At 34.0% G+C, this 72089-nt stretch overlaps 2 protein-coding genes and 2 pseudogenes across 2 annotated transcripts; all 4 read right to left on the bottom strand.

The window, feature by feature from the left end:
• Positions 1-890: 890 nt before the first annotated feature.
• LOC120196770 (pathogenesis-related thaumatin-like protein 3.5) lies at positions 891-2374 on the bottom strand. The gene is made up of 3 exons (XM_039198493.1): positions 2269-2374; positions 1492-2179; positions 891-1069 (listed from the first exon to the last, which is right to left on the bottom strand). The coding sequence occupies exons 1-3, from the start codon at positions 2324-2326 to the stop codon at positions 943-945; spliced, it is 873 nt and encodes a 290-aa protein (XP_039054424.1). The 5' UTR covers positions 2327-2374; the 3' UTR covers positions 891-942.
• Positions 2375-6642: 4268 nt separating this feature from the next.
• Positions 6643-11168, bottom strand: LOC120196909 (annotated as a pseudogene).
• Positions 11169-22258: 11090 nt separating this feature from the next.
• LOC120196768 lies at positions 22259-24664 on the bottom strand. Its single transcript, XM_039198492.1, has one exon. The coding sequence runs from the start codon at positions 24405-24407 to the stop codon at positions 22467-22469; it is 1941 nt and encodes a 646-aa protein (XP_039054423.1). The 5' UTR covers positions 24408-24664; the 3' UTR covers positions 22259-22466.
• Positions 24665-49678: 25014 nt separating this feature from the next.
• LOC120196727 lies at positions 49679-60179 on the bottom strand (annotated as a pseudogene).
• Positions 60180-72089: the final 11910 nt, after the last annotated feature.

Consider the following 72089-nt stretch of genomic DNA (forward strand, 5'->3'; position numbering starts at 1 on the left):
CCGAAACGAATCATTTTACTCGATTCGTATCGATTTTTCGGTTTTCTCGATTTCGTTGCTAACCCTAAAAGCAATGACCGAGAAGAGGAGCAAGAAGAGAAGATAAAAGAGATTATTTAACGGAAAGTAGCGACGTTCCATTCTAATGGAAAGTATTTTGTGAAATTAATGCGCAGAGCAAAGACAAAATAATATAATGTGCCATATCATAATGTTATTAGTGAATTTGACGGTGCAGTGATCAAAACAAGAGTAATTGAAAAGTTTAATTATTAAATATTTTATGAAATTAATGCGCAGAGCAAAGACGTAAGAGATTATAACGTGCCATGTCATAATGGTTTTAATAGATTTAACGTGAACAAAATAAGAGTAATTTAAAAGTATAATTATTAAATTAAAAAATTTTAAATTTGAACGACTAAAATAAGAGTAAAAAGGAAGTTGAGTGATGAATAAAAAACTTACCCTTGGAACATATAAGATGTAATCCAATTATTTAATAATCATGATTGGTAAAATAATTAAGGGCGGTGACTGCCAAACCCACGCCTTAAACTAAAAAAAAACATTTAAGTAATTGTCATCAGGCATAGGAAACATGGGCAAAGGAAAATGCACTTCATTATAAACAATTAGTGACAAATGAACTCATCACCGTTAACATAATTAGAAGTAGGCGACAGTTGCTAAAAAAATGTACGTAGCCAACTAATAATTGTCTGTTCCTACACTAAATCAATCGAGAATATGCCCTTAATTTGCCAGCTCTCTTTCCTTCAACAGAGAAAAAAAACTCTTAGTTCCTTCAAGTTGAGGGAAATTGCAGGGCGGTGATATCATTGGATGTTCGGATTGTCGCCTGCAAATTGCTCATGTTTCAGATGACAAAATTTGTCATATGAAAGGGAAAACGCGGAAAATGCATGGATGGCATTATTCTCAGAAGAGATGCCACAACCGCCATATTGCTGCCAGAGTGGCGATGGCACCGCCAATGAGAGCTGATGATGCGGGATGGGGATCGGCTGATGAGATGTCAACCGCCATGGGATTGGACGATTTCACACTACAAACACACACAAATCGAAGTGTCAGCGCCTGCAAATCCAACCAACAAAGTTTTAAAATAAGTTGCGTGTATACAACTGGTGTCCAGCAGTTGCACCATGGGACGGTGCTGATTTTTAAGACTTGAAACATACGTGATGACGTGAAGATTAAAAATAACATTAAAAAAAGAACGTGCAAGCCATATCTGGGGACCGGTCCCCATGTGACTCCCAAACCGACTTTGGAACTAAAACCTTTGAAATAAAGAAATTGGTAAATTGCTAATGCTATAGATTCTATATATTGATTTGAACAACGATTCTTATTAGAATAATGATCGTTATATGACAGTAATAATGTTTTTATGTTTATAACTTCGATGAATGCAACTGCAATTGAAATCCTCGATCTCGATGAGGATCGAATAAGCATTTTTACCTGGTGGAAGGGGAAGGGCAGAAAGTGATATCGTAATCAGCTCCAGCACAAGTGAAGGTACTGGTTCCATCATCATAGGCGTAGCTATAAGCCGTAGGACACGCAGTCTTGAAGAATTGGGAGTAAGAGCTAGGCTTGCAAGTATTCGGAGTAGCATAAGCTCCGCTGCAGCAATATTGGGGATCCCTAAACGCATCGCACGCACTCTTACATGCAACCCCATCACTCCCATCCACAACCTTAAGCTCCACAGGACAGTCACCGTTCAAATCCGCCGCACATCCCGCCGAGGTACAGTTACCTCCGGTTCCACCCCTTGGGGATATCATCATTGGAAGATTGTACCCGTCAACAAGGCTAACATCATAGAAATCCAATCCACCTGCACCATTGAGCGTAAACTCCGCCAGCGAGGCGGGAGGGATGGCACCACCGCCTGAACATTCGAGTGTCGACGAGCCGCAGTCTCCTGTAAGGCAAGAGAACTTTCCGAAAGAATCTTGGGTGCAAAGGGTTCGACCCCATATCCGACCCGACCAGGATGTTGGAAAAGAGATGGATGTTGACTGCCCTGGTTGAAGAACGAAACCTGTAGGTGAAATCGGAGGGGTTCTGGCACCTGATAACACCCCAGGCCAAACCGTATAGCTGCATTTGTTTTCTATAGTAAAGGTTGATGAATGAGCACCTGTAAAACACACCAAACATCAAGAATGATAGATTGATTGGTTAATGCGTAAATGGTTACTATAAATAAACAGTGAGTTTATTAATGACCTGAGAAGAGTTGAAGGAAGAAGGTGGCTAACACTAGGGAAACCTGAAGAGTAGCCATTGAATAAGGAAGAGGGAGCAAAGAAGAAATATGAAAAAGTTGATAATTTTTGGATTTAGAATAAGATGGGGGCAGAGGCCGACGAAGAGTATATGTATATATAGTTGAAAACACACAGGTGGAGTATCAAGTGGGGAAACAGTGGAACTGGGTAAGGCTATCCACGTGTCACCGACCTTTTTCTTTTTAATTTTTTTCTTATCTTTCCCATTTTCCCATTCTCCCATTCTCCAATGCTCCTTGTTTTTACTTCTCATTCTGAAAGCAGTAAAGGGTGGCTATTTTTATTGGTTGAATAGGAAGTCCATGTATAATCTAATGCAGATACCATCTATAAAAATATATTCTTATTAATAAATTGTAAGATTGAGATATAGTGAATTCATAAAGGTATTGATGATTCAAAAGAGTATTATTTTATTTAGAGGACTTAGATTTAAGTAATTATGTTTATGGACGTACTCTATGGATAAAAAATACTATGAATAGATACTTCATTATAATCACATTAGATTATTTGAAAAAAAAATGATTGAGATCTAAAAACAACTAATTAATTTAGTAGGATAAACCACTAAATTTTTTAAACCAAATTAAAGATTTAAAATTTGATATTATAAATAGAATAAAGATTTTTTTATAATAAATTTTCATAATATTTGATTAGATTAATTCATATTAAATTAAATATACTATTATAGTGTATAAGAGAAAATTATAAGACTTGAGATCTATATTTGTTGTTGAGAGATGTACTACTTACTATTATTTGGGTACCATGTGATTGGGGAAGTGGGGTACGTGCTGAGGCAGTGGCAGTGTCACATGCTGAACCTGCACACAGTTGAAGTCGGCCGCCACAAGCCGACGTTAAAAACAGAATAAATATACAAATATATATATTTTTTGGATAAATAAATATACAAATATTACATATAGGTAAACATTAATGATTGAATTATAAAATTAGGTTTTGGACTTATATTTATAAGGCACATGGGGATTCTGTTTGTTGCCATGAATTTCTTCCCCTTGAGGCTAGACAAAGGACGGCTCCCAACTTACATAAAATAAAAGCAACATGAACATGGATTGAGGAAACAACGGACAAAATCCACCAGATTTGCAGTTCCTGACTATAATATGATTTTCTTCAAAAGATTTGAACATAAAATAAAACAAGAATCAAGTAATCTCGAGATTATAAACACTGCAGGTTCTGAAGGGTTAATGTTGATCTGATATGCAAGTTGTTAGAAAGTAGTATGTAGGTGATACTGGTAGGTATGGGTCTACTGTGGAACAGTATTAATAAAAACCAAAAAAAAGAGAGAAGGATATAAAGGGTGGTGAGTGGTGAGGTTCAGCTCACTTGACCTTCAACTGGGATTCTCTTGTTGTTACAAAGTGAGCATCATGGAATGCGGCCTTTAAAGGAGGGAAAAGGCTTCGACCAATATGAAACCTTTGCTAACACACGCAAAAGCAAGCAACTTGGTGGAATTGGTAAACATGATTCGTTAATTTACTATTATTTTATTTGTCTCCAATGGATGCGAGCTAAATTCGGAGTTTGGGATTAACCAATTAATTTAAGGGCTAATTTATGGAAATAATATCCATTATAAAATAAGTTATCAGAATAGTACCCAAAAAGAAATTATTTAGAGGAATGAAATCTTTTTGGTCATGTAAGTCGAAGTTGCATCTAGCTGGTGGTGCATTAGCAAAGACATTTCCAACTAGACACATCTTTGACATGCGTGGCCGAAAAGGACGAAGGCATTACATATGAAATGAGCCACGAATCAAGGTCTGAGATTCATGCAAACTTAAGCGCTGAGGAATTTTGTGAAACGCATCGAAACCAATAAGCCCACTTAAAGTTGAATTGTGCTTATTGCCATAAAAAAAACTCGTCTTTGAAGGACCCAATTCACAAATCACAAGTAAATAGAAGGGTAAACTACTCCAATGGTCACTAATGTATTAGGACTTTGCCACGTGGATAGGGTTTTTAGCTGTAGTCGATAGAATAAATGGGTTTATGTCTAATTAGGACACAATCAGTTGTAACATGATTCAAGTATAAATAGAGGCTCTCTTCACCTCAATTATCAAGATAGATTTTATGGGAGAATAAAAAAAGGCGAGCGTTGACTCCAATCTCTCTCTTCTCGTCATTTTCATTACAAGTCTTCTCATATTCTACTTCCCCCTTTTAATATGTTGTGTCTTTTTCACGTCGCCTAAGTAAGTTTTAGGTCGTATTTATTTAGGTTGAATGCTAACTTAGACGCTAAACTCATGCTTCAGTGTTTAAGGAAGCACGATTTGTTAGGTCTGACTCTAGTCCAGTAAAAAACTGATATCATAGCCAAGTTTACGAGTAAAACTAATTTCTGATGGCATATCAAATAAGTAAAGTTCTAGCATGCTAGTGTATGGAGACCCGTGATATTAAGCAAAAGAGGGAACGCTTGAGGGACATATTGTTGTCGTTATAAGATAGGGTCATTCGACTCTAAAGATCCACGAAGGATACAAAAGATACATATGTTTAAACACATGGGACACACCTTGATGAGCTGGACTCAAAGTAGAGATGACAACGGGTCGAGTTAGATCATATTTGTGTCTACTCCAAGTTTAACCTGACATAATAAAATCATAACCCGACATCAATTTTAATATTATTTAATCTAAATCAAAACGAATTCGGAAATAAAATATAAACCCAACTCTGATCCAACCTAACTTGATTTATATTATTGAAAATAAAAAAATATCTAATAGATGACCCTAATGACATCAATGTTCTCATCATCATCTTTTTTATTACCAACCTAACTTAATTTTTTTATTTAGCTAAAAAAACTACCTTGATGGTTTCCTTTTTCTCTTTATATGTAAAAATATGTTGATTTTATTATATTGGAATTTTACAACAAAAAATAACTATAATAAAAATCAATCCAAATAGTCATAGCAGAAATTCATAAATTAAGAAAACAATATCACTACTAGAAAAAACCTCTTTACTGACACGTATTGCGCGTCATCTATGGGTGCAGATGACACATAAATGCGTTTCATTGAAGCCACCATCATAAATCTCAGATAACACGCAATTGTGTGTCATAAATCTATGACACACATTTATAACAGACATTTACGACGTGCATTGCGTGTCATTGAAGCCCCCGTCATAAATGAAAATGACACATTTGTGTGTCATAAAGTTATGACACGCATTTATGGCATACATTTACGACTTACATTGCGTGTCATTGAAGCACACGTCATTAAAAAAGATGACACACATTCGTGTGTCGTGATTGTATGTCGTAAATTATATATATATATATATATATATATATATATATATATAATATATATATATATATGTAGATTGACAAATAATCAAACTAAATCACATTTAATGCCTCATAATACTAAATATATATATCATATTATATATAATCAATCCATTTGCATACAATTTATTAACATTAAGTTATCAAAAATATTGTAATCATATGTCGATACAAAATATCACGGCATAATAAAGTTTGCCACATAAGATACCCATTCTTTGTGAATATCATCATTCGTGTATTCTTCATTCCCATCGCTAACCTAAGTAAAAAATATGAAATAAGTATATAATTTATACTTATTTAAAATGAAGTATATAACTATCAAAGAGTACTAAAATGACCAATTTTACATATGCATTCTTTGAAGCATATGTAAAAATAAATTTTGCACATTTAATTAGTAAAACTTCCCATATAAATTATATACATTATCACGACACGAATTCACAGTTTTCAGTATTGCTAACAATACTTGCATTAATTTGTTTAGAATAGCATCCTACTTCAAGTCCATATGATAGTTGCATTAATTATTGCATTAATTCTTGCAATTTTAATGCCCCTCCCCCTTTTGCTCTAACCTTATTAGCATGATAAATGGTTCTAGTCGTGTTTGAAATTTGATCAAATGTTATCTAGCTGATTTCAATCCAAATTGCAAATAAGGTTAGGGTAAAAGGGGGGAGGGGGCATTAACATTGCAAGAATTAATGTAAGTATTTGATCAATGGAGCTTCATTAATAATGCATATTTGATCAATGGAGCTTTAATTCAACGCCAAATAAATGGATAAAAGAATAATCCAATAGAAAAATTTGGTACAATTTGGATTGAAATCAACTAGATAACATTTGATCAAATTTCAAACACGACTAAAACCATTTATCATGCTAATAAGGTTAGAGCAAAAGGGGGATGGGGCATTATAATTCCAATCATACCGGAGGACTTTCCGGATCTCTTAAAAGTGTGTCCCAGATATGAAGGCTATCCACAAAATTGAATTCTTGTGTCAATAGCATAGTAATCCACCTAAATGCATAAAATTAGGGGTTGACCTGTGATATTTATTCACAGCAGTTAACATTAGACTTAAATAATTGTCACGCCAAGAAATGACAAGGTAAGAAGGGGACTGGAATTATAGAGGAGCCGAGGCTAACGAGGGTAAATGAGACACTTGCACTTACAAGGTATTCAAATTAGGCTTATAAGAAAAAATATAATATGGCTCAGTCATAGTCTAATAAAAAGCTCGAGCCACTGAGCCAGTTGAATTCAAGCATCCTAATGCTAGACTCAAATAGCTTGCAAGCCTAACCAAGCTTTTCTAATTCAATATTATACTATTCTAATGAATATTGAAAAATCTAAATTCTAACTCGAGCTTAAGTATAAATAACCGAGTTTGAAGTCAAAGCATCATATTAAACTTATCTTTTACTAGATAAACAAGATTAATTGAACAAATTTGAGCAAATCAATTTTTATTTTGAATCAAGCTTTAAACGTGAAACTTTATTGAGCTCAAGCCAAACTTCAAGGTATGGAGTTTCAAGTAGAGCTCTCGAGCTTTTACAGTTCAAATTGGCTTAATTGTCCCCCTAGGTGGGGTTGTTGTAATAGGTAAGCATGACCCAGATACAGAAGATGACAAGAAATGTATGAATAGATAAAATCTAAACAATACAAAAAGATGTTTGGATTTTGCAATGATATCTTACTTTAGTTGTGATCTCTAGATGACTCCAAAGCTCTTCATCATGTTCTTTCAGAAATTGTGACAACTGGGTAATTGTGGCACGAATTCCAACATTGATGTTGTCAAGTTGCTTGTAGAAATGATCACGAAATCCACTTAGCAACTCAACAAAATAAAAGAATGAATCAGCTTCAGCAACGGCCTGCAAGAGTTCAATACGGAAATGTATTCATCAGTTTTGGAGCATATAAACATTTCTGGCTTGTATGCATTAGTTTGTTACTCAAGACTCAAATATGATGTCATGTCACATGTGAATATGTATCTGAAATGGGTGTGTTCAATTTAAAAAAAATCAAGTAGTATTTGGATACACCTTGTAGGGTGATATCTCCTAAGTTCAAACCCATGTCTTTATATGCGTTAAGTATAGGTGTTTCAAGAAGAATAAAGTTTAAGCAAGTGTCAACTAAGTAAATGAAAATTTTCTTCATCATGTTGCTTGAGACAAGAAAAAAGTGGGAGTTGGTGGTAATAGTGTTGCAGATAGAAATGGGCAAATACAGGTTTGACAAGAACACCAAACGATAAACAAAATGTAAATCTCAAAGCTGAAAAAAGTGGAAGGATCCGGAAGCAGAAAACACTGTTTTGGTTGCACCAACAAGTTTTGCATGAAGAAAAACATTAAAACAAATAATACATACTAGATAGGAAAGACAATGAGATCTTTACCGCCATATCTTCATCGTATCATTTCTGAATACATAAAATAGAGGTGCCAAGATTTTATTCATCCCTTGAACATATCTTATACCTGGATTTAACTTGGCAAATACAATTAAAATGTCCTTCAATGCATCCTGAATGAGCAAGTATAAGTCAGAAATGGCTCTGTTTCTCATATCAAAACTTGAGTCCAAAGGGTTAAACAACAAAATCACAAGAAAGAAAATGCATACCCGGTTAGACTTTGCAAGCTGCGAGTTTCCGGAAAAGAAGTTCATATCTGGATGAGTGGGTTTCATATCTCGGTCAATCTATTCTATAATTTCCAAGTCCTTGAAATACCACCAGCCCAAAAAAAAGTCACTTAATCTTTATCTAGAACTTAAAAGGAGGACATTTTTAAAAAAAAAATCAGCTTATCAACAACATGACTAACATCGCAAGAAAACTAAGCAAACAAATGGGGAAAAAACCTTTTCCTAAATGCTTGCTAAATCAGGAAAACTTTAAGGACTAGAGAATAAAATAAATGACAGATTCAATTTATAATTGAAAAATCAGAACTCTCCGTCACTACTTTCATGTATAAACTAGTATACAAATACAGTTGTAAACAAGTAATGCTCAGTTCATGTTCTCTCAACTAAGTATTGACCAAAAACTAATATGTGTAGCATGAATTGTTTTCCCCTCGTCCAACTTCTTGGATTTCTTACTATAATATTGCTATATAACACTGACAATTATAAATACCAAATATCAGGATCTAATAATAACAGAGATAATCAGATAACACATTATAAAACATATGATTATTCTTAGTAAATTAAAGCTAAAGATAATATATGGGATAGATATTTTAATGCTAACAACAACACAATTGTGCAAGAAACTATTCAATCTTTTAATTATAATTCAATATATTTTACATCAAAGTGTAATACCCCTTCAATGTTTTTTTACTTCTGTCCATATAGTTGTTATCCTTCTTTCTTTCTTCTATCCTTAACGTCAACTAAGCACTAGAAGTCAGGCTCCAATAAAAACAAATGAACTAAATTAATGGGAGGAAGCTCAACTTAGCGTTCACAGTCTTTATTTAATGCATTTAACATAAAAGAAAACACCACAGATGCAGTACAGTTCCAATAACATATTTTCAAATAAGCCTAACAATATACTTGAAAGAATTGATTCCATATGCTGCTTTCTCCAAGGCTTAAAGGATTTTCTCCATGAGTTACCTGTGATCTTGAAAGCAGACCACTGCATTCAGATTCTGAATGATCATTGTCACGAACCACAGACTTCTCCAACTTCCTTGCCATTTCTGTCTGACTAGGAACAAAACATTCAAAAACCCAAAACTCTCACAGAAATAGAGAAAGAGATCGAACACACAAGATAACATTAAAAATGCTGTTAAAATTTTACCATGCCAGTAAACAAAGGAACTTATAATATCATACTTGCCCATAGTGTATGAAATCATTATAATGTATTTATTAATACACTATTTGGTTAAAGTATCTATACAGTCTTGGTACTATATTCAAACTATAGTTAAAAGTGAAATTTAACCCGTGTACAATATAATTGTGTAATTCAATCTTTGTATGGTATAAACAAGAAAAATCTATAACAATGTTCGTATAAAATCATCTAAATGTTGACTTGAACTTCTAAAAGTTAACAAAGCATATGAGTCGAAAATTGACACAACCACTGTTTTATAATAGAAGAAATCCATTTGCTGCTTAAGTTAATCTACAAGTCTGTATTTTCATATTTCAGAAGCCCATCTTAGCATATAGATGGCTTTCCATCAATGCCAATATCAATTTTACTCATACCAGAGAATTGGTTTTCATCTTTTTCAATAAATAGGACTGTTAATTTAATCTTTGTATGGTGCAAACAAGTTTTACTGAAAACAATGTTCATGAAAAATCATTTAAATGTTGACATGATCTTTTAAAATCTGACCAAGTATATGAATTCAAATTTCACAATGCATGTGTTCGTTAATAGGAAAAATTAGTTTGCCGCTTTAGTTCCATCTACAGTACGTATTGTAATATTTCAGAAATATGTGTCAACATTTAGACATTTCTCCAGTAACCATTATTGATTTTACTTGCCTATGATGAAATCAAATATGAGATTAAATTACACGATTTTATAACTAAATTGTAGTTGTGACCTATAGGGATTCATCTATTACACTATTTTAACACGCAAAAGGAAAAAGAAACACTTACATGATTCATCAATAGCTCTTATTTAAACTGTTTGTACTTATACCTTTTCTTAGCTAATTCATACGACCACTGCACACGATCTGGTGGTAGATACCCTAATAATAACTGCCAGAGCAACCAAATAACCCTATCTCAGCATTAATCCAAAAAGAAAAGCAAAGCAACTTTGAATGTATGGAATTGAAGATTCATTCGATTCAGAGACTAAAAATATAGGAATCTCAACAAATTTCAAAATTTCTCAGCAACCAAACAAAAAAGACAAAGACACCACCTTCCACACTGTAGACCTTATTCATACACCTTCAGGAATTCCCTGCGACGCAATCTGCCGCAGTTCCCACAAATTTACTACCTTCTTTGACAATTGTCACGAAGAAGATGGGAATTAGAAAGAAAGAAAGAATAAAAACAATAAAAAAATTGAGATACAATTAAAAACCTCGGTTAAAATCTGAGCCTGGCGAGAGATATCATCCGGAGAACCGCCGGAAGAACTAGCATTTTGGTCATTATCATTGCTATTATCGTCACTATTTTTATCAACTTGATCTCTGGATTCAGATTTGGGGGAAGTAGCAGTGGACTGAGGACTCAAGGCCGCTACGGGAGGATGCACTTGAACCAGAGGCTGAACAATTGGCTCGAAGACGGCATTGGAAGAGATAGTGGGAGAAGGCGAGTGACGGTGGATGTGATCATCACCGCTGCTGAGAGTTGTAGACCACAGCGAACTGTTGAGACAATCGGGTATTTCATCCTTCCCCATTTCAAGGTTGGAACCAAGACTTGTTCTTCACAGAATTGGAGAAATAATTTTAATATTTCTTTTGAACAGTTTGAATTCGATCAAATCAATGAATGTTTGAGGGACTGATTTCAGAGTCGAAGGATTCAATTTATTATTTATTTGGGTAAACTAGAACGAGTTTTTTTTATATTTATTTTAGGCTAAAATATATAGTTCCCGAATTAAAAGATGACTTTTAGAGATGACACATAATGAAAAGTGTACTCCGTGTGTTTGCTAAATCTTTTGGATTATGACTATTAAATATGACACACATTATTGTAAGTCATAAATCGTTCAGATTTTAAGAAACGTGACATTTTTTGCAAGTCATAAATTAGCACATGTCATCGTTCATGTTATAGAAGATAAGCAATGTAGAGGTTTCAATGAATATTTTCTCACACTTTATTGATAGAGATTCTATGTAGTTATATACAAGAATTAGAGAAATTAATTTAGGAAATACATAAATGATAATGCTAGAATTGTGCTAGAGATTACAGTGGACAGGTGTACAATACAAGGATATAATCAGTTACACGTATGGAATTTATGACCAAATGTTTGTCATGATTTTGGGATGAACGTTCTCTGGTTTGATTGAGCAGAATCCACACTTATTTCCTTTATACGCCCTCACAAGATTGAGCTTCCATAGGCAAGACCAATCTTGGTACGCAACAATTATGTACGCTGTTTTGACAGTGGCTTGGTGAGGAGGTCAGCTAACTGATCTTGAGTGTGAACATGTCTGACTTGAAGGCTTCCATTTTGAACTAAGTCACGCACAAAGTGAAGGTCAATTTGAATGTGTTTCATGCGTGAATGATTGACTGGGTTAAAACTTAGATGTGTGGCTCCAATGTTGTCACATAACAGATGATGAAAGTCTTTGAGTGGAATGTGAAGTTCTTTACAAAGGGTAGACATCCATATTATCTCGGAAGCCACATTTGCTAGGGCCCGATATTCAGCCTCAGTTGAGGATCTTGCAACTACACGTTGTTTCTTGGAGGTCCATGAAATTAGATTAAGATCCAAGAAACTTATGTAAGCAGAGGTTGACGTGCGGTCATCGATATTTCTAGCCCAATCGACATCAGTGTATGTCCTTAGAACAGAAGATCCAACTTTGTGGATCTGAATACCATAAAAAATGGGTTGTTTTAAGTAGCGAAGGAGTCGTTTTGTTGTTGTCCAGTGATTTGCAGTGGGCTTGTGCATAAATTAAGATAGTTTATTGATTGCAAAAGAGATATTTGGACATGCCAATGACAAATATTGAAGACTACCAATTATTCGATGAAACTCAAAGCTGTCTACAGCAGCCGTGCCATTAATCAGTTGTAGAGGTTAGGTGGTGGAAAGAGGGGTTGAGACATCTTTCACACCACTCATACTTGTAGTGTCTAAAAGCCCACGAATGAATTTATATTGAGAGAGAAATAATCATGATTTGGTAGGAATGACTTCAATCCCTAAGAAAAAATGAAGGGGGCCGATATCCTTAAGAGAAAACATGTCACCCAACTGTTTAATGATGGAGGTCATGAGGGATGAATTATTTACTGTGATGATAAGATCATCAACATACACCACAAGGTAGCAAAGAGTAGAGCCGTGGCTGTATATAAAGAGAGAAGATTCTATCTTGGAGTTTCGAAATTCTATTTGAAGAATTACAGTTTTGAGGGCAGTGTACCAAGCTCGTGGGGCTTGTTTGAGCCCATAGATAGCCTTTTTTAGTCTGTACACATGATGGGGTTTGGAAAGATTTTTGAATCCCGGAGGTTGTGCCATAAAAACAGTTTCAGTTAAGGCACCATTTAGAAAGGCATTATTAACGTCCATTTGCCTTAGATCCCATCCATTCATCACTGCAATAGATAATACAGCTCTAATAGTGGCTGGTTTAACTGCAGGGCTAAATGTCCTTGTGTAATCAACACCAGGACGTTGATTGTAGCCCTTAGCCACGAGTCTGGCTTTAAATTTATCAACAGAACCATCAACCTTCCATTTTACCCGAGATATCCACTTACACCCCACGGGTTTACATTCAGAAGTGGATAAAACTAAATCCCAAGTCCCATGTTTCATCAAGGCAGTGATCTTTGTGGACATGGCCTCACGCCAGTGAGGTTGAGAGATGGCTTGGCTCACACTTGTTGGTTCAATGGTTTGAGGGAGGGAATGTTTTGACACGGTGTGGATTTGTTTAGGTTTAAAAATTTGGTTCATTGATCTTATGGTCATGATGTGAGTGCGTTGAGGTGGAGGGCTTGTTGGGTTATGGTTTATGAGATTTGGATTTGGGAGATGATTAGCTGTAGGGAAATTTTGGTGAGGTGAAGGGGACGTTGTAAAATCTGGTAAAGACCTAGTCCGATTATAAGCTGGATATTTATTCGGATGAGTGGGGTTATTATCTACAGCATGCAAGGACTCATAAATGAAAGGAGCATATGGTGCGAAAGTACCTGGGGAGGATGCAACAATGGCAGGTGAACCTTCCAGAGGCAGCGAGGGTGCCAACACATTGAAGACCGTTGAGGAGGGTATTGCAGTCGGCTAGGCACCGAAGTGAAGAGAGAGCAGCTGATGAGGGTTTTGAAGGTTTGGGTTGAGCTTGGAAGGGATGGGGGAAGATTGGCTGAAGTGAGTTCAATTTTCATCGAATAACACGTGACGAGAGATGAAGAACTTTTTCGTTTTAGGCTCAAAATACTTGTAGCCATTTTGAGTTAGTGAATATCCGAGAAAGATACATTCTTTGGATTTTGGCTTCATTTTGTTTGAGTTATAGGCCCTTGTGAGAGGATAAAAAATACACCCAAATTTTTTAAATTTTAAATAACTGGGTGATTGACCAAAAAGAGCTTCAAAAGGTGATTTGTTTTGTAGGAGAGACGTGGGCTATCGGTTTATGAGATAAGAGGCTGTTTTAAAAGCATGGGGTCAGTATGAAAAATCAAGATTTGCATTATAGAGGATGGTGAGGCCCGTTTCAACTAGATGATGGTGACGACGTTCAGAGACACCATTTTGTTGTGGAGTGTGAGGGGCAGTGGTGAGATGAGTTATACCATGAAGTAAGAGATATGATTTTAAAGCAATAAACTCACCTCCATTATCTGAATATATTGTTTTGATGGATTTTTGAAAGCGAGTTTCAACAAATTTTTTGAAGTGCGAAAAAATTATAGAAACGCCAGATTTGGTGGTCATGGGATAAAACCATATATATTTTGTATAATGATAAACAAAAATAAGATAATATTGTGATCCATCAATCCCAATATAACTGGCGGGTCCCCATACATCCGTGTAAATAAGTTCAAGAGGTTCATGACTTTGGAGACTTGTGACACGAAAAGGTTGTTGATGTGCTTTATTAATAGAACATGAATGACATAATGAAGACATATTTTTATGCGAGAAAATAAGAAGAGAAAATTTCATGACAAGATGATGAATAATTTTAAGAGAAGGATTCCCAAGACGCTTGCGCCATCCATCAATGGAGATCATTTAATGCACATTAGCAACCTTTTTGGATATCGCCAATGATTCTGAAAAGGTGTAGATGCAATTATTACATGCTCCTTTTAGTAGGATCGCCCCCGTGATCTTGTCATTCACAAAAAAATGAAAGGGATGAAATTCTATAAAGACATCATTTTGTTTGGTGAGATGATGCACAGAAATTAAATTTTTGCAAAGATTGGGAACATAGAGAATATCACGTAATGTAAATGTTCGGTGCGGAGAGTGTAAAGACAAAGAATCAATATGTGAGATGGCCAAACCTGAACCATCACCGAGAATTACTTCATCGGTTCCATCATATTCGGAACAAATAGATAAATTGGAAAGATCACCCGTGATATTATGAGAAGCGGTTGAATCAAGTAGCCAATTTTTATATTTTCCCGTAGAAGTGGTAGCATAATTGATAGAGACATTCTGAGAATGAACTGAGGGCAGGCCTTGGAAATATGGCCTAATTGATCACACAGTTGGCACTTGGGTTGATAGTGCCGGTTAGAGTGATTTGGCTTACCAGTACTTGTATTGGGGCGACGTCTATCACGTTGGGCTCCATTTGAGTACCGGTTTGGACTGGAGCCTTGAGGCCCACAGGAATGGTCATTGTGTTTAGAGAAACACTGACGACTTCCTCCATTTACCGACGTCTTCATATTCGTAAAATTGGTAGATGCAACTAAGTTTTGCGTTGCAGTTTACAGGCGCCTCAGATAAGCCTCGTGACCAACTAGCAGGTGGTGCAGCTCCTCAAAAATCAGAGATGACTCATGGGCACAAATCGGCGTTGTAATCTCTCGAAAATCTGGACTTAAGCCATTTAATACATAAAGTGTTAGGTCATCATCCGAAATTGAATAATCTATGATGGCTAATTCATCGACTACTGTCTTCACAGTATGGAGATATTCAGTGATGGTCCTATTTCCACGCTGGATTAAGGTAAGTTCCTCATTTAACTGCATTGCATGAGTTCGAGATCGGCTAGCATAAACATGAGTGAGCTTTTCCAAGCTTTATAGGAGGATTTTGAGGTAGCAATGAGTGGTGTAATGGTCGGAGAGGTAGAGGCTAAAATCGCACTCATGATAAGTTTATATTGTCAGACCCAATGGGTCTTGCGCAGTTCTTCTGTCGGGGTGCCATCTGAAGAAGGACACCGAAAGGTGCCTTCAACATAGTTGAGAAGATCATAACCAATAAGAAGTGCTTCAAATTGAGCACGCCATTGAGGAAAAGTGGAGGGAGTCAAATTTTCATTGATTTGGGCAGTGATGTTGAGAGCGATAAGGGGTTTTTCAGATGCGAAAAGGGGTTGGGTGTTGAGATTAAAATTAGGAGTTTGATCGGAGGAAGACATTGTAGTTACTTGGATCGGTCGCTTGGTAGAGATCGGCTCTTCTGATATCATATAGAAGATAAGCACTGCAAAGGTTTCAATGAATATTTTCTCACACTTTATTGATAGAGATTCTATGTAGTTATATACAAGAATGAGAGAAATTAATTTAGGAAATACATAAATGATAATGCTAGAATTGTGCTAGAGATTACAATGGATAGGTGTACAATACAAGTATATAATTAGTTACACGTATGGAATTTATAACCAAATGTTTGTCATGATTTTAGGTTGAAGTTGCTCTGGTTTGATTGAGCATAATCCACGCTTGTTTCCTTTATATGTGTGTCATTAAAGGTATATTTTCTTGTAGATAAAAATTAATTTTTTATAAACAATAACATAAATTACAAAGAATTTTAGATCAATAATTTAAAATAAAAAGAAAATGGATTAAAAGAATTCATAAACTAAATAACCTAAATCTTTAAATAAAATAGCTCTCAAAGTTTAGATTTTTCTTTGAACAAAAGAAAAAAAATTTAAAAATGAGAGGATCTAATCATCTAAATAACGAAACAAAAAACAAAGTTAAATTTTGTTATTCAAATATTAGAGTGGAAGAGAAATAGAATTTGAGGGAGGAAATGAAGACAAGTTGAGTGAAAAAATTCAAACATGAGGTAGAAGGAGGGAAGAAATGAAATGAGAGATATCTTAAAACAATATATATAGGGTGACATTTTTGTAAACAATTTAAACTATATAATATAATTAAAAATATCTAGGTCGGGTCAAGTATTTTTTCACGCTAAAATTCAACCTCGCCCTAAATTCAAAAAATTTGTACACTGAATCCAACTTGAACCCAAAATTTAAAAGAAAAAACCCACTTCTATTAGGTTGGGATCCGTCGAAATCAGATTAAATTGACATCCCTATCTCTAAGGGAGAAAAGCTCGAAAATAATATATAAGACGTGCTCATCTCAACTGTAGACAAGGTGGGTCAAAAAAGTGATACTCAAAGTAAATATATTAGTCTTTAGGAAAGAGGTATAAGAACTCAAGGGAGAACTACTTTTGAGTAAGGCAACCATGAGTAGTGAAATGTTGATTGTTTCAATCAAGCCCAAGGTGGATGCCTTAAGAAAGAGTTCAAAGGGATTATATGTGTCATGGATGTGGAGAACTTTATATGAAATATGAAGCAATATTATTGAGTTATGGATATTGAGGAAAATGTCGATAAGGTAAATATTATTAGTATTTATTTAACTGATATTACATTGTTATCGTGACTTCATTGATGCTCCGATAAGAAATATGAAGGTACTTCCATTAGAATCTGTGGAGAATTTTAATTGAAGTTTAAACAACACGTTTTTCAAGAATATGTTGAAGATAAAATTCAGTCAAAGTTGAGGTGTCTTAAACATGATAAGTCAATTTCGTCAGCTCGTGCTTAGATATGGTAATTTCACTCGAGCTCAATAGGTTTCAACTTAACCCGGTCTGTTCAGGTCGGTTTTTTATTTTGAAAATTTGAGTTCGAGTTCGATTGGTTTTAGGGTGAAATAAATCTTACCCAATTCGGACCAACATAATATTATAATTATTCTTTATATATTCAGGGATAATTACAATAATATCTTTTCTATTTTTTTTAATTAGGTCCTTATTTTACCTAATAACAATTAATTTATATAAAGAGAGATTGGGTTGGGTTGGATTTTGATTTTGATATGGGCATGGGTTTTAACCTAAATATGGGGACGAGTTTCAAATCGGTGGAGCCCTCCTAAACCCAAATCGGGTCAGGTACGAATAGAGGGTTTTAATTTTCTGGTCAGATTTGGGTGGGTCAAAAATTTGATACGTTACCATCCCTATTCATGTTACAAGTCTTGGACATGAGTTACGAAAATGTCATATTCACATTTATGGATGGTTACAATGGTTAGATTGATTGATCAATCGAACACTATCAAGAGATGTTGAATTGAGTTTTACAAAATTTGGTGGAAACTTGATAAAAATAAAAACTTTTGGCATAATTGATTTAGAGTGGTTTGACTTTATCAACTAAGGTCTATATACTACCTTAGCTTTCCACTGCTAAGGATTTCCCAATTCATTAACTTGAATTGAACTTTTCAAGGACAATGTTTAACTGTTACAACACTATTTTTTCAAGTCTTAGATAGAAACCTCCCCTATCTTTTAGGATAGCTAAGATAGGACCACTCTAGCTTTTTTTTAAAGCTAAACGAAAACCACTCCCTTTTACAATGTTTGATTTGTGTAAACAAGGGATACCTCTCTAGATGTGTAACATCCCAAAACAAGAGCAAGTGACTAAAATAGAAGTTTTGAAAACTTAAAGTCTGATTTTGAAAGATTTGAAATATTTTTTATTGTTCAGTAAATAACTGATGGAATAAGGGGTATAATGGTCATTTGACAAAGAAATATTTTTATTTTCCCTTATAAAAGAAGTAGACACATGGAGAGGAGAAGAAAAATAAGAAGACTCTAGAGATGCTTGGCTTTCTTTTTCCTTTCTTCCCGTGGCTCCATTGGTAAGGTAAGATTATGTCAAGTGATTGTTTTCTTTTAATTTGAAGTTGGGTTTAATTCTTGAGATGATAATTAAGCTTAAGGAAAGCTTAATTTATCTTAAAACCATAAGATGAAGGAGTTAAGAGAGATTAAAGATTAGAAGTTTTTATAAGAAATTTTGGAAAAGATTTGATAAGTAGAATTTGAAGTTAAATTTGACTTGTCAAAGGGTTAATTAAGAAGTTAGAGGTGATAGAATTGAATTAAGAACACATGGAAAATTTGATGAAATTCTTTGATTCAAGAATTATGGTGAATTATGAGAGATGATGAAGTGTTATAGTGTTATAAGAAGGTTTACATATATATATATATATAAGTTTTAAGGTATAAGGAGATTTTAATAAGTAGAATTTGAGGACAAAGTAAGACATTTTCGTGCTCAAAATGGAATTTTTGGGTTGTGTGCATCGAGCATCTTCAATGTGTATCGATGCACTCTCAAATAAATAAACATCGAATGCAATTAGTGCATCGATGCATAAGAAGTGCATCGATGCACCCCCTTAAAATGAAAACATCGAATGTAATTTGTGCACCGATTCATGGATAGTGCATCGATGCACATGTTAAGGAATGCATCGATGCACTGTAGAATGTACTGATGCACTTCAAGGGGAAATAGAATTAGACATTTCTTGTGGTCTAAGAAATGATAGATTAAAATACATCAATTGGATACTGATATTTATCAATGTATGATTATGTAGATATCGAGCACGAACAAGTTCCAGGACGACTATCAGGTTAAGATTCGATCGAAAGAAATGAATCATAAAAGGGGATTGGAACTTAGTGAGGCCAAGGTGAGTGCATACTATTGGAATATATGTATTTCTACATGGGAATTAGACTTGTGATAAGTCTGTTCCCGATATTTTGAATATATGATAGCATGAGTCCAAGCATGATTAGGATTGTGTACTATGTGAATGTGCCATGCTTGCATTACATGTTATGTGATGTGTATTTATGTGTTATATGATAATGATTTAGGAAACAATATAGGAATATTATTTGAGTTAATAATAAGTCATAAGATTGCATGCATATGTAATATAAGTTATAATATGGGAAAATATGTATTTTATATATATATGAGAAGATATAAAAACAAGAAACAAGTCAAGTGATAAAGGAATATGAAATTGTATGAAACATGACATAAGCTATGTGATTAAATGAGAAATGATATGAGCACATGTATATGTGATTATGAATGACAGGAATATGAGAAAAGGTATATGTGACATAGGAATTATATGAAAGTGAACTACGTGACTATGTGATCATATGAAATGTGATAAGAAGCTATGTGCCTATGTGATAAGAATATGTGAAATGATATAAAGATAATGCCCATGTTATGTGTTATGAGATCTAGAGATATAGTTGGCATGCCAAGAGTCGAGGAATTATCAGTGGTCTTTCGGGACATAGTGGTCCTTTGGGACATAGTGGTTATTCGGGAGATAGTGGTCCTACGGGACAAATTCTACGCGCCCCTAGTGGGAATTTTACGAGCTGTGGTGACAGCATAGTGCACAACCTCTATGTACTCACGTATCTTTAGCTCTCAGAAATATTCATGGGCTAAATAAAGATATAACAATAAATATATTCCATGTAAAGAATATGCTTTTGTGATATATGATGATATTTGTATTGTTTGGTTTATAAATAATATATGTTGGTTAAAAAGGTTAGGACAAGAGGATATGATTAACATATATAAATATTTGTGAAGAATATGCTTTTGTGATATAAGATTAATGAAGTAAATGATGAGTGATTTGTATCTGTGTACATTTAATTATACGTAATGTTATATTGTTTTGTGTGATAACATGGTATGATATGTTCATGCATGGTTAAAAAGTTAGAGTTTCTCTTATAAGTTTAATGCCTCACTAAGTCATAGACTTAGCGTGTGAATGCTTCACACGTAGGTTTGAGAAGCGAGAATGAAAGTAGCGAGGAGCAAGATAGGTCAGTATCTTCCTTACGAGGATCATATCAGAAACATATTGAACATATGTATTTTGTTTATAGAGTTTAGTTTGCATGTAGTTACAAGATTTGAATTGAATATGCTCTGATCGTTTTAAAGAAACAATTTGATTGTAATTATTAATGTAAAGTACCTATTTTCTTAAATGATGAATTTAAGATTTTACGGAATTGTAAAGAACAAAGTTTTGAAAAGCTAATGTGACACCTCGGACTCGGATCCGGGTCGGATACGGGTTGGGGGTGTTACAAGATGAGTGTTTACAAAGATTATGCTCACAAAGTATGACTATAAAAGATATTCAATAAAGCTATACACACTATATACTAGACAAAAATGAAAGAATGAAGATTGAAACTTTTTTCTCTTGATCTTTAAGCTTGGACAAGTGTAGTAACCTTTTTAAGTGGCATTGAATTATTTATATAATGTGGAATGAGTTTCTAGCCATTTATTGTCGTTAGAGATGAGTTATAATTATTTGTGATGCAAAAATAGTCGTTACCTGTAAAGAAAAATAACTTTTATTACACAAGAGATCAATCCATTTCTGAAAGTGTTTGATCATTTTTCAAATATTTGACTGCTATCAACAAAGTGATCGATTTTTTCTTACAAGGGGTCCATTTTTTTCGTGAAAGGATCAATCATTTTGAGAAAGTGATCAATCCTTTTTAAAATTAGATCGGTCCACTAGCTACTGGAATCAAATGGATCGATACTTTGAACTAAAATTCCTAGAAAACATAAGTTTTAAGCTCAAAAACCATCAAGTAAATATTTGAAAAGGTATGAATAAATTCAAAAATATTTAAACCATATTTTGAAGGGCCAATCTAAGGCAAACTATGGCTTATTTTAGGCCAGTCCACTCAGTTTATTTTATACTACTTCTAATACCCACTTGACAGGTGATTTAAGCCCAACATGAATGAAACCTAATAATATCTCATTGCAAATGCATTTTCACAATCCTTGCATCAACACTAAGATGTATTAAATTCTATTTTCCATGTTCCACCAAAACAAGACAAAAATAGTGCAAGTTAGGTGATAGACGTGGATGGTTTTGAGGTGTTAGTTGATCATTTTTTAACAGAGAAGCTGCACCGTGAATCATTTACAGTTGACTAGTCTGAGTCAAATTATTCATCTCCACTATATTTATGAAGATGTTACATGCAACTGCTGCACAAATGCAAACTCTTTCCCTTTTCCAATCATAAAACTTGTATGACTTTGGAGCTAAAAAGGTGATTGAAATCTGTATACTATCTTCTTTAACTAGGGGTTTTCCTTTTGACACGCTGCCTCCAATTTATACAGTAAGCTTCTTTTGTTTTTGATTTCCTGATAATATGCAGTCTTTTTTCAGACTACTTTTTCCCTACATTACCTCATTCCTAGCTGTTCCAAGATATAACCAACTTATCAAAGTATCAATAATGCAAATTAGCAAAATATGAATAAATGTATTTAAACTTTATAAGTTAAAACCAACATACAGTAGTGATTCCCAAAGGGGAAACATTATTCCGATAGGAACAAAAATATTTATGTGGGCTACAATATGAACCCCATAACAAATATATCATGAACTCCTTCCTGGCCAGCCTTATACCGGCAATGCAGCTCTGCAAATGACTGAAAATACTTGTGATCACCGATGGAAGACCGATAACTGTATGTACACTCCTTTAGAAAATGACAGGACATTGTTTCGAACAAGGAATTACAATGGAATTGCGATTGAATCAATGAAATCCCCTTGAACTTCTTGACTGATACAGCTCCAGTCTACTTTTGGCCTCTTGTAAAAGAGCGTCTATAGTTTCATCCTGGGTCATGTAGGATTGCTTCGATGCCCATTCAAGCACCGTAAGTGCCTCGGCTTGGGCGAGTTCTTCGCTATCCGGTATGTGGAGGGCAATGTAGCATAGGAGAACCAATGCTGAGAGTTGAACGGTTTGTTCTCCGAAATACACAAGCTGAATCAAATGCTTTGCACCTCCTGCACTAATGATTGCCTTGGAGTGATCAAGGTGTAGGTAGTTATCGGTGCAAGCAAACTTGGTAAGTGCAATAGCAGCCTCCTTGGAAACCTCAGCTTCCCTATCATCAAGAAGTTTAACCAATGGGGCAATCATCCTTGTTTCGGTTGATCTAAACGTCCTGGCCAAATTACCAATAGCCTTGATACAAGGAATCAGCAGCTCCGAATCAGCCTTCTCGATAATCTTCAACAGCTGATCAACTACAAGCTTACAAGCATGAGAATTCGGTTTAAATGCAGACCTTCTCAACTCGGTATCCCGTGCTGCCACAGCAGTAATTTCCATTAATGCCATAGCCGAATTAAACTGCACATCATCGGTACCTTTTTCTAACAAAACTGCAAAACATAGCAATGCTCTAGACTCGGTGATACTCCGACATATAGACGAATTCTCCTTGGCAAGATGCCACAAAGCTCTAGCTGCCATTGCCTTCATATAAAACTTGGTAGCAGGATCTTCAAGTTCCCTTCCCTTCAAAGTCGCGCCGGATTGCTGTGGTTGATAATAAACATGATGAAATTGCTTCACATTGCCCTGACTGTTACTCCTAACATGATTATTACTCGGCTTTTGCGGCGATTTCGCCCCTCCCTTCATTGCCATTGTATTCGTAACCACATTGTGCATCTGATTCGGGGTTTGGTTCCCCATCGGATGCAGAATCGGACTCTGATGATCTTCTTCAACAGCTACTTTCACAGTGGCTTTATTACTATTCGCCATTACCACCCCGTGGATCAAGGTGGCCTTGTTGCTAGCAATAGCATAATTACTATGTTCTTGAATCGTTTCAAACGCCAAATGGCTAACGAGTAATCGGATTATATTATGCTGAGCGAATAAATCTTGACATTTTGGGTAATTAGCTGCCAGTTCAGACACCGCCCACGCCGTCACGGCTTGAACTTTCATAGGACCTTCTTTGAGGATTTTCGTAAACACCGTGCAAACGCCGGCGTGGATCATGTGCTCCACGCTTTCCGGGTCCTTACCCAGAAGCCCAATTGCTTTGGCGGCGTTTTCTTGACCTTCAATTTTCCCTTCCTTGAGTAATTTCAATAACGGTCCAACCCCTCCTTCTTCTATAATCAGTTTCCCGTAACGATCGTTGTCTCTGGCCAGGGAAACGAGAGAAGCCGCCGCGTCGGAGCGGTTGCCAAGTGAGCCGGTGTAAAGGATCGCGATTTGTTCCCATATTAGACATAAAATGGGCTCGTTTGCAGCGATCGGAGGAAGGCCTAAGTACTCATTGTCGCGATCGTCACCGGAAGCCGATACGCGCAGAAGCCAGGAGACGTCGCCGATTGAGTTCTCGAGCTGAGAAGACATTTTACGGAACGCGGTGGCGGGGATGATTGTAAACACGCGCTTCATAAGGCCATTGGCGCGGCATTTGAGGACCAAAGACAAGGCCTTATCGAGGACTTTTTCGGTATCATCGATGATGCGGCGCGTGGGACGTTCGTAAAGATCGGAACTCGCACGCGCCGCCTGCCGGAGCAAGCCAACGAGTTTCTCTGTCTTGGACTTAAGCTCCGCAGACTCTTGCTTGAACGAACTCGCTTCGTCCGCCGCTTTTGTCACTTGGTCCGCTAACTGAATTGGCTTTGCCAAGATTTGCTTCACTATATCTGCCATCAAATCAAACGAAAAAAAGGGTAAACTTTATGAGATCAAAAAATGGAAAAATAAATCAAATCAAAGAGAAAATGCCAGAGATTTCTTGGGTTTATGGCGTTTTGATGAGCGGAGGTAATGAGGGGGTTTTATGTAGTTTTTGCGTTATAAAAGTGGAGAGGAAGAAAGAAGAAAAGGGTGGTCATTCATGGCGGACGATATTTGTTACAAGGTCAAACGCTTCTTTATAGCCTTTGTGAAGGGAAATAGCTTTTACAAACATCACTGAAATTTGGGTATTTTTCATTGGAGAAAGTAGGACTTAATAATTGGACAAAATGTTGCTCTTCTTTTACTGATCAGATGAGAAATTGTTGCTCTTTTTTTTTTATTATTTCTGATTTTTATTTTCTTTTTTTATTCTGGCTCCTCAAAGTTTTATTTTAATTTATTTGTGTATTACACCTAATTTTAATATATGAATCTTCTAGTATATATATATATATATATATATATATATAATATATATATATGTACGAGACATCTAACTTGAAATATGTTTAAACAATATCAATTTATTTACCTGCTAATAATACAAAATTATTTCATTGTCAATAATACAAAAACTTGATTTACTACCATTGGATCACTATTATTTCAGATATGGTAATTATTTTAAAATATGTATAGTATAATAATTAATATCACTATAATTTCATAAATATAATGTTGTGCTTTAATTAGAGAATTCCTTTAATTAGATAGGAACGGGGATATCTCAACACTCTTGGTAGAGAGAAGGAAACTCAACCCTTGACGAAATAATGCAGGATGAGCAAAGGTATCTCTACGCTTTCAAAGAGATACTGTAGCGTGAGCTGAGAATATTCACCTTGATAGAAGAAATGAAAGGATTCCCTCGCTAGGAAAAAGACATCTCGATGATCCTTAAAACATAATGGAGGAACTCCTATTATAGTAACGGGTTAACTCGACCCCTTGGATGGATTCTATAAGTCGTAAGCTGGGGTAGAAGCAACTCTATGCCTTTATAAAGAGACTACAGAATGTGTTGATGTGTCTTAACACTTCTGGAGGAATGTTGTAGTAAGTGGGTGGAGGCATCTCGATGTCACTTATCCGTAATAGAGGCATATCAACTCTTATGACTAGATAATGAAGAGATATTGAAGAAATCATTTTAGTTAAAGTGTAGCAGAGATAGTTCAACGCTTTATCTAGAGAGAATGCATCTCAATACTTTTGGAGAGAGGCTATAAAATGAGCAAATGTACCTCAATGTTATGGTTTATATAACGGAAGATATTAACGTTCTTGAAGAGATCATGTGAAGATACTTTTGAAGGATTCCAACATTCAAATAAAGGAAGCAAAACTATGATGTTTATGTGCATTAAAAGTACTTCAACACTAATATGTATCAAGGGAATAGAGTTTTCCCTAGTAACTGTGTAGTGAGTAGTATAGAGAGCTATCGTGATAGGTCTTCCTGTCATCATAGGCTATATGTCAATTACTAAGGTGCGACTCCCTCTGTGTTTTATAAAATTCTTATTTCCTCTTCTTTAGTATACCAGAAAATACCTTCTGGATAATTCATACAGATGATTGATCCTTCTCTACTCATTGTTTACCAAGGTATACTTTAGAGGCTTGTGTCGAAGTTTAAAAATGTACGTGGAGACTGTTCAATCGTCTAAAAGGTCACATATATCATGTGTAACTCTATAGAATCTCCTCTTGTAGTGCATGAGAAGTTTACCATATCTCTGGACCATAATGGGCAGGCTAGTGTTTAAGCGGAGGAAAGCTTTGTTAGCCAAACATCGTTTGACGAACATACGTGATAAATGTTTGAAATCTCTTACAGTTGTCATGGGTAGAGAATCGTATCAATTTTTTGTTCTTATTCGCATAGTGATCGGGAAGACTTTACATTTTAGCTTGTTAAAAACTCCTATAATATCTATATGGTTTCAATATTGAGATAGGTATGCGATGAGGTCTTTGATTCCATCATAGGTCTCCTTGGACAATCTGAGGTGCGGAGGGTAGGAAACTGTCAACACATGGGGAATGAGAGGATTATGATCCTTTGTAGCCTAATTTTCTTTGGAGTTGTTTGAGGTTTGAAGATCATTGGTCTGCCTTTGCATGATTCATATTTGTTTCCTTTATTCTTTCTCTTTTGAGGTAATATGGTGAGGCACATTCAATGTTGACCCCCTTTGGGCTAGTCCTCGGGGGAAACCTCTATCATTCACAACATTCGCATGAGTAACAGTTGGTTCTAGATTACGTCTTTCTTTGGTAACTAAACTTTTAGGGGTAGATGACATAAGCAAGTGCGATCATGTCAAATCTGATCATAAACTATAAAATTTTTAGGGGTAAATTAAAAATTTAGTAACTAAACTTTACTTTCTCTCTTATTTCACTCATTGCACTTTAAATCTTTTCAATTTTCTCACTGAACTTAATACATTAAATTTTTTTTTGTCATTCAGTCGTTTTCTCACTAACGGCATTATAAATGGACTGCTATATATATGCAAAACGATGTCATTTCTGTGAAAATTTTATTTTTGTTAAAACGACATCGTTCTAATGCCCTTAACTATTTAACAGCAGAGTTAAAAAAACCCAATATATTAAGTTAAGTGAGAAAATTGAAATTTTTTAAAGTTCAACAAGAAAAATAGAAAAAAAAATCAGTGATGAAATTTGTAATTTATCCAAATTTTAGATTCTTTTGGAGATCCCAAAGGTTATAAATCACCAAATGATATAAAACTTTGGAAGAATAGCAGTAAAGATACAGTATAATGTAGACTGCGGAGGAAATATTTTACGGAGAAATCCGGAGTGTAATTGAGCCGTTTCATTATTTACCTATATTTTTAGCATCCTAATTTATGTGGCTTATATGTAATTCCCCATTCCTTGTAGAAAAAAAGAAAACAAGGTTGTCGTTATGTTTAAAACAGATAGAAAGAGTCCTCTATTCATTACATAATTTTGTTTAATTAATATATTATATATTGAACACATCTGGTGAAGAGGTTTCAACAATGAGTTGTTAAATGATTGGATTTCTTGAAAAGCCAGCGAAAACTATTGCCATTAATTCCAGATACAGAATTTTTCACAAAATTTTATGGCAACTTCTAAACCAGAATCTTCAATGCTGATTTTATGGACCCAATGCTTGATTTATATATACGGAGGGATTCTTTATAGTTTCAATGGAGACATTGTTTTCTTACTGCCAAATAATGTTTTGAAAAAAAAGGAATGATTTACCATTCAAATTCTGCATGAAATTAGATGGATCAAGAAGGCTCAATCTAGTAATCTTTTTTCAATGCATGCAACATTCATCATGAATTTAAATGGCTATATTTTTAGAATAATGCAGTTGAGTTTTTTATTTCGTAAAATAATGCACATTTGGTATTAGTTCTTCAAATGAAGTGATTGCTACAGTACACCGGGAAGTCGCACGGTGGTCCATGCGACCAAGGGGAGACGCTATGCCTACAAGGCGTCTCCCACCTCCACTGTGCCAAGACTGCCCGGCTTTCCATGCCACCCCTGCATGCCCCATGCGTTGCTACTACTTGGACCAAAAACCCCTAGGAGACGCATGGAAATCCATGCGACTCCCCCTGCATGCGAACCATGTAAAGGCTACCATCCATGTAGACTACGTCCTCAGGTAGCAATAATGATGCAACTATTGCAACAATAAGGGGACGGAGGAAGGGACGGTTGGGTTTTAAATATATATTTGGGGTGTAGGGATGGAGGGTTACACCGGGAGTGAAAGAAAGAAAGGGAGAAGAAAGAAGATAAAAGAGGAAGAAAGAAGAGAAAAGAGGAAGAAAGAAGAGAAAAGAGAAGGAAGTTAAAGTCGGTATGTGCTATATTATTCGACAAATTTAACCCGGTTAGTTTTCTTTTTTAAAATCTATATTATTTATAAAATAAGATGAATAATGTAGACGATAAATTTTAATTTGTTTGATTTATTAAAGAGATTATTTAATTAATTATTGTTGTTGAGTTCGAATAGAATTTAGTTTTAAAAAATAAATTATATTGAATTTAACTTTAAAATATAATAGATTAGGATTAAAGGAGAAGATGAGCAACAAGGTAATTTTTCGTTGTTATTGTTGTTTTTTACGAATTTTTTGATTGCATTATTCTAAAAATTCAGCCATGTATATGGTAAATTGGTTTAAATTTATGTTATTTCTCTGAAATTAGTGTAATAGTTTGTTAATTGTTTTTGTAGAACGAAGGTGAATTTAGTTTGAAGATATTTTATTTAAGGTATTTGACTATTGATTATTATGTTAATATTATTTTTATAAATATTTGTTATTTTTACGATTGTTGTTATATTAATATTATTTTTGTTATTCTAAACATAAATTTTGAATTTGTAGAGAAAATGAGCAACAAGTTTTTTACGATTGTCCATTATAATGGACATATTATGGAAAATGAGGTCGGAGTTGTTTTTCAGTCTGAAAGACCTATAAATATGATATTCAAAAGGGACAACACATTTGTAGAAATGAAGCATATGATAGAAAGGAAAATCTGAGTTACAATTGATGGTTTGAAGTACAAGTTCATGGTATGTCCCAGTCCAGATAGATATGATACAATACTAGTTGAAGAAGATGATGATATTGAAACCATAATTAGATTACACGAGTCAACAAATATTTTAGTTATTGAGTTATTTGTTGATGTGCATAAGATATTTGATGTTCCTATGTCATCAAGAAATGTGGCTGGAGATTCATCTCAAATGGCTTTCGGAAATGAGTTTGAAAACCCGACATACATATCAATAAACAATTTTATGACGCTATTGGAAAGTGGAAATAAAGTCGATAGAACATCCGCAGCAGCAGATATGATACAGTACTAGTTGAAGAAGATGATGATATTGAAACCATAATTGGATTACACCGAGTCAACAAATATTTTAGTTATTGAGTTATTTGTTGATGTGCATAAGATATTTGATGTTCCTATGTCATCAAGAAATGTGGTTGGAGATTCATCTCAAATGGCTTTCGGAAATGAGTTTGAAAACCCGACATACATATCAATAAACAATTTTATGGCGCTATTGGAAAGTGGAAATAAAGTCGATAGAACATCAGCAGCAGCAGAGTACAAGAAGAGAAACATATAGAACTCAGAATTGATTGTTGATGATGATGCTGAAAATCGATGTAGAGAAATCCATGATAATTTCAGCGAAGATGAAGAAACTAAGGAACCGGTTTTGGCCGATGATGATAATTTTGGTTGTGGTGGTGCACCTAACGTAGCCACTGATGAAGTTCCGACACCATATCAACCTACCCCTCACATGCAGAAAATAGACTATGATGCGATGAGGGCACTAGAATTCCCAGACATGCCACATATACATCCATACCACATGGTTGAATCATTCGAAAATTCTGGTGAATTTTAGGTTGGGATACAATTTAGAGGAAAATATGAAGTTAAGCTGGAAATTAAAGAGTATTGCATCAAAGACCAGGTTGATTTCCATGTTGCAGAGTCCAACAAAAAAACCATATATGCGAAGTGTGTTAAATATAGCCTAGAGTGCAAGTGGAAGATCAGAGTGTCCAAAATTTAGAGGCACGATGCTTGGGTCATCATAAGGTACAATGGTCCTCACACATTTGCGAAACTCAATCGAACAATACGATCGAATATTGAACTCCGATGTAATATGCAAATACATGAAGGTGTTGGTTAAGAAGAATCCAAGGATCCCTTATTCAGTGTTAGTTGCATCTATTCGAAGCCAATTTGGATATCAAGTAAAATACTGTAAGGTTTGGAATGCGAAAATGAAGGCAATGAAGCTGACATATGGAGATTGGGATACATCGTACAATGAGCACCTATATTTGTTACAAGCGATGAAGAGATTCATCTCGGGAACCATAGTGAAGTCTCAAACCATGACTGCATATGACGAAGAATGTCAACTTGTTCTAGGGAAGAAAATATCTCATAGACTCTTTTGAGCATTCAAGTCATGCATAGAAGAATTTCCATTTTGCAAATGTATAGTCCAAATAGATGGTATGTGGTTGTATGATCAATATAAGCATGTATTGTCGATGGCAGTTGCGCAAGATGGTGAACGAAATATCTTCTCAATTGCATTTGCCATTGTTGAAGGAGAGACAACAGAGGCATGTGATATCTTTTTTACCAATCTACGTCAATATGTTGTTTGAGAAGATGGAGTTTGCTTGATATCCGATCGAGGAACAAGCATTTTGTCGGTAATAGAACGACCAGAAAGTCGTTGGATACCTCCACATGCATATCCCACATTTTGTATCCACCATATTGGTAAAAATAGTATTGATCAGTTTCATAACGCCCACATTTGTAACGAGGTAATAAGCATGGGTAAGTTTTATTTTCAACATGTGTGTATTGATTTATGTGTTTTTTTAATTGAGGTTTAACACAATATATATTTGGAAACAGGATACGAACTGTGACGACCAAATTTTGACAAGAGGTTGGAGAATTTGAAGGTATTTTATGATGATCAGCGTGTTTGGAAGTGGGCTTCAAAAATACCGTGAGAAAAATGGTCGCAAGCATACAACGAGGGTCGACGATACAAACACATGGCCACAAACTTTGCTGAGGCCATTAATTCAGTACTAAAAGGTACACATCATCTCCCAATAGAGAGTGTGGTAAAGGAGACATAATTTAGTTTGGCTAAGGTTTGGTTCGATAAAGGTAAGGAGATTGAATGTCTCATAAATAGAGATCAAACATGGGCTCCTATAGTGGTGGAAGCAATGGAAGCAAACGAGTGATTGCAAACCTCAATGCTTGTTCATAATTTCGACCGAGTTGGTCATACTTTTATTGTGTCATGCATACGCCACAATAAAGGAGGATAAGGCCAAACATTTAAAGTTGATTTATGACACAAATTACGTGATTGTGGTCACTTTCAGGCATGGAGATATCCATGTGCTCATACAGTCGCGGCATGTATGTATGCTGGTGTAAGCGCATATAGTTATGTTGAAAAGTTCTTTCACCTACATAGGGTATTAAATGTCTACAGCTATGCGTTCAAATAGATCCCAAATAAATCATATTGCCTGAAAAGGATCATGACGAATGGTTGCCAAATCCAATGCTTCGGAGAAGTCTAAAGGGTTGACCTGAGTCTAGTTATATTCATACCAGTATGATTTCCATGCTAGAGAGAAAGGTCAACCAAAGAGATGTGGATTATGTAGGGGTGAAGGTTATTCAAGAAAGAAATGTCCAAATCTACCAAGATATAGGCCTCATCAATAATCATATATGTATAGTAGTTAACTTTATTTTATAAAAAATTATGTATTTTTATTATAATAATTTATGTGTTTTAAGTTTGAAAATATATTTTTTAATATTTAGGTTGAACTATGTTTCATAATATTTTGATATAACAAATTAAGACAATATGTTTTTGGAATTGATTGAATTTGTTCAAAGTTTTCAAAAATAATTCAAAGTCTATTAAACTAGAATTTAAGCACAAAATAGTTTTCTGGGTACGTAGTACCAATACTATTCTTACAGTATCGATACTACATGAACAATACTGATACTATTCATATGGTACCAATACCAAAGGTAAGAGAAGTATCGATACTCTCTGGGTAGTATCAATACTACCAGTTGTTTTCCAAACCGCTCAAATTTAAGAATGCAAAATAGGTATTGATACTCAAGGAGTACTGATACTACTTTACACAGTGGTATCGATATCTTGAAGTATAGTATCGATACTGGTCAAGTCCAACGGTCTTCAACTACTAGTTTATTTAAATATTACAAAGGTAGTACCAATACTCATTAAAGGAGTATCAATACTTCCTGTTCTGGGTAGTTTTATTTTGTAGAAAATTAATCTCCAACGGCTCCAAAATTAATCCACTATAAATCCTTGTGCAAATTGTTTTATCTTTATACTCCATACTCTCTAAACTCAAAAAGTCAATTCACCCCTCTTGGCAAAATATTCGATTGATCATTTGAGTTTCATCAATCCCAACAGTTAAAAATTTCTAAAAAAAAATATTTACTTATGTTTCCAAAATAAAATCCTAATATAATTTAAATATTTAATTTTAACATATAATAACATTTTATTTACTATTAATTTTTATACAAATAATAATCGAGATTATAATTCTTGTCGATGTCGGGGTGTTGTGGAATGATAATTTCGAGGCGAGCATCTAATGCGTTGTGGCCGTTGCACTTGCTCAAGAGTATGATACTCATCCTCCTTATTTATTGGGGGCATATTAGTTGGTGTTGTAAATATATGCCCACCACTATGCTCTCACATTCCACCACTTTGCTCTTCTATTCCTCCTGGAAACCTAGAGTGAAAAATAGTCGTATTTGACATCATATATGTCATTTGCTCAAAGTCATACGTTGATTCAAACATGGAAGAGTTGATGGGTGCATGAGGATGCATCAACTCTGGCATGTATTCCAGAACATAAGAATTATCAAACGGTTGCGTTGCTCCCGCTTCATGTTGTTGAGATAAGCTCCCACTTCCACTCGGTATAAATTTACCGACTGTATCAAAATTTTTCTTATATTTTTTAGACTGTTGCCTTTCTCCCAATGTCGTCAGGTATGACTTTCCATGATCCAGTAATATTGAAGGTAAGTCAAATTCTCAAAATTAAATTCATCATCTTGCATTGGATCAAGAGGTGTCACATATGAAGTTCTGTTGTTCCAAGCATTAATGTAGTCCGCGTGCTTCGCAACCCAATTCACGTTGTACTTACCCCATCCATCTAATTTGTGCAAGGGGTAATGATCCCATGGAATGGGCGGAATAGGTTGGTGGCACCCAAACTGCCTCAATACTCGATCCACAAATAATATCTCAACAATAGCAAAATGAATCAATGGTGTAACATCACCCCAATTTTGAAAACCCTCCAAAAGCTATGGTGGCACACATGCTAAAACTTCTGGCTCCATATACGACCTCCAATTAAACTATAAAATTAACATTTATAAAAATTAATTAGACACAAAATTCTAAAATTCTAAATAAATAAATAAATTTTATTTTATATTTATATTATAAAATTAGGCATCCAAAAATTAATTCATTAGGCAAACTTATAAAATTGTAAATAAAGAAATAAATATAAATAAATAACATAATTAAATTAAATTATATATTATTATTATTATTATATATATTATAAAATATACATTGTTTTTGCTATAAATGTCAAACTTCAAGCAAAACTCTTTGACATTATTATGCACTAGTCCCGTTCTTTCTATTTTATGTCTCCATCTATAAATCAAAAAAAATATTAATTACTTTTTTTTAATCACAATAAATAAATTCTAATTAATAATTTAAATTAAAATAGAGAAAAGAAATATTACCTTCCGACAAGAGGAATTTCAATCGTTGTTCGACTAATTGGTGTTAAAATGGAAGTATGTGCCAAGCCCAAGATTGTAGCAATATCAGACATCTACCGATTTATATTGTATTAATATTATTGATGATTACTGACACCTTGCACATCTCACGGTACAAGAACACCAATATCGCATATCCCTAAATGTACTGATGTGTATCGTTAAAATTTCTCAAAAAATGGGAAATACTGCGTATGAACCACATTAATGGATTTATCCGGTATCAAAACTCCCCCAATCAAATGCAATATATATGCTCGAGTTGCATATACAAATTCTTCTTGGGTACTATTTTCTTGGAGTTTAAATTGATTCTCCAACCACGACAGCCTCAAACACTACCCTTTTAAATCTGGGCCTACTACCGTTTGCCCAAGAAACTCATTGTAAAGTTCTTCCACGGTATTGTAATCATTTCTCATCACCACTGGCATCCCATTTGTTGATACACCGAGTTAGAAGGCCACATCTTCTAGGGCAATTGTGCATTCTCCGCACGGAAAATGAAATGTATGTGTTTCTGGCTTCCAACATTCAATCAATGCACTTATCAACCCCGTGACCAACTTATACTCTCGAACAAATGTAACATAATAAAATCCAGTCCCTTCCAGGTGATCTTTAATCAAAGGGTGTGGCTTAGCGAGAATATTGATCCGATTACGGAGGACTCGCTGCTCATCTTCCTACAATTATAATATTCATGAAATTAATCAATTAATCATAAAATAAAAATTAATATTTTTTATATTTAATAAACAATTATAATATTTTATTAAATAATAATAACACCATCGCTCTCAAATGGCTCAAAATATGTTGAGCATCAAGATGATGTAGTTGATTTTGTTCTGTCATTTGAACGAATCTGTAGAAGAAAATTTAATAACATTAATAATTTAATAACACATGAAGTTACTGCTACTTGGAGGAAAATGTTGCTTAAAAAAATACTACTGACTAGATCTAGGTATTCTTTAACACAAATAAGAAACACATACAAGTTACATACAAAAGCAATATCTATCCATGCATATAATTTGATCGAGTTTAGTATATTAAATGTTGAATAATGGCAATATTATAATGAATTCAATTTAAAAAAAAATAAAAAATTAGCTGACCCTTATTCCCATATGTAATGGGGTAAGGGGGAGGTAAGATAGTAGGATGCCCCCAACACCAGGTTGAGAGTAGCTTCCGTAGGAGACCTCTGAATTATGAAATGCCCTCCGTGGGACTCGATCCCACGACCCCAAGGTTAAGAACCTTGTGCTCTACCAACTGAGCTGGATGGTCATTTCGCAATGAATTCAATTTAAAGATTACATTTAATATAAACATTAATTTAATCTAAAAATAATCTACCAAGTAACTAATTTAATTTAAACAAGTAAAAATTCGTAAAAAACAACAATAAAAACGAAAATTACCTTGTTGCTCGTATTCACTTTTAAACCTAATCTATTATATTTTTAAGTTAAATTCAAGATAATTATTTTTTCAAACTAAATTCCATTCAAACTCAACAACATTAATTAATTAAATAATCACTTTAATAAATCGAACAAATAAAAAGTTATCGTCTACGTTATTCATCTTATTTTATAAATAATATAGATTTAAAAAAAAATAAAACTAACCGGGTTAAATTTGTTGAATAATGTAGCACGGACCGACTTTAACTTTCTTCTCTTCTTCTTCTTTCTTTCTCTTTTCTTTTCTTTCTTCTCCCATTCTTTCTTTCACTCCCATTGTAACCCTCCCTCCCTACACCTCATATATATATATAATTTAAAACCCAACCCCAACCCCCAACCGTCCCTCCCTCCCTCCCTCCCATCATTGCTCCAATAGTTGCAACATTATTGCTGCCCGAGGATGCCTTCACGTGGTTTGTAAGGGGAGTCGCATGGATTTCCATGCGTCTTCGGAGGTGGGGGAGTCGCATGAATTTTCATGCATCTCCCAGGGGTTTTTGGTCCATGCAGCAGCAGCGCATGGGGCATGCAGGGTGGCATGAAAAGTCGGGCAGTCTTGACAAGTGGAGGTGGGAGACGCATTGTAGGCATGGTGTCTCCCCTTGGTCGTATGGACCATTGCGTGACTCCTCGGTGTACTGTAGCAATCACCACAATTAAAGAATTAATCCCAAATGTGCATTATTTTACAAAATAAAAACTCAACTACATTATTCTAAAAATATAGCCAGATTTAAATGTTGAGAGAGTCTTCAGTTTACTAGTTATAATCTCAGGCAAAATGTCATAACTCCATAATTAGATGGTTATTCCAATTGTAAACGAGTGATATGAGAAAATTATCCATGAATGCAAATCACGTAATCGAGGGTCAAAAGTAAAAAATGTTATTATAATAATAAATAAGTTTCATCTTATCAGTTTTGACGACGTCAAATCCAACCAAAGATAAGGTTTTCTTAAATAGAATAAAGTGCTCCATCCATCCCATGAAACGAATTGATTCAATCACACAATTCCAATCCAAGTAGTTGAGGAAACTTGTTGTACAATAGAGCTTCTTTTTCAACCTATTCAAAGCATAAAACATATGCTTAACTTCATTTGCAGTTGTTGGAGTTCCTTAAAGAAACGTCTTCATTAGCTTTGCACTTCTTCAAACTCCAAATCCATGGCGCTATCAAGGAGAAAAGGGAACTCTGAAAGCATCAACATGTAAAAGATTATTTTTTTTCTTGTCTAAGATCAAAATATTCAATGGTTAAATCATATGTTATCTGAGTAATGATGCATGCTGGATTCAAGCTGCCCCTTTCGTTTACAAAAAGCACCACCTCCGCCGTAACTATCACATGGTCCGGACAACAACCAAAGTACAGTAATCAAAGCCGTACCCTTCGTCGTTTCCACGCTTTACAATTACGTTGTTATTGAAAAATCAGGGTTTTTCACATGCATCTTCTGTAGCTGATGAAAGATCCATTTTTACAGATAACAGATAACAATTAATGTGTTGTTTTTTATCCCCACCCCGAGTACAAACGAATAACGATGGTTCGTAGTGGCAGCCTGTTAGTTGTTAGATCTCTCAACCTCATTTGTTCTCGCATTAATAATCTTTACCATTAATTTCTAGATTTCATGTGGTAGAAAACACCAGAAAACACTGCTTCAATACCCTAATGAATACTACTTCCAAGCCTCATCCCATCATTAAATTTGTTGATCCTCACGTTTCAAATCAACCAATTGCTTTCTTTAGTGAATATATACAAGGTAAAGAATAAGAACCTTTGGTTTTGGTTATCTGCCACGTTTATTATTTACCAGAGTGGGGTGGAATCAATTCAGACATCAATGAAACAAGGGAGCAAGACAAGCTAAATCTGGAACACTTTTTTCTATACTTGATTATCAAATAAGGCATGGAACAGTACTGTTGGAGACGAGTGGAGGGTGAGCTTTCTTTCTTATTTGATTATAAAGACAACATGAACACTGTTTGGCAGCTTCTTAAGCGTACATCTTTCGTGGAAGCAACCCCAGATATGGAATTTAGCAAGTACTATTGCTTCAGAACTGAAATGTCACGATCCCAAGAGATTTTTTTACTTTTTTTTTTGAGATATAGTTTGTGCAAAACCAGATATAATGATATAAGTCGTGAACGTAGACTTGTGAGCAGTGTTTTTGGAAGCCTCATCGATAAGCAAACAACACTGCAACAGATACTGCATAATGCATATTTCACAATTTATAATTAATATCAACTACAGTTATTTGTCAACCCCATAAAAAATTATAGGATATTTTAAAGGAAAATACTCCAATTTGTAGGTCGAATATTAGATATACTATTTTTAACATGATTATAGGTCGAGTTGGAGTAATAAAATCTCACCTAACCGGATACCTGATTACCCGACTATCCGATTCCTTTTTATTTTGTTTTTGTCAAAAACAGCACAACTTACCTTATTGATTTCCACCACCCAGATCACCAAACGGTCAACCCCCTTCCCCTGCTGCAGTTGCAAATTTGCAGTTCCAAATGAGAAGAAACCCATTTTCACTTGAATTTACATTACCGGAGACGGAGACAGGTACAAGACAGGTACAGTTTGGGTACATACCGGAGACGTCTCATGTTTAAAGGGTACAACTGACATTAATTGAGTACATTTGAGAAATTTTTGGGAACGTATCAAAGATGAATTTTTATCTTCACGTATTTACCTAAGATTATTTTTAAGATTTGAAAAATAAAAAAAGATATAGATGAATTAGAATATGATTTTATTTTTAATTAATATTTAATTTCTCTTACAAATAAGTATTCTTCAGATCCAAAAAGTTAGAAGACTAATTTTAGTGTCGAAACTCCATCACTCTAACATTTGACTTTCAAAGTGTTTGGATAATCTATTTCATTATCTTGTTGTAAAAGAAATTATAGTAGTTATTCTTTCATCCACTCATTTAGGTAAAGTCGAATCACGTTAAATTTCGTCTCTTGCGCGTATCTTATTTCATGTTGATTTCACTTCGATTGTTTTCGCTTATAAATTTCTAACAAGTGGTATCAGAGTTATAATTTGAGTTATAAAATTTCAAATGAATTTTTTCTTATGAATTTTGTTAGTGATATTGGAGACACGCAAGAAAAGTTTTGTTGCAACGAGTTTTCAATTAAAGGGTATACAGGTCGATTCAACGATACTTCAACGGATAATATGTAAGAATTGAAGTTGTGGAAGACTTAACGATATATTTTCAATAGATATTTGGCTTATGTAAGAATTGGAGTTTTTGAAGATTCGAAGACTAACAATTTTCAATACAATTTATGTCAAATGAGAGATTATTAGATATTAACTCAAATTCTAATTACAAATTAAGTTGTTTTTTGTTGTAATTCTACTAGTTTAAGATTATTTGATAATTAAGTTTACTTATTAAAGAATTCTTATGTAACAAGGGTTCATTGTAATTAAGTTTGTTTCCGTGTAAATATAAAATATGTCTTAACTTTTAGAATTATGAGAGATAATTATTTTGAAAAGATATAAGCCTTTTGTAATCTATGTAATTTTTGGAGTTTACGTTGCAGGGATGAATTTTGTAGGGATGTTGAGAGAGTATTTCATGATACACCAAGTTTTGGTATATATATCAAATAAATTCTATATTTGGTATAATATATATACATAATTTTGAGATTCATGATATATCATATATTTACACTCTTAATGATTTCTGCATTTAAAATGAATCATTATTTTTCTCATCTAAATAAAGTCAAATCATGTTAAATCTCATCTCTTATATGTGTCTTACTTCATGCTAATTTCGTTTTGATTTTCGCTTCCAAATTCTTAGCCGTCCACATTAGGGTTGTTCATTCGGTTAATTCGGTGGTCGACCGAACCGAATTACCATTAAACGAATTAACCAAACTTTTTTTTCTTTAACCGTTAACCAAACTGAACTTTTTTTCGAAAATATTAACCGAACTGAATAAATTTCGGTTAATTTTTGAATTAATCAAAAAAATTTAAAATTTTCTAATTTATATAAAAATTAAATATTCTTTAATTCAAAAAAACAGTTTCTAATTAATTTAAATAATATATAATTATAAAATAAAAATTTTATATAAAATTTTTAATTAATTAATATTGATTTAGATTTAAAAGTTATTGAATCTTAAATTATTATTTGGGTTTTAAATGGTTTGGGCAATATATTTAATATTTTTTAATTCAAAAAAATAGTTTACAATTAATTTAAATAATATACAATTATAAAATAAAAATTTTATATAAATTTTTAATTAATTAATATTGATTTAGGTTTAAAATTTATTGGATCTTAAATTATTAATTGGGTTTTAAATGGTTTGGGCTGAGCCCATATGTTATATATAATATATTTAAAATTTAAAATTTAATTTCGGTTAATTTGGTTAATTAACTGATTTCGAACTGAATTAACTGTTAACCGAATTCTAATTTTTTTAACCGTTAACCGACCGAACTAATTCGGTTCAGTCAGTTAGCTGAATTAGTTCGAAAATTTGAACACATGTAGTCCACATAATATTTTTTTTTGATGGACCAATGAAAAAACATAAAATTTGATAAAACAATCATAATCAATGCTCCAATCTTTTCTTATTTTGAATTTTAATTTGACAAAAGAGAAGTTTATGATATGCTTTAAGTTTAGTAATTAGATTTAGACTTTGGAATATATATATATATATATATATATAATTCTAAAAATGTGGAGAAAAAACTAAATTATTTTTTTAAAATGAAAGATCATTTATTTTTTGAATTTTGGGGGCCATGGTCCCCTCATTACCTTCCAATATTGCACCATGGTGTCCTAAACATTAATGAAGAAGAGGCAAAACAAGTTTGTAAGGATAACATATATATCAGTCTTATTTATGACAACAAATAATGGGTTAAGGTTAGTAAGGAGATTGGTTTGCAATTGCATGCCCTTTTCATTTTTCATTTGGACCACCAAAAAAAGAAAAATGGAAATTGGGACTACAAATGCTTCTCTCAAAGGTTGGGAGGTTCTGCTTCTTATTTTGTCCTAAACCATCTGCGATTCCAACCACTACAACATTGCCGGATTTTACTAATTGTCCTTTTTCATTTTAAGTAACTGATGTAAACCAATGCAAATGCGTATTCCATGGACCATTATCATTGAAGGGACCAAAGAGAGTACGTTTATTCCCCACAACCAATTTCGACAATATTTGTTAAAGAAATGTTACTGTTTTTCAAGCAACGTTAGTGGGACAAACATTTCCTTACATGTTACGAGTTCTGTTCTTAATCTTTTCCCCTTGTTTCCTGTGGATGTGCCCAATCCACGTTTTGCCAACCTCCAAAATCCATCCCATCAGTATCAGGCATTGGATGTAATATTATGAGATTACATGCAATAGAATCATGTATGCATGCATGCAATATAATCATGTATGCATAAACGGACAGATAAGCTCAACCTCAAAGAGATAAGTTATCTTACTTTTTTCATATAATATATTTGAAGAGTGTGGGTCCACTCCCCAAGCTTTTATACTATCAGCCAAGCCCTCAACTTCAACAACATTCAATGGTTTTCTAGTTTCCTACGGTAATCACCTCAATATTTAATTAAATAATCACTTTAATCCTTATTCTTTCTTAAGTATTTTAGCCTTTGATGTTTTATTTTGGGCAAAAAAATTCGTGTGTTAAAAGAAACCGTTAATCAACAAATAATAAATGCTTCAAAGTAGAGGTCTTTCTACCCTAACATAAAATATTGGAGACCAAAATAATTTTAAAAGATATATAAACCAAAATAACTACTTAATCAAACGTTACGACATTATATCAACGTAAATATGATCATAAAAAATATTTCTAACATTTGGGAGCAAAGCTTTACAATTCCATGACAACAACGTTTTTTGGCAGCAAAGCTTTATATTCTTACATCTTGATGTGTTATTTTTTTTTAATAAATTAGAACAATATATGGTTTCAATGAAGATTGAACTTGAGATCTGTAAGAGGTGTAGTGACTAACAACTAAGTTAAACAATAAATTTCCTGTATTTTAATAAAAACAATATTTAAATTAACTCATTGATTGAAATTAATTTCAATATTTTATAAAAACAATATATTAATTATAATATTAATTATTATAATAATAACTTAACTAATTTTTTTTATAATTTCTCATACAAAATATGTTTATAGAAAAGAAATATAAAAAATATTAAGTTGATTTTAAAATATATGTATATAAATATTGAGATTTAAACCTAAAATATGAATATTATATTTTAAAATAATTACATATATTAAATTAAAGTAGAATGACATTTTATGTGATAAATATTCGATATATTTGTAGTGTAAATTTTAATCCCACACATTGGATTAAAATAATATCAAATATTCTTAATGAAGTTAGAATAATATCAAATGTCCTTAAATTATATTCAATAACCTGTAATTAATATTTGAGAGCGTATTAATCTCACTGGTGAGTGAAAGTCCTAATATTCGAACAACAAAAGTACTAATAATTGATTGGTATTTGTAAAATTCACATATATCTTAATAGATCATATACCGGTGATTATACAAAAAATAATAATCATTTAAAAAAAACTAATCATGATTGAAGATTAAATAACACAGGCAAAACTTATATTACCCTCGATCATTTAATTAATTAATAAAATTCATAATAATGTAGAATTATAGCATTTAGAAGTTTGAGTTAATCTGATTAGTCATATGTAGCACACATAAAATTATTTCTTTTAAAATTTTCAAAAGATAAAATTTCAATATCATGTATTATACCTAAATTACATATAAATCTTTGTACTTTAATTTTGGTCATTTTAAGTTTCTACACTTTTTAAACTTTAAAATTTCGATCTCGACATTAATGATAGTAGTTTAATCTATTAAGTAAAAATTTGTTGTTAGTCTCTTATTATACATAAATAATATAGATTCTTTTTTCAATTTGACCATTTTTAATCCTTGTAGTTTAGTTATAGTTTCATTGTACCATTTGGATTAGGACTGAAAATTCAAAATTTAAAAAATATATGGATTAAAATTGATTGCATTAAAATATAATGACTAAAATCACAATTTACATATAGTTTAGAGACTAATGAAAAAATTTTACTTTCTGACAAAAACTTTTTTATGGTAACTTCAATTTTTATAATTTTCATTATTATAATAATTATAAAAATAAATGTATTAATGTGATAATACCTATTTAAAATTAATTTTAATTTTTATTAGTGTCAAAATTTATCATGATAAAAAATAAAATTTAAGTAACAAACAATTGTATTATCAAAGAATATCAAGTCATTCGTGAAAAATAAGTGAGACATCGAAGGATTATTTTTATTAATTTTAATTGGCTTCCATAAACCCTCGTATAGGGGTGAGTGTCCGATCGAGTCGAGTCAAAAAATTTTGAGTTATTCAAGTTGACTAGTTCTATTTTATAACTCGCAGTTTACTTGAAAATTTTTCTACTCAAGTTGAATTTTTGAGTTTCTGTTTAAATTTAATTATAAATATTTGTAATATTATGATATTATTTGATTCTAATTTAAATATTTTTTTTATAAACATATACAATTCTTATATATTTCTTCATATTTTTTTCATATGTGGTATACATATATCATACAAAGTCGAGGGACTTGACTAAAACTTGAAAATCAATCTACTAATTACTAAAATTTTCGAATTATTTGAGTTACTATTCGAGTTGTATTTTACAACTCAATTTGAACATGAAATTTTTTCAAGTCGAATTTATGAAATTACAACTCAAAATCCATTCGAGTCAAATTTGGCTCACCCCTACATTCATCAAGTTCGCCTTGGATAATCTGAGCAAGGTGTTCCATACAAAGAACGAATAAATAAAGAGATAATGGATCTCCTTGTCAGATCCCTCTTGAATGTTTAAAGATATCTATCATAACTCCATTCTAAAGAACCTGAGTCGAGGTATTCGAAACACAATTTATGATCAATCGTCAAAGGTCATCTGGGCACTCAATATCACATAGAATATCATATATGAAGACCATTCTAATCGACCGTAAACTTTCTCAATATCGGTCTTAATGGTTATATATCCAACTCAACCTTTCTTTTGCTTGATCGAGTGAACCATCTCATAAGCAATAACAATGTTATCAGAGATGTTGCGGCTAGGAACAAAATACGTTTGGCCTTCCAAGATCCATGCAGACAAAAAAAAAAAACTTTAAACGATTTCCAATGATCTTCGTAATTGTTTCGAGGAAAACCGTACAGAGACTAATTAAGACTAAAAGGGTCATTTACATATTAGATCTTTACAATATTTAATTTAAATTAGATCGAATACGAATAATTACCCAAGTCCAAAGTCATAACCGATCTAAGATCTCCATGCAAATCTGTAGGAGGCTTCTTGGACCAAAGTCAAGCCCAATAACAGGAAGATCCACTTCTTGTACTAGCTCAATTTGCGGCCCACCACCCAATCGGAGTTCCATTAATTTTCAATTGAACTCTTTTATATAAAAATCAATACCTCAGTTCTTTTAATATTATTATTTATCAATTAAACTTTTTTATAGAAAAATATTCATTAAAAATACTTAAAAAGAAGATGGTAGCAGCCCACCTCCCATGTGGGCCAAAATATATTGTATTTAAATACAATATATGTCGGAACGGTCCTTAAGCTTTTTTTTTGGGGGGCTATTGTGGGGGAAACGATCCAACTTAATTTTAGAAAATATTGGGTTTTAAAATGAATAAATAAATTTGGAGTGGCCATCGACATTTGAATTAGGTAGGTCGAATACCTAAAAATATCCTTTAAAATAATTTTAAGAAAAATGATGTTTAAGATAAAAAGTGATATGCTATTAACCAGAAACTCGTTTTGAAAAGGATTCAGGAGCCGATTACGCGTGAGGAAGAATTAGTACCCTTCAACGCCCAATATCGGTACATAAGCGATTATACGTTATCTAAATTTTGAAATTTGCAAATTTGAATATACATTTGAATTATGATCCTATTAGAAAAGAATTCGAAAATTACTTCGTACGAACCATCTTCAAAAACACATTCCTTGTTTGTTAAGGCGTGTTTTCATAAATATCCCATACAAAACAATATTTATTTAATTTTTCTAGGGAAAATACTCATATTTAATAAATATCTATATAAAAAAATCATTGGGACGTAAAAAATATATGCATATATTATTTTGTACGAACAATTCTCGGAAGTAAACTCCTTGTTAGTTAAGGCACGTTTCCATAAATTCCTCGTACAACATGTTATCTCAATACAATGTGCCTTTAAATAAAGAGAAACCAACGAGGTCTTTAAACAAAATAGCATAAATATAAGAAGTTTAAATGCGAATAATTGGAAATTATACGAATATGTGAATGGATAACCAGAGTAAAAAGATAGTAACTATAAGGGTTAAACTGTAAAACTAAACAAAAGTATCATACAAACTAGGCAATGGAACCGTAATAAAACCATCATCAATATTCAGGACTAAAATGAAAATTATTAAAATATGGTACTCAAATTTAAAATTAACATAAAATTGAAATAAATAAGTAGCAGGGACTAAAATATAATGCATGAAAAATAGATAGCCAAAATTAGAATAATCACATAACTATATTAATAGTATGAAGCGGGGATCGAAATGTAACGTTGGCAAAATAAAGTGCTCGAAGTAGTAGAAAAACCAACTTCATTTAATTACTAAATAGAAATGGTTACAAAACCCGAAGGGCTACAAAAATGGTTTTCTCATGCGCTGAAAATGCATAACTCCCCTCCCAAAACGACGTCGTCTGGGCTTTGGTATATAAACCCAACCCATGGCCGAAAATGTCATTGTTTTCTCTTTTACTTCATTTCCATTTTCTTTCTAAAGAGAGAAAACTCTCTTATCTCTGCCTTCTCTCTTCCCTTCCCCGTCGAGAGAGGCCGAAAGCCTTTGGCCACCTCTCATCGGAGTGCTCCGCCGCTGCACACTGCAGTTGAAGTCTTAGAAACTCAACCGTAAACAAATCCTACTCTCCCCTAAATCCAAAAACAACCTTCATTCTTCCTAAAATTTCCCCCACCATCCTAGATCAATATATTTACATTCGAACTGGAGGTTTCTTGACGACATTTAGAGGCTTCGACGAACAAGGGTAAGACTTCTATTTTTATCCATTTTCGCATTTTTTCGTTATGAAAAATGTTATGAGTTATTTGGAATCTCCTCCATTGTTCGTTTTTTGTTGATGGTTCCTTTTTTCTCATTCTTGTATGTTATATGGAGAGAGAAATCTCTCCTTTTGGCGTTTCTTTTGGCTTTTTTTTTTTCTGAAAAGGGAGCAAGCGGCTGGGGACAGCAACCTGATGGGTTCAGCTATGACGTGAGCAAAGGATGGGGTAAAAATGTTTACCCCGAAGCCCCATCATTTTCATGGTGACCGGCGTAAAATTCAGTGGCGTTAGCAGACCTCGGGAAGGTGAGAAGTCACGAGAAAAGCTCCTAGATCTTATGCGTGGGCGCGTGGAGGCTGCGGGCTTGGCATGTGGTGGAAAATGTGTTTAGATCAAAACCCTAATCATCCAAGGATCATGACCGTTGGATCTAGGCAGATCCAACGGTTGAGATGAGGTGGCGACTGGAAGTTGTAGTTGGAAACCCTAGGATTTTGGGTCTTGGGCTTTCTTATTGGGTTGCAACAGTTTCGACCCAGTTTTGGGCCTGTAACCAAAAACCTGTAATAATAATAAATAATAATAATAGTAGTAATAATTAATATTAATAATAATAACTCGAATAAAACAAGTATCTACAGTTGCCCCTCTTTTCCCATACTTGTGTTAACAATAATAGGACAAAGTTAAAAAGACTACACGTTTTTGTCCAGTTCCATCTCGATATTGTCTCAAGTGAGACTGATAGATAACCTAAAAGATTTAATCATCATGCTCGAAATACTTACTGATAGCCTGGAGGACTTACAATTTTGGAAATAGTTTACTAAGTAAGAAACTTTGGAAATCGCTTTCTTACTTTTCAAAAATGTCATTTTCTGAAAATATTAAATGAGAAACTTTGAAAATTGCTTTTCTTATTTTTCACAAACATCATATGAAAACATCTTCCCTGAAGGTCTTATAAATGGCCCGAATGACTTATCATCTCACTCGAAAGATTGACAGATGACCCGAAGAATTTAATCATCATGCTCGGAAGACTTACTAATGGCCCGAAATACTTACCAATAGTTTACTAGGTAAGAAACTTTGTAAATCGCTTTCTTTCTTTTCAAAAATTTTATTTTCTTAAAATATTAAATGAGAAACTTTGAAAATTGCTTTTCTTATTTTTCGAAAATCATGTGAAAACATCATGCCCGAAGGTCTTATAGATGGCCCAAATGACTTATCATCTTGCTCGAAAGACTGATAGATGACCCGAATTATTTAATCATCATGCTCGAAAGACTTATTGGTGGCCCGAAAGACTTACCAATTTTGAAAATAGTTTACTAGGTAAGAAACTTTGGAAATCACTTTCTTACTTTTCAAAAAATTTCATTTTCTGAAAATATTAAATGAGAAACTTTGAAAATTTTTTTCTCATTTTTCAAAATTAATGTGAAAACATCATGCCCGAAGGTCTTATAGATGACCCAAAGGACTTATCATCTTGCTCGAAAGACTAACAAATGACCCGAAGGATTTAATCATAATGTTCGAAAGACTTCCTGATAGCCCGAAGGACTTACCAATTTTGAAAATAGTTTACTAGGTAAGAAACTTTGGAAATTGCTTTATTACTGTTCAAAAATTTCATTTTTTGAAAACATTAAATGAGAAACTTTGAAAATTGCTTTTCTCATTTTTCAAAAACATCATATGAAAGCATCTTGCCCGAAGGAGTTATCATCTCGCTCGAAAGACTGACAGATGGCCCAAAGGATTTAATCATCTTACTTGAAAGACTTACTGATGGCCCAAAGGACTTACTCAGTAAGAAACTTTGGAAATCGTTTTCTTACTTTTCAAAAATTTCATTTTTTGAAAACATGAAATGAGAAACTTTAAAAATTGCTTTTCTCATTTTTCACAAACATCATATGAAAACATCTTGATGGTCGGGTAACATGCCCCATTTCAAAGTAATGATTCTTCCGTGGATTGAGCCCTTCTGTTCTTCAGGGTCTTTCTCTCTAAAGATGATTCCGTGCATTTGAGATTTGAATTCTAGCTTTCACTTGTTGGGATTTGGACATCATGAATCTTCTCTTTTCATTGCAAGATCTGTAAAAACCATATATGTATGAAATGTGATTGCAATTAAATGTATCAATGTAATGCATTTTTTTATGAAAATGATTTTCTCATGAATGCATAAATGTTGATTCAATTTTCCTATGACTCCAAAGTGGAGAACTCAGTCTTCTTCCACTTGATCATTCATCTCTAGAGTTTACTCATTCAAGCTTGCATTTTTGAAGAGCCATCTGCATTAAAATCTCAGAAGAAATATTTCATTTCTTCAATTCTTGTTGCGGTCAGAAATATGTCTTTAATGCCCCTTTCTGTCATTGACTCAATTGTGCTATCAGAGTTGTTTTTACGGGACTCTACAATTAATTGATGCTCGAATGGTTTTCTCTACAAGGTTAGTTTTTCTCAAATTCATGGCACTACTAGAAAAAACCCCTTTAATGACGCGCATTGCGCGTCATCTATGGGTGCAGATGACATACAAATGTGTGTCATTGAAGCCACTGTCATAAATCTCAGATGACACGCAATTGTGTGTCATAAATATATGACCCGTATTTATGACACACATTTATAACGCGCATTGCGCGTCATTGAAGCCCCCATCATAAATGAAGATGAGACACATTTGTGTGTCATAAATTTATGACACGCATTTACGACTTACATTGCCTGTCATTGAAGCACACGTCATTAAAAAAGATGACACACATTCGTTTGTCGTGATTGTATGTCGTAAATTATATATGTATATATATATATATATATTGTAGATTGACAAATAATCAAACTAAATCACATTTAATGCCTCATAATACTAAATATATATATATATATCATATTATATATAAGCAATCCATTTGCATTCAATATATTAACTTAAGTTATAAAAAATATTGTAATCATATGTCAATAAAAAATATCACGGCATAATAAAGTTTGCCACATAAGATACCCATTCTTTGCGAATATCATCAATGTCATCATCTGTGTATTCTTCCTTCCCATCGCCAACCTAAGTAAAAAATATGAAATAAGTATATAATTTATACTTATTTAAAGTGAAGTATATAACTATCAAAGAGTACTAAAATGACCAATTTTACATATGCATTCTTTAAAGCATATGTAAAAATATATTTTACACATTTAATTAGTAAAACTTCCCATATAAATTATATACATTATCACGACACGAATTCATAGTTTTCAGTCTTGCTAACAAGTACTTTCATTAATTTGTTTAGAATAACATCCTACTTCAAGTCCATATGATAGTTGTATGTCTAATGTGTATGTATGATATGACAGATGTGTATCAGAAAAGTTTGCTTACATTCTTATTAACCAGCACTTCAAGTCCGTTCTCGGCTATCTCTTTCATTAACTTACAAACATAATATCCACACTTGGTACCTCTCGACTGACGGGGACACTACAAATAATTTACAATAAATGATTAGTCAAAATGAAAGTTGTAATTTAAACAAGGAATGATCGATCGAAGTCCTCACCAAAACATTGATCCAATTGAGGCTAATCATTTTGTTAGATCCACTTTGAGCAATGTACAATATCATTGTCCTATAAAAATTGATGAAATATATCAAAGAATATATTATAATGTTTCGATAATTTATGTTACCTACGCATCAATAATATGCTTCAACTGCCTATGGACATTGGTGGGCCCCAAGGAATCAAGATAATAACAACTTGTTGCTTTCATATCTATCATCACCAACACCCAATATCTTCTATAAAAACCAAAAACCAAATTAAGTTATTAAAATATATTGATAATCAAATGAAAAAATAAACTCGGGATTATATATGCTGACATTTAGATCTCCGATATGTGTTGCTTTAAACAAAGCTCAAGAACATGGTTCAATAGCTTAGTACCTGCATAAATTCAAGATTTAAGCAAACATTTCAGACAAACGGAATAACAATGATACATGGTTTTTAACAAACTATGGCTCTTACAAAGAATCAATGGCAACGTAATTTCAGCAAAAGCATGTTTGAGGCAATTAGCTAAGCATCAAATTGATTATGATTTCATGATAGTTAAGTATCTCGAGTAGCAATAAGAATGCTCAGATGCTTAGAACAATTTAAAGGTCCATATGTATGAACTCACCAATTCCTAGCCCATGATATGGTGCTAAAACACCCAATGTCATGATGTACACACAGATGGCCCCACCTTCCTTGTTTTTCATCCGACAAGCAATTGATGCAACACAAATGTCACTGTAATATGTTGAGTTAGCAAGCAAACGAGTGATTGTTAGAATAACATGCTAACTTTTGAATTATACATGTCACTTTCCAACTTAATCTCTCATCAGGCCCCAACTCGTGTAATATGATATATGAGTGTGTGTATGTGTAACCATCCACAATTTGTTTCAAGCCATCAAATTGAAAACAATAACATTTATTATTTCTAACCATAAATGCATCATACTAGTAATTGATTTCAAATGTTGAAGGCATTGTGACAAAAAAACATCTCAAACATGCTCTACACATTGCTAAGATCGTAGAATTAGATGAGGCTAGTCACTAAAAACTTCAATCGAGCATGACTAGGGTTGGCAATGGATCAGAGATGGGTCGGGTGGAGCTTTATCCGTCCCATCACCCGCGGTCCAAATCTCCATCCACACCATCCATCACCCATAAAAAATTTCATCCATATCCGCTCCATCCATCATCTGCGGGTGGAGCAGATGAGAAATGGATGATACTATGAACAAAACCTATTTTTACATCCTAAGCTCAAATTATTCTAACATTCATAGAAACCAAACATTAATACTCAAACATTCATAGAAACCAAAACATAAACAATAAATTTTCATCAAATTCAAACAAAAGCAAAATGGAACACATTTTATATAGTATTGTGCACTATGTTTGTGATACATTTTTCAAGTGAATAGATGCATCTTATATAGTCTTGTACACCAATATAATCTTCAAATCTTCATCAATAAACTATCACTTCTCAAAAGTCCTCTCCATCCTAGTATCAATAGGGATAAACCAATATTAAAAAATTAGACATATTTTCAATGAGATAAAAGTCAAAATTAAGAGAATAAGAATATTTACAATCATCCGTTTATTTTTTAATATATATATATATATAATATAATATATATATATATATATATATATAATATAATATATATATGGATGGATGGATATATTAATGGGTGGATGGATGCTGCGGGTGATGAGTCAAAAAAATTTCATCCATATCCGACCCGACCCATCACCCGATCCATCCATCACCTGACAATCATCTGTTTCACAGCGGGTTTTCATCCATTTATTCGGGGCGGGTGGGTGGATATTCCACTCACCCATGGATAATTGCCAGCCCTAAGCATGACCTAAGGATTAAGGAGAAAAAATATGCAATTACCAAGGCAGAAGAAAGTTATAGGATAAATACTCTCCAAAAACTAACATGTTTTGAAATTCCTACAGTTTCAGTGTTATAGACCATCAAAGCTCAGTAAGTGCCCTCCAATGCAGAGTAGCAAATTTCAGAATTGGGAAATATTTAGCTAGGGATTTTATGACTTGAAAATTCTCCAGAAAAAAATTACTTATAACTATTACCTATAGCTTAAAAGTTCAAAAGAAATGCATGATAGGGATGAATCAATTAACGTTTCATAATAAACATAAGATCATGGTAGAATCAACAAGTGCACCAAATACAATCAGTAGCATATAAGTGCAAGGCAGCACAAGCACAACAACAGAACTGAAGAGTGTTTTTGAGGCATAAATTGAACTAAATCTAGACATTTCTTTGTTTCAATAAACCCAAAAAAGAAAGACTGAAAGTTTTAAAAGCATGGCGATGAGCAGCCATCTTATACATATAGCACCCTGTTGAACAAGAAGCAGTGTGTCAGGGGAAAAATATCTATGTCAAGTACGTCTTGGCCAGAGGATTTGGAAATATGAAAACTTCTCATCTAAAGAACGAATTAACAATATATTTTCAAGTTATTATCACCTCTTCTAGTGATTATATCAAGTAGGGACTAAAAGCATAACAGAAAAGAACATATGAAGCTCAATCAGTAAAATACATACCAATAAAGTACACCATAGTCTCCTTCTAACTTTTTCTTCAAAATTTACAATTTCTCATCCACTTCCTGAGAATTTAATATTATTAAAATAATACCATAACTACATATATACTAAATAATGTAATTAGAATGAAGAGTTATTATTTAAAAATTTAATATCATGAAGAATCAAATAAAATAACATTACTGAACATATTTTATAATCACGTTAATGGAAATCATTAGAGAATATTAAATGGTTGCAAAATTGTTTCCTTTAGTTAAAAAATGCTAAATGACTTATTAAGAAACTACTTTCAAAATAGAATTATAACCCAAAAATGAAGTCGTTGTAAACAAATTGCATTGATGCATGCGCTAGAAAAGCAGTGAGTATTATAGTATAAAATGCAGTTGTCTACAGCTGATTAGTTGTAACTGTTTCTGGTTGAGTTGTCATAACCGTTTTTGGTTAGTTGAGCCGTTTCTGGTTAGTTGGGCTAATCAGTTAAGCCTGGTGTTATATATAGTGGGCCTATCCACTATTCATGACCCAATGTGTGAAGTAATATTTTTTGTGTTCTTCTGAGCCTTGTATTTATTTTCTTTTATTTCAGTAAAGTTTTACAGTGTTCGTCTTCTCCCTTTTGCTTTGATTCTCTTTTTCATTTTCTTTCCAGTTCATCACTGCTAGTGTTACCTTCATTTCCTTTCATGGTATAATTCGCCTAAACTTCCTGCGGCCGTTTGTCTTCCGATTATGCACGGAGCTCCTGATTTTTGTGCTTTTCGTTTGCCCTAAATTTTCAAGTTGGTGCTAAATCCCTAATGTTGCGCTCCTAATTCTTTTCGAAGTGAAGTGGCTCCTTTGCTTGGCCTCAGCACAGTTCATTGATATCTGCACTCCGGTTGATTGTCAGTTTGCTCCTTTGATTTCAGGCTCGTCTTTGCGTCCTGTTTCTCTGCTACTCCTTGTTTGGCTCTTCATTTTTCAAATCTGGTGAGATCGCTCCTTTACTGCTCTCGGTTGTTTTGGCATACTGTTTTTCAATTTATGGTTACTACTCCTAATCCTTTTCGAAGTGAAGTGGCTCTTTTGCTTCACAGTTCGTTGATCTTTGCACTCCGGTTGATTGTCGGTTTGCTCCTTCGATTTTAGGCTGCGTCTTTGCGTCCAATTTCTCTACTACTCCTTGTTTGGCTCTTCGTTTTTCAAATATGGTGAGATCGCTCCTTTACTGCTCTCGGTTGTTTTGGCATACTGTTTTTTAATTTATGGTTACTACTCTCCATTAATCTGGCATTCTGCTATTCGATTTGTGTTTACTATTCTCGGTTGATCTGGCATACTGCTTCCTTGTTGTTCAAGACCTATTTTGCTGCTTATATTTTGTTCTGGTTGAAAGCTTGTTTCCTTTATGATAAATACTACTGATGACAACGCTCTTAACTCTGTTAGCTCTGCTTCTATCGTTTACCCTAGACTATTTTCTACTAAGAAAATCAATGTGACCCTAGATGATCAAAACTACCTGTTATGGCATCAACAAGTTTTCCTTACTATTAAAACTCATAGGCTTCAAAAATACATAGACTCTAACATCTCTTGGCCTACACAGTATGTAACTAGAGATGTTGTTTTTAGTATCAATCCTGAGTATTAACTTTATGAAGAGCAAGATGGAGCAATTGCTTCCTGGTTGCTCTCTACTGTTAGTGAGGAAGTCCTACCACATCTCATAGGTCTTAATACTGCTGGTGAGATCTAAAATACTCTTAATAGGTTATACAGTGGCAAAAATACCTCTAGGTTGATGTCATATAAGAGAATGCTTCATTCACAGAGAAAGGGAGATCTGAGTATGAGAGATTATCTGATGAAAATTAAATATGTATGTGACAATTTAACTAGCTGTGGGGAGATAATATCAGAACATGAACACATCACTGCTATATTAAATGGTCTGCCACCTAAGTTTAAGTCAGTTATCACTGTTATAACTGCTGCCCCCACTCCTCCAGATCTAAGGTCTGTCAACACCATATTACTGGATGCTGACATTAGACAATCTCAATCTTTTAATCATGTCACAGCTTGTGCTCATGTTGTTACTCAAACTACAAGTGATCAAGTGACCTCCAATGATACTTCACATTCTGAATATTAGTATAAGGGTGAGTTTGTTGATAATACTGGTCAAAATTTCAATAACAGTAACAACAGTAATAAGGGCAGAGGTCGAGGACGGTTTTCATCCTCTAGACCACAATGTCAATTGTGTGATCGGATGGGACATCTAGTTGAAAGATGCTATTATAGATTTGATATGAACTATAAAATGAATCCTCTCGACCTACACAAAACACTAATACTAAAGGCTAATCCAATATTCAAGCCAATGTTAGCTCGTATGGTCCCAGCAATGACAACTTCAACTCTTATAATCCAGTGTATTATACACGTTATGCACCTCAAATTCCTCGATTTTCTGCACCTCAATTTTATGCAACTCAATTTTCTGTACCTTAATTTTATGCACCTCAAATTTCCTACAACATGTCTTCATTCCTTATTGGAAATCCAAACCAGTTCACTGCTGTTACTCAACCATAAATCACTTCTCAAGCCTATATAGCTACACCTGAGATAGTAGATGATAATGCTTGGTATCCAGATTCTGGAGCAACTCATCACATAACGAAAGACTTGAACAATCTGCAGATTAGAGACACTCACCCTGGAACAGGTAGTGTAATTGTAGGCAATGGTAACTCACTTCCAATACAATATACTAGTCAGTCACATTTCTGTGTTAATTCTAATAAGTTTCACTTAAATAAGCTGCTATATGTTCCTAATATTACTAAAAATCTGCTGTCTGTTTCCAAATTCACTCAGGATAATTAGGTTCTACTTGAGTTTTATCCTAATTTCTGTCAAGTTCATGACCTGAAATCTCAGAAAGTGCTATTGAAAGGAAGTCAAGATGGAGGGTTGTACAAACTCAATATTGCTATGAATAATAGTAATAATAATGTCAGTTGCATGTTTACTGATGATGAAATGCATGTTTACTTATGATGAAATGCATGTTAATAATTCCAATAATAGCTCTTTGTCTTCAATAAATTGTTACATTGTTAATGCTAGAGTGTCTGTAGATATATGGCACAAGAGACTCAGACAACCTTCTAAAGAAGTGCTACTTTCTACATTGAAACATTACAATGTAACTCATTCTGATGTTAATAAAGAACAAGTGTTATGCAAAGCATGTCAACTTGCTAAATCACACAAATTACCCTTCTATGACTCACACGCTGTTTATGAACAGTCACTAGAACTTATAGTATCTGATGTGTGGGACCTTGCCCCTGTTTACTCTAATGGTTTCAGATATTATGTTGCCTTTACTGATGCACACAGTAGGTACACTTGGATTTATTTTCTGAAACAAAAGTCTGAGGTTAAATCTGTCTTTCTTCAGTTTCATAAACAGGTGGAGAGGTAATTTGGTGTCAAGCTAAAGGTGTTTCAGTCTGATGAAGGAGGTGAGTTTGGATCTCTTCAACCTTACATGAAGGAGCAAGGTATAATACACAAACTGTCATGCCCCATACTTCATAACAGAATGGTTGGTGGAAAGGAGGCATCGACATATAGTTGAGGTAAGCTTTTTTATGCTAGCTCAGGCTAGTATGCCTTTAAGTTTTTGGAATGATTCCTTTTCCAGTATTGTCTTTCTTATTAATCGGTTACCTACACGTGTGCTGTCTGGCATATCACCATATGAGAAAATTTTTATAAAGCACCAGATTACAGTTTTTTAAGAATTTTTGGTTGCACGTGTTACCCTTTTTTAAAACCCTATAATCAACACAAGTTTCAATTTCGTTCTTCTACCTGTGTCTTCTTGGGGGTATTCACCTACCCACAAGGTATATAAGTGTTTAGACTCTAGTGGCCGTGTCTACGTATCAAGACATGTTAGATTTGAAGAAAATGAGTTTCCATATCAGCAACACCAAAGTTTTCCCACTGTTTCTAGTTTCTTAGGTTTAAACAGTCGAAAGAATTCAAGTGTCAACAATATTTCTCAAAACAGTTTATTTTATCCTTCATTTCTTTCCATTCCTACTAGCACACACAATCACAAGTCATACTTACCATCCACTATACCGTTGACATTATCATCTTCACCACAACAACTCATCACATCTCCATCTTCTTCTTCAAATTTATCTCATTCAAATTCACCATCTTCTATACCATCAATATCACCATCTTCACCACGTGTATCACCTTCATCACAACAATTCATCTCATCCCCATCTCATCCATACGTCTCATAACTGAATGAAACTACTAATTTATCACCATCATCATTACCACATCCTTCATCACTACCACCACCTTCACCATCATCACCATCATCTCCACCTCGGCTAGTTCAGAATGTTCATCCTATGGTCACTCGTGGCAAAGCTGGTGTTTTTAAGCCTAAAGTGTTGATTGTTGAGACAAGTCCTCAAGATCCAGCAAATGTCTATAAAGTATTGCAACATCCTGCTTGGTGTGAGGCTGTTCAAAATGAATATGCTGCTCTTATTAAGAATGGTACAAGGGAGTTAAAGCCTCTACCACCAGCACGAAAAGTAGTAGGCTGTAAATGGCTTTTTAAAGTCAAGAAGAAGCCTGCTGGTTCAGTTGAAAGGCTTAAGGCTCGTATAGTGGTCAAGGGGTACTCTCAAATAGTGGGAAGAGATTTTTCCGAGATGTTTAGTCTAGTGGTTCGAGCGAGTACAATAAGAACTATACTGGCAGTTGCTTCATGAAAGATTGGCCACTTAGACAAATTGACATCAACAATGCATTCCTTAATGGGAGGCTAACTGAGGAAATATACATGTGTCAACCTCCAGGATTTGAGCAAAGAAGTGAAGATGGGAAGGAGCTGGTATGTTGCTTGAAGAAGGCTCTTTATGGGCTTAGACAAGCACCTAGAGCATGATTTGAGACCTTTAGAAAGTTTCTGATTGAAAGCCTGAACTTTGTTGTTTCAAAAACTGATTCTTATTTGTTTATCAGAAACTTAGCATGTTCTCAAGTGTTGTTAATGGTATATGTAGATGATATAGTTATCACGGGAATTCAGGTGATAGAAGTAGATGCCGTAGTGCAAGCGATTAACAATGAGTTCTCTCTTAAAGATTTGGGTCAACTAGAGTTGTTTCTTGGAATGCAAGTTGAACATTCTCAGAGAGGCTTGTTCTTGAATCAAAAGAAGTATATCTCTGAGCTACTAAAGAGGTCAAGCCTAGATGAGTCAACTCCCACTCCTACTCTCATGGTTATTGCTCCTAAACTCAAGGCCAATGATGGAGAGTTGTTTGGTGATGTCCATCTTTATCATAGTATTATGGGAGGTTTGCAGTATATATGCTTAACAAGACCTGACATAGCCTATGTTGTTACTAAGGTTAGTCAGTACATGAACAGTCCATGTGATACTCATTGGAGGGAAGTGAAACGTATATTGAGGTATCTTAGTGGGACACTTGAGTATGGGATGTTTTTCTCACAAACTAAAAATTTCAGTTTTGTCTGTTACACTGATGCAGACTGGGCAGCCTCGGTGGAAGAAAGACGATCCACAACAGGCTACTGTGTATACCTTGGAGGTAATCCAATTGCATGGTGCTCTAAGAAGCAAAGTGTTGTCTCCAGATCTACATCAGAAGCAGAGTATAGGAGTCTTGCTAATTCTGTTTCTGAGTTGGTTTGGATTGAGCAGCTACTTGGTGAAGTAGGAATTAATGTAACTGGAAAGACAGTTGTATGGTGTGATAACACGTCTACAATCTCTATGGCAGTAAATCCAATGCATCATGCTCGCATAAAGCATGTAGAAATTGACAATCACTTTGTGAGGGAAACAGTTTTGACTGAACAACTTAGTTTTAACTTTGTTCCTTCTGCAGAACAGGTAGCTGATATACTCACCAAACCGTTGCCACCTGCAATGTTTGGTGATATGCGCTCTCGTCTTGGTGTAAAAGTTTGGGCTGAGATTAGTGGTACCAGTCATGTCAAGCAAGTCTGAAGTTGTTAGGAAAATATTGAATTGGCAATTCAGATCAGTAGAAAACAAATAGAATATTAGAGTATAAAATGCAGTTATCTACAGTTGATTAGCTGTAACTGTTTCTGGTTGAGTTGTTATAACCGTTTTTGATTAGTTGAGCCGTTTCTGGTTAGTTGGGCTAATCAATTAAGCTTGGTGTTATATAGTGGGCCTATCCACTATTCATGACTCAGTGTGTGAAGTATTATTTTTTTTGTTCTTTTGAGCCTTGTATTCATTTTCTTTCATTTCAGTAAAGTTTTACAGTGTTCGTCTTCTCCCTTTTGCTTTGATTCTCCTTTTCATTTTCTTTCTAGTTCATCACTGCTAGTGTTACCTTCATTTCCTTTCAGTGAGATATTATTGAAGTTTAGAACTATTATAACCTTGTTTAGTTTATCTACAAGAACCTTCTCAAATACTCCAAATGGAAGGGCAACTGATGTGGGTATCCCAACCCAAGATGGCACTTTTCCTTTCAGATATGAGATATTCTGTGATTTAGCACCAATTTAGGAGAGAGAGAAATGTCCCCATGTATAAATTAGACATGCCATTCGTAAACATAGTTCAGAGATATAGCAACATGGAGAGGTATAGAAGGTTCAATACTCAATCTCATTGTAACTAAGTAGGTTAAGATGAACAAATAAAAATTTGGAGATAAAGTGAATAATATTTTGCAAGCCTAACCATTTCAGGTGTAAACTCCTTGGCTGATATGGCATATTTACTAGCAAACTTCTTTTTGACCAAAGTGATAGATGATGGAACATCTCCGTTCAAGTTGCTTGATCTTGAATTAGCTAACTCACTTTGCTTCACCTCACTGAATGAATACATGAAAGAGAGCAAGAACCAAATTATCTTTTCTTATATAAAAACAAGGAGTTTGTTTAACATCACCTCATGGTTACATGATGTTTTCGACAAGTTCATAATTTAAGGTACATATTGCACTATCTATGAACTACATTTGCAGAAGAAGGTTTTAGGCGCAACAACTTTCCTTTCTTTTCTTTGAGATCAGATAAAATATTAGGATAAACGTATGTAGCAAAGCAAACATGCAGTTAGAGTTATGCACATCTTACTACACAACCAATTATCAATTACAGAGAAATCTCAAACAACCAGGTATTTACCTTGCAATTTTTTGTTCAGACAAAAACATGCGACAAAACATCAGACATGTCAGGTGTTAACACAACAATCGCACTTCCTATCCTTTTACAGTTTTTCCACTAAAATAGTAGGTCAGTTGTAAGATTTATTATGTATATAAAATAACTCCTTGATAACATCAATATATCCAACAACCTCAATTAGACTGATAACTTGCCAACTATTGCAAGAGATGAATGTGTCGGTAATTAATTCCTCTCTGGTGTGTCTAACCATTAGAGAGTGGAAGAAGGAAAATTGGCTTAGTAAGTTCAACACCTATTTGGCACTGTATTAAAAGTTGGAGTGATTTTTTCAAGTTTATAAGGTTTTTCTGCAACTTCAAGTAAAAGACTTGCAAGTTCCTCTGAAAAAATTCATACAATGTTTAACATTCTTGGAAAGCTTTCATTTTCTTCAACATTGTTTTAACATGCTCACTTCGTTGTCTTATGTTCTTACAAAAATAAAACTATTGTAGATCATCAAAAGTCAATGTAAATCAAACCATAAAAGACCAACAATTAACCAATGCAAAGAACAAAAAACAAGAGAAATGAAGGCATAAATCAAGACCAACAGCTTAAATTCCTTAATTTACTAAAGAACGCCGATAAATTTTCCATTAGATGAAATATACAGAAGAACAACAAAGAAAACCCCAAGATTCAAAAAGAAACAATTGCGAAGAAAAAAACCCAAACAAGAATCGAACACAACAACGGGAGAATAACATGCTTTCTAAAGAAAATAACGAAAACCCAGAAAAGATTGGGTGGAGAAAAAGAGGCAAACCAAGCTTTGTGAATTCGCCGGAAGCTAGAGCATAGGCGTAGTACTTTTCGTTGTAATGAATGGGGAAGATAGCAGTGTTAAGCTTCTTTAACATCATCACGTTCTTGTACCTCACACCATCGAGTGATATTGCTACTTCTTAACCAACCGCCATTATTATTAACTCTCCAAGAAAAATAAAAGATTTGGGGAGGGGATATAACAATGACGTGGTGAGGGGATTGTACGAACAGAGATAGATTTGTTGTGTATGAAGACAGAGGAAATATAGGCTTTGAAATTTTACAGCGGGATAGCTTGCGTACGTGATGAAAATTATGGGGGGAAATTAAAAGACGACTTTTAGAGATGACATACAATCAAAAGTGTACTCCGAGTGTTTTCTAAATTTTTTGGATTATGACTATTAAATATGACACACATTATTGTAAGTCATAAATCATTCATATTTTAAGAAACATGACATTTTTTATGACACATATTTTTTGCAAGTCATAAATTAGCGTGTGTCATCGTTCGCGTGTCATTAAAGGTATATTTTCTTGTAGTGTGGTCTTCCCCTGACACTCCAATTTATGATTATCATTCTCAATGTCTTTTCGATCCGAACCTTGTAATCTCAACATGATATGGGTATTTGGTCATGCCCCAAAGTGGGTATTTTCATGACTCATCCCTATTTGTGTGCCAAAATTTTATCATTGACCGGTCTCACTCTTGCATCATTTATCAAGAATCACAAGTCCATATTATTAAGGTGGTTATATACTTCATGATTTATTATCGATATTGACGATGTCACAACAAAGTGTGAGAAGTTTTGTTCTTGAGTCTTTTGATCTTTCAAACTTCATTACTTCAAAAGAAAATGAAGAATTTCTTCATTTCTTCTATGCATTTTATTCTTCTTGTTTTGGCTCTTATTATTTCCTCTCACTTCTTCATTTGAGGTAGAACCAATCTCATCATCTTCAAGGACCTCCTTTATTCTCGAGAGATTGTTATGTTTGAAAATGTTTTCCTCCTTTTTACTACTTTTAATTTTCAAAAGAATGAAAGAATTTTATAAAATAAAAGAATACCCATTACTTTGGGCTCACAATTGAAAAAAATTATTGATTCAATGAATATTGGGTCAATCAAATATACATTTTTTTTCTTTTTCAAAAATACATATGTTTATATAGCTTATTGACAAGTGTTAAGATGAAGGGTTGGTTTTAGGTTGGTTCTTTATTTTTCTAAGGCTTCAATCCTTGAAACACCCTTATTTTCTTGGTCCTTGCGAATAATGTGACATGCCCCTCTATCTTGGCTTGACATTTTAATCAGATGTAGACAAAATGATGCAACTTAACATAATTAATTACCAAAATTTTCAGAACACTTCTATTTCGATTATCTGAAATCTTCCATTTGTTCAGACTTCATAAATTCCTTTAGCAGAGGTAGTGCAAGGATATCATTCTAAAGACAGGATTCCTGAGTGTGTGTGTGAAGTTGACTATAATAAATGTTTCTCAACTCCCTTAGTCCATTTTCCACCGAAACTCATCATAATTCAAACCATAGGCAATATTGCCTTTATTCCTTATTTAGTTTAATTTGCCCTTGTTTAGGCATAGCTGAAGGATTCATCTTGTCACAAAGTCATTGACTTGAAAATCACAGTGGAGAAAACACCAAATTTCTAGGTATCCGATCAATGTCATGGTTTGAATGTAGTATATTCATAAAGCCAGGGCTTTTGATTTCCTTCTGTAACCAATTACTTTAGCGGAATAGCTCAGATTTATTAATTTATTTTATAATAATAATTTATTAACCTTTTCAGTACTCGGATTTAAATTTTCTTAAGCTAATTGAGAAGAACTTATTATAGTACAAGTGTCAAAGATAATCAAGAAATCCTATATTTAGAGTTCAATTCCCAAACGACTAACCTAAACTAAACTCATACACTCTATCATTCCATTTGTGAAGACTACGATCATCACTGAACATCTTCAACTAAACTCATCGACTCTATCATTCCATTTGTGAAGACTACGATAATCACCGAACGTCTTCAACAGAAGTGTAGTCTAATCGATTTTGCAATGTCATACGTAGGAGATACCTCACGTTGCATGTTCCTATACATACCTGAATGACAAACCTCTTGATCATCTATTCATGAGAGGAGAAGCTATGTTGGTCCCTGTAAGAGAAAGGTATGAGGTTCGGGTGTAATCTCTGAAGCATGATCACGGTTATGGTTTTTCAGGGGTTTAATCTTATCACTTGTCAAAAGCTATGAACTTTTTATTGTATTTTCTGAACTTTAAAAGAAATTTATCTCATTGCCTATAGTCTAAAAAAGGAGTAGTGTTTATTTAACTAAAAAATTAAAATAATCCAAAAACAAAAATAGCTCAGAAAACATATCCAAACAAAACATGTTGGTTTTGCAAAAGTGTATCTGATCTCCCTAGCGAGTGAATAACATCCTCATATGTTGATTAAAGAATTCCCTATATTGTTCATCTAATGCAGTGGCACTTGACTCAATCAGATGCTATATATTGTGTTTAGATGCCCCACTCGAGTTCGTCATCCACTGCTCCACCAATTCTTGTGTCAATGTTCCATTTTCAACAAACATTTATATCTCTTTTAACAACTACCTACAATTCCGTGTAGAATGCCCCGATGTCCCTAAGTGGAAATCACAAACACTATCTTGATCATAATTGTAGGCAGAAGGGTTTGGTGTCACTTTTATTGGCCTCGGTGTGAGGTATTGACCTTTAATCAAATAGGGGTACATATCTCAGATAGAAGTTTTGAACACATTCAAAGTACTTCTTGATCGTAAGGCTTTCTTTGTTCGATTTGAACGACTTGCTGCTCTTTTTCTTTTGCGGTTGTGGAGGCTTTGGACGTGATATTTATTCATCTTGTCAGCCTTCGCTTTTTGATCGGTTGGGCTTTTGGAAGTGACTTTCAAGCTTCTTTTGATGATTGCATTTTTAATTAAATCCCTATCTTTCACAAGATCCTCAAAGTCTTTTACTGAATTTGCCAGTATTAACTCAAAAAAAGGAGCTGAAAGAGAATTATGAAACATGTATGATATTTCTTCTTCTAAAATGGGAGGTTGAACTTGTGCTGCCACCCTGTCCATCTTAGGGCATATTCTTTAAAGCTTTCAGTAGCTTTCATTCGTATTCTTTGAAGATCTTGACGTTTTGGGGCTAAGCCTTTAACATATCGATATTGCCCTAGAAAGGCATAAGCTAGATTGACCCATGTCTTGATCTGCTCTCTGTTCAAACTGTTATACCATTCTATAGCTTGCCCAACAAGACTATCATGGAAGTAATGAATCAGCAGATTATCATCATTTAAATACCTTTCCATCTTTCTAGAAAACATTTTTAAATAAATTGGGGAACAACTGGTGCCATCATATTTCTCAAAATTAGACACCCTAAATTTATGTGGAATGACCAAATCATGGACCATGATGAGTTTTCTCATTTCTAGTTCTTTGTGAGAGGCATTAACATTTTTCATAGCTCTAATTCCTTCCTTCAATTGCTTAAATTTATCTTCGAATTGATTATGATTAATGAGGCTATACCCTAGCTTTGAGTGGGATGCCCTAGGGTTTGTTATCATTCTCGATGCATTAGTTTGATAACGCTGATATCCTTTAGTAGCTATTTCCCCTCTATCAGCAGCCTTGGTTGCCACCGTCTAGATCATTTGATTTGATAAATCTTGTAGAGAACTAAATGTTTGATTCCTCATATCTTGTTGTAACCCAATCAACTGCTCTTGCAACCGATCTTGTGATTCTTCATAAGATTGCTCCATTGTTTACATTTGTTTGTTCATGATGATGAGGAAGTAGTATGAATAAATGATCTTATTATTACTATCACATAAACCTCCATAAATTATTTTCATGTTTTCATAATTAATGCATATAAAATGCTTAACTAAATAAATGCGATGCAAATGCATGTATGCAAATGGTGTAATTCAAGTGTGACCATCTTAAAACAATTTTCATTGAACACAAAGATTTTGATACATCAAACAAACTTTACATATAAGGGATAACTTTAAGTCCTAACTTCTCTATCTCTCTCAAAAGCCAAGTTAACTTTGACTCATACTCAAGTGTTGAGTTGTCAATATGCTTCAATTCTCTTGCAAAGCCAGCTAAATCAACCAATTTATGGGCCACATTACTTGCTTGGGTAACAACTTCTTTCATGACGTCGTCTTTTTCCTTCATCTTCTGTATCAATTATCAGAGCTGTAGACAATGTTGTTCATTCTTCCTTGTAAGAAAGTCTTTATGGTTACTAAGTTCTTGTACAAGATCTCCATAACCATCTACAATCTTCATCAATGTTTTATTCTTGGCTTTTAGTGGCTTCTAGCTCAACATCATTCTCACACTTGTGGCATTGATATGAAGCTTCCATATTAGCTATGGACATATTCAACATATGATTTTAATCTTGACATCTTCCCAAATCATTAGCAATTGTATTGTCTTTTTTCTGTAATATGTAAATCATAAAAGAACTTCTTGGCTCGACCTTCATGCTCATTGCAATTCTTTCTCCATTATTCAGCATCGTTTTTTTAGTTTAGTGACCCCTTTTGCCTACTCCTCTGGGCATTTCCTATACCATCATTTTTAAAGGCTTGACTGATATTTTGAAAACCATTATGCATGGCTTCCATATCTCTATCTAGTTTATCATTTTCAATCCTCAAATGACGTACTTGAGCCTCGCACTTTAGCAAACATTCTTCCTCCTGGGTGTTTACACTAATACTCTTACCTTTGAACACTTTTGGCTCCATCTTAATAGGAAAATTATATACCAAACTAGGTCGACCTTTCATCTCGAACTCCAAAATTCCATGATCCAACAGATGTTGGACTTGATGCTTGAAGGCGGTACAATTCTCAATGGAATGTCCTTGAGCTGACATTATATTCACAACGAACATTGATGACATACCAATTTGGATATGGAGGTTGCCAATGTTTCACATAATGTAGGGCCACCTCTTGGGCTTCTAAAATCTTATCGTACAACTCTTTATATGATATAAGGATATAATCAAAAAGAGAGCTACCTCTCGACTTGAATTGAATTGGAGTCATCATGTTTATTTCTCCTAACGTTGGGAGTAGACTTTGAAATAACAACGAGTTCTGATTGTATGGCTTGTTTTTATCTTTCTGAAGTTCTACAGTTGTCACCATTTCCTTGATGTCTCCAGACAACTTGTTGATACGAATGGTTATTGTGCGTGATTTCTCAGATTGGCTAGGATCAGCTTGTTCTAAAGTAGTTTCTTGTGTATTTGACACTACAAGATTATTTTCATCGAGATCTTTCCTCCCTTTTGTAAAAGTCTCTTTTCCTTTGTCCAAAGTAGATATTCTTTCAATCATCTTGGACATTTACTCTCTCATCTCTTTCATCTCCTTTTGCTCTTTATCAGACATACGATCTTTGGGTGCATAGCTCTCCACTGTTCTCGGGGCTTCCTCAAGTTGTTATTCCCTAGCTATGCTATAGTCTACTTGATCATGAAACCTTTTTCCATCATGAAAACCTTTTACTCAGATAACCATTCACAAATCAACACTGTTGAAAACATTTTGATATTTCGATATAACAAATTAAGTTAAATGAATTTTAAGATTTTCCAAAATGATTTTCTAAAGTATGTTCGATAAATTTATTCGAATATAAAAACATTACTCCAAATATTTCAAAAATCATTTTTAATCCTTACTTAAGTGTAAAATTAAGTTTTTAATCTTAAAACAATTTCAAAATAATCTTTCAAAGTATTTCGAACCATTTCAAACCCAAAATTTCCAGATTGCTCAGAGGGAACCGATTCCCTCCCATAGGGGGTACCGATTCCCCCTGAATGGTTTGACTCCGAGATTTCCAGAATGCTCGGAGGGAACTGATTCCCCCATAGGGGGTACCGATTCCCCCCTGTTCAACGGTCGAAATATTTGAATTGTACACTTAGGGAACCGATTCCCTATAAGGAGGAACCGATTCCCCCCACGCTCCAAGCTGTTTTATTAATTGTTTTCACACTAAAACGGCTATATTATCTTCATTAATTATCCCCAACGTTCAGAAGTGATTCAATGTGTATTTAAACAAGTTCTGAAGCCCTTGATCAGCAAGAAATCATAGAGAAACAAGAGAGAAAGCATCAAACACAAAGTTTGTGCAATTCAAGCCAATTTTCATTCAATATTCATTTTGCTTTCAAAGAACACTTATTGTGCTCATTTGTAATTTTCTTTGAGTGTTCTTTTCTTGTTCTAGAATTATGCAAACATTTTACCTTGTGAGGTTTTCTTGTAAGTTTGCAAATTTGTAATCTTCTCTTTGGGAAAAAGAGTGTTCTCAAGAGTTGGGGTATACTCTTGAGGGAATTGTAAGGTTATCTCTTTGGCCTCAAAAGAAAGAACAAATTAGTGAATTTGTTGGAAAATCCTTAGTGTGGATAGCTAAGGTAGTGGACGTAGACTTTATTTGAGAAAGTCGAACCACTGTAAATCGCTGTGCAATTACTTTCAATTTTCTGCAAAAGCTTCCACAAAAATTTTAATTGCCAATTCACCCCCTCTTGGCCGATTCCGTCAATCGATTAACTCAACAATTGGTATCAGAGCCTAACTCATTTGAAGGTTTTATCGCCTCTTGAGTCGATTCGGGAAGAGTTATATCGATTATTAAAGTCATCAATGGCCTCCGCTTCAAACTTCGACTCCGGTCTCGATTCGATGCCCGTCAACAAGCCTCTTTTCTTCAATGGAGCTAACTATTCCTATTGGAAGAATAGAATGATGTACTTCATTCAAGCAAGTGACATGGGAGCATGGAATGCTGTAGAAGAATGATACATCAAACCTCTCACTCATCCAAGGTTGTGGAGTGAATGAGAGACAAGAATGTTCCAGCTCAACTCCAAAGCCATCCATATTATTTTTTGTGCTCTTGGACCAGATGAATACGGAAGAGTTTCATCGTGTACAACTGCCAAAGAAATATGGGACAAACTTCAAGTCATACATGAAGGTACAGATGAGGTAAAGAAATCAAAAATTAGTATTCTAACGCATAGCTATGAAAATTTCAGGATGAAACCAAATGAAGACATCAAAGCTATGACGGATAGATTTTCAACGATTGTCAATGGTCTCAAATCATATGGAGAGATCATCTCAAATGAAAAGCTTGTGAGGAAGTTAGTCTACTCCCTCCCAAAATCATGTCAATCAAAGAAGACGGCAATCATCGAGTCTAAGGACCTATCGTCCTTAACTCTTGAAGAACTTATCGGTTCACTCCTCACTCATGAGATGATGCTCGAAGATGAGGTGGACCTTGATAAAGTTGAAGAGACACCAAAGGAAAAGGAGAAAAAGAAAAATATTGGAGTTGCTCTCAAATCCACAAAAGATGAGAGCGATTCTAATAATGATGATGATGACGAGGAAATGGCATTGTTTGCCAAACGGTTCAGAAAAATGATGAGACCTTACCAAGGAAGAAAATTCAAACGAAACGAAGGCCTCAAAAATGAACCAAAAGAGAAGGACCCAATCATTTGCTATGAATGCAAAAAGCCGGGGCATGTCAAATATGATTGCCCACAATTGAAGAAAAAGGGTCAATCAAAGAATAAGCACAAGGCTCATGTGGCTACATGGAGCGATGAAGAAAGTTCCGATGAAGAGGAACAAGAAGTAGCAAACTTGTGCTTGATGGCATTCGGGGAAGATTCTAAGGTAACCTCTAACTCATCCGATTTTGATGATTTATCTTATGATGAGTTATTTGAGGAGTACAATGGGTTGGCTTCGGATTATGAGAAATTGTTTTTAAAATATAAAAATGATGTTTCAAAATTGAAAAATGAAAACAAACTCATAACCAAAACCAACAACGATCTTGAAAGTAAAATCAAAGATTTGCAAATCAAACTAGAAGAGTTTGAAAAGAAAAATTTAGATTTGCAAAATTTACTTTCAAAGATCAATGATGATCATCAAAAGAAAATTGACGATCTTAAAAATTCTTTTGATAAAGTTGGAACAAAACATTTTGAAAAAGGTGGAAATTCAAAATCCAACTTTGTTAGAAAAAGTTTTAGAAACTACAATCATAGAGGTCCCCAAAGAACCTCTAATGGAAAAATCATTAGAAGTATGTGGGTTCCTAAAGAACTCATTACTACTAAAGATAAAAATATCCTACACAAATGGATACCTAAGGGGACTAGGATTTTGGAAACTAATGAATATGGACCCAAAAGAATTTGGGTACCAAAAATCAAAAATTAATCTATGTTTGTAGGGAAAGGAGCATTGCTACAAGGCACGGGAAACAAATTCAAACTCATGGTACCTTGATAGTGGATGCTCAAGACATATGACCGGAGATAAAAGCCGGTTCATTGAGCTTAACGCCAAAAATGGAGGAGAAGTGACTTTTGGAGACAATTTAAAAGGTCACATTGAAGGTATTGGTACAATAGGTAATACCTCTTCCATACAAATTAAGAATGTTTTATATGTGAATGGATTAAAGCATAATCTTTTGAGTATTAGTCAATTATGCGATAAAGGATTCAATGTCTTATTTGAAATTAATGGTTGTAAAGTTATTGACATTGCATCTAATCGGATTATGCTTATTGGTCATAGAATAGGAAACATTTACATGGTGCATTTAGATTCTATTGATATGACTAATTTATGCCTAGTTGCTAAGGATGAGCATGATAGTTGGTTATGGCATAGGAGACTAGGTCATGCTAGTATGAGTGTTTTGCAACGGTTAATTCAAGGAGACTTAGTAAGAGGGTTGCCTAAGCTTAAATTTGATAATGATAAAATCTGTGATGCTTGTGCTAAAGGAAAACAAAAACGAGTTTCTTTTAAATCTATTAATGATGTATCAACTAGTAGAGTATTACAATTGATCCATTTAGATCTTTTTGGGCCAACTAGAACTACTAGCTTGGGAGGAAAACAATATGCTTTTGTCTTGGTAGATGACTATTCTAGATACACTTGGGTTCTATTCTTAAGTACTAAAGATGAAGCATTAGAAAATTTCATCACATTTTCAAAAATAATCCAAAATGAAAAAGGTTACTCTATCACTAGTGTTAGAAGTGATCATGGAACTGAATTTGAAAATCTTGGATTCATTGAGTTTTGTAATTCTAATGGTATTAGCCATAATTTTTCAGCACCTAGAACCCCTCAACAAAATGGAGTTGTTGAGAGGAAAAATCGAACTTTAGAAGAAATGGCTAGAACCATGCTTTGTGAAAATAATTTGCCAAAATAATTTTGGGCGGAAGCCACAAATACCGCTTGTATGTTGTAAATCGAGTAATGATTAGGCCAATTTTAAAGAAAACTCCATATGAAATTCTCAAAAATAAAAAGCCTAACATTAGCTATTTTCATCCTTTTGGGTGTAAATGTTTTGTTTTAAACAACGGTAAAGAAAATCTTGGCAAATTTGATGCTAAAAGTGATGAAGGAATTTTTCTAGGTTATTCCTTAAATTCTAAAGCTTATCGTGTATTTAATAAAAGAACTTTAGTTGTAGAAGAGTCTATACATGTTGTTTTCGATGATAATCCCCTTCCGAGGAAGGATTCTTCTGTTAATAATGATGTAGGTATTGTACAAGCAAATGACGTTAGACATGACGTTGGAGAATCATCATCAAAGGAAGAAACAAAAGATGAGGAAACTCATGATCCCCTCGAGAATCCAACCATTGAAGAAAGGGAAGTATCTTTTCCAAGAGAGTACAACTATGTCAAGGATGGTGAAATTATAGGTGATCCATCAAAAGGGGTAACTACTCGATCTTCTCTTAGAAATATCTGTAATTATGTTGCATTTATTTCATGCATAGAGCCTAAGAACATCAAAGAAGCATTAAAAGATGAACATTGGATTATGGCTATGCAAGAAGAATTAAATCAATTTGAGAGAAGTAAAGTATGGACATTAGTTGAAAGGCCTAGTAATAAATCTACTGTAGGTACTAGATGGGTTTTTAGAAATAAACTTGATGAAAGTGGTATTATAGTGAGGAACAAGGCTAGACTTGTTGCTCAAGGCTATACTCAAGAAGAAGGCATAGACTATGATGAAACATACGCTCCCGTAGCTAGGATGGAAGCAATTAGAATGTTATTAGCATTTGCATGTTTCAATGAATTTAAATTATATCAAATGGATGTTAAAAGTGCATTTTTAAATGGTTTTATAAAGAAGAAGTGTACGTGGAACAACCTCCAGGTTTGAAGATTCAAATTTTCCGGATCATGTTTTAAAATTAACAAAAGCTCTTTATGGTTTAAAACAAGCTCCTAGAGCTTGGTATGAAAGATTGTCAAATTTTTTAATTGAAAAAGGTTTTTTAAAAGGAAAGGTTGACACTACATTGTTTTTAAAGAGAAAAGGTAAAGATTTATTAGTAGTTCAAATTTATGTTGATGATATAATATTTGGTTCTACTAATGATGTTCTTTGCCAAGAATTTTCTAAGCTAATGCAAAGTGAGTTTGAGATGAGCATGATGGGGGAGCTCTCATTTTTCTTGGGACTCCAAATCAAGCAAAGAAAAGATGGCATCTTCATTAATCAAGCTAAGTATGTCAAAGATATGCTCAAGAAGTTTGGACTGGAAAATAGGAAACCTCATAACACTCCAATGAGCTCTTCAACAAAGCTTGACTTAGATGAAGGAGGTAAATGTGTGGATGTTAAATTATATAGATCCATGATTGGCTCATTGCTTTATCTAACCGCAAGTAGACCGGATATTATGTTTAGTGTTTGCTTGTGTGCTAGGTTTCAATCATGTCCTAAAGAATCACATTTACTAGCTGTTAAGAGAATCTTTAGATACCTTAAAGACACTCCTAGTTTAGGACTTTGGTATCCTAGAGACTCTAGCTTTAGCTTGCATGCCTTTTCTGATGCGGATTATGGAGGATGCAAATTAGATAGGAAAAGCACCTCTGGTACTTGCCAATTCCTTGGAAATATGCTAATTTCTTGGTTTTCAAAGAAACAAAATTGTGTTGCATTATCTACCACTGAAGCGGAATACATTTCAGCCGGTAGTTGTTGTGCACAAGTTTTATGGATGAAACAACAACTTTTTGATTATGGAATTGAAGTAGGTACCATTCCTATCAAGTGTGACAATACTAGTGCTATTTGTCTCACTAAAAATCCCATCCAACACTCTAGAACTAAGCACATTGAAATAAGACATCACTTCATTAGAGACCATGTCACTAAGGAAGATATAGTTTTAGAATATGTTGATACTTTGCATCAATTAGCGGATATCTTTACAAAACCCTTAGACAAGGAAAGGTTTTGGACACTTAGAAGAGAATTAGGTTTAACTAACCTATCTTTACTTAGTGTTTAAAATAATTTAGCACTTTTAATAAATACTGAAAAATGCTTATAATAATTTTTGATTGCATTCTTGCTATTAGTTAGGGGGAGTTTATGATTCTTAATGAAAAATTAATTTTATGTTCAAATAATGTTTAAAGATTAATTTAATTGTTTGAACATAATTATTTTTCAATATATGAGTTGCCTATACCACTAGAGAAGATTAATTTAGCATTTTATGTGCTTAAAAGTCGGATTTTAGCATTTTTGTGCAGAGGGAATCGATCCCCCCATGAGGGAACCGATTCCCCCTTTGAAGGGGAACCGATTCCCCCCACAGGGGAATCGATACCCCCCCTGGGGTTTTGTTAAATCGGGCAGAACACCCAAAAACCCCAAAACCCTCATTTTTCTTCTTCTTCCGCCGTTTCTCACCCTCTAAGCACTCAAATCTCCATTCTTGCCTCAAATCATTGATTTTAATCGGAAATCACTTCAAATATCATCTCCTAAACTTGCAATCATCATTAAAATCGTGCAAACAACATCTAAATCCCCTCA

Source organism: Hibiscus syriacus, unplaced genomic scaffold, assembly GCF_006381635.1.
Source record: "Hibiscus syriacus cultivar Baekdansim isolate YM2019G1 unplaced genomic scaffold, ASM638163v2 tig00117034_pilon, whole genome shotgun sequence".
In the NCBI taxonomy this organism is placed as follows: Eukaryota; Viridiplantae; Streptophyta; class Magnoliopsida; order Malvales; family Malvaceae; genus Hibiscus; species Hibiscus syriacus.

Excerpts from the sequence above, each read along its gene's own strand:
- LOC120196770 (XM_039198493.1), bottom strand. The coding sequence starts at position 2,326 with ATGGCTACTCTTCAGGTTTCCCTAGTGTTAGCCACCTTCTTCCTTCAA. Across the intron at positions 2,180-2,268 it reads CTTCCTTCAACTCTTCTCAG|GTGCTCATTCATCAACCTTT; the intron begins GTCATTAATAAA and ends TGTGTTTTACAG. Across the intron at positions 1,070-1,491 it reads TGCCCTTCCCCTTCCACCAG|TGTGAAATCGTCCAATCCCA; the intron begins GTAAAAATGCTT and ends GTGTGTTTGTAG.
- LOC120196768 (XM_039198492.1), bottom strand. The coding sequence starts at position 24,407 with ATGGCAGATATAGTGAAGCAAATCTTGGCAAAGCCAATTCAGTTAGCG.